Source organism: Coenobita brevimanus, chromosome 1, assembly GCF_032717465.1.
Source record: "Coenobita brevimanus isolate Jiangsu-jjx chromosome 1, ASM3271746v2, whole genome shotgun sequence".
Classification (NCBI taxonomy): Eukaryota; Metazoa; Arthropoda; class Malacostraca; order Decapoda; family Coenobitidae; genus Coenobita; species Coenobita brevimanus.
In genome coordinates this window covers 64,279,566-64,351,654 of record NC_136954.1, presented here as the reverse complement: position 1 = coordinate 64,351,654, position 72,089 = coordinate 64,279,566, and positions in this window count along the sequence as shown.

Below are 72,089 nucleotides of genomic sequence, written 5' to 3'. Positions count from 1 at the left end.
CAATGTTTCCTCTTACTACCCTACCCAGCCTTTCCCTGACTCTCCATTCTCAGCCCAGTATCATCCTACCTTACCCTGCCCTTGTCTTATCTTACTCTGCCTTTGCGTAACCCACATTGCTGCTCAGCACCCTACTTTACCTCTCCTTACCATTATTCTGCCCTCCATCTGCTTACACAGCCTTTCCTCTCTCAACCCTCCCCTGCCTTCTTTACCTCACCCTGTCCTACCCTTCCACTCCTTAAACTAACCTATGTGGCACCACGTTTACCAAACTCGGCCCTGCCATCCCCTATCCTGTCTAACATCTTACCTTCATGTCATCCTCTATCCTACCCTACTCGGCATTGCCATCCCCAGCCTTGCCCAGCTTCTTAGTACTTAACCATTTCAGCGTCCTTATTTTTTCTTGTCATCCCCTACTTTGCCATGGCCTACACTTATGTACATCTGCCTACTGTACTCATTTTTTCCTCTCCCTGCTCTTTTCAATCTTTCCCCACCATTCCCTGCATCTCCTTGTCTCTCTCTGCCTTTCCTTGCGTCTTCTTGGCTCTTCCCTCTGTTCTCTGCCTCTCCTCACCCTTGTTTGCATTTTCCTGCCCCTTCATTCTATTCTGTGCATTTTCTGTCCCTCTCTGCATCTCCCTGTGCTTCCCCTTACTCTCTAATCTCTTTCCTCACCATGCCTATCCCTCTCCCCCTCCCTTGCTCCTCTTGTCTTTCCCATCCCCACTGATCTTCCTCCTCTCCCTTTTACTGCTATCTCTTTCCTGCCTTTTGTACACCCCTACCTACCATCTCCTTTACCCAGCCCCACCTCAACTCTCTCCCTTCCCCCCTCACCTCACCTCCCGTTCTCCTTTCCCCATTACCTCATATGCCATTCTTGTTTCCCTCTCTCCTACCTTGCTTATTCTCCCCATTCCCTTCCCCCAGATGCATCCCTGTTATCTACCTCCCTCCCTGTGCCTGTGCTCTGCATTCCACCTTTACTTCTCTGATAGCTGTTCCCCCTGTCCTGCCTTCCCTCCACCACTGCACTACCAACGTTCATCACCACCCACCTCCACCACCACTCTACCAGCTTCACCCGTCCTCTACCACCGCCCTACCAACCTGACTCCCACTTCACCACTTCCATACCTACCTCCCCTTCACCACTACAATCACACCACCCTAACCTGCCTTCTACAGAACAGCACCACCACCAACCTGCCTGCCTTTTCCACTCAGACACCATCAACCTATGAGCCTTAACACCTGTTCTCCCCCCCTCCCCATGCTGTTGCTGTTATGTACTTCCACCTTACCTTCCACGAAATGTTGTAAAATAAAATGTCAATAAAGGATCTTGTAATAGGGTTGTATTTATGAACCTTCTGTAGGATACCCGACACATTTAGGTTGCATTTCCAAGGTGGAATGCACCAGGGGTTTTTTTAAAGGCAGGGTAAAAATCCATATTTATAAAGTTTTTTAAGGGTCATATTTATAAAGATTCTTAAGGAAGATTTAAGATTTTTTATAAATATGGCTTAAGAAAAATATGAAGAATCTAAATTCTTCATATTTATAAATATTCTTAACTTATAAAAAACCATATTTATAAAGATTCTTTAAACTCCTTTAAGAATATAAATAAAACCCTTAAAAATCTTTATAAATATGGATTTTTACCCTGCCTAAAAAAAAAATCCTGGTGCATTCCACTCTGAAAATTTGACCTAAATGTGTCAGGGGTCCTACAGAAGGTTCATAAATACAATCCTGTCATAAATAACTTTTATTAACATTTATTTACAATTAGTTACATTCATAAAGATGCCCTAGTTGAAAAATGTGAAACATTCTAAACAAGTTTTGATAGTTGTATTTACTCCAGTTTCATGTATTCACATTCTTCAACTTGGGCATCTTTATGACTTAGATTTATAAATTCCAATGAATCTAGACACTCAACTTAAGTCATATAAAATAAGGCATTCACATAATCTGTATCTGTATAAATAAAAAAGAAGTGTAGGATAAATGGTTATTTCTATAATTTGGTTTTAAAATACCCTAACTTTATTAGACATTTTCATAACCTTTTTCAAGCGTGTAGGTGGGGGAGAGGGTGTATAGGTGGATGGAAGCGGGTGTATAGATGAGGAGGAGAAGGGAGCCTACACAGTAGGTGAGGGGGAGGGAGGGGGTATACGTGAGGGGGAGGGAGGGGGTATACGTGAGGGGGAGGGAGGGGGTATACGTGAGGGGGAGGGAGGGGGTATACGTGAGGGGGAGAGAAGGGACGGATAGGTGAGGGGGAGGGAAGGGACCGATAGGTGAGGAGGAGGGAGAGGACATATAGGTGAGGGGAAGGGAGTGGACATACAGGTGAGGGGAAGGGAGTGGACATACAGGTGAGGGGGAGGGAGGGGATGTATAGGCAAGGAGGAGGGAGGGGACGTATAGGTGACGGGAAGGTAGGGGACGTATAGGTGAGGGGAGGGAGAGGATGTACGGGTGGGGGGAGGAAGGGATGTACAGGTGGGGGGAGGAAGGGATGTACAAGTGAGAGGGAGGGAGGATACAAGACAGAGGGGATGTACAGGTAGGGGGGAGGGAGAGGATATACAGGTGGGGGGAGGGAGAGGATATACAGGTGGGGGGAGGGAGGGGACATACAGGTGTGGAGGAAGGAGCATACAGGTGGAGGGCAGGGAGCATACAGGTGGGGGAATGAGGGGACATACAGGCGGGGGAAGGAGGGGACATACAGGTGGGGGAATGAGGGGACATACAGGCGGGGGAAGGAGGGGACATACAGGTGAGGGAAGGAGGGGGTGTACAGGCGGGGGAGGAATGGGTGCTCATGTTGGGGGGAAGGGGTGTACATATGGGGAGGGAGGGGGCATACATGTGGGTGGAGGGGGTGTACAGTCGCCAAACTCTCCATCTGGGCCACCTAGCTGCGAGAGGTGGGTAACAGGTGCTGGCAACAGTGTATCTGTTTGTTCGTGCGTACATGCTCGACAAAAGTTAGGATCATCAATTCTCTTCGTCCATAGTGAACCTCCGTCAGAGTCAGAGTTCATCCCATAGATGGCTGGGTACGGAGTTGGGTGGGAAGAAAAATGTCTCAGGAGTACGGCGGCTCTCCTGTCGGCTCAGTCAGTTGCGTGAAACTTATCACACGAATAATCGTTGGGTGCCACAAGTCGCACTGACCAAGGCCAAATAAATATGACCCTATTAATTTTATAATAAGGTAATATATATAATATTACGGTGTAAATATATACTATTATACATAATATAATATATATTATACTATACTTATTTGGCCTTGGTACATGCAACCTGTAGCACGCAACACTTGCATACGACCGGTTTTCTGCAACTGGTCGAGCCGGTGGGAGAGCTGCTTAAGGGGAGAGCTTGGCCAGGGCAAGCGCCAGGCGGGGGGGGTTACGTTAGTTATATCGCCAATGATAATAACTGCCGAACTAGTTTTTGAGATCCATTAGCATTCTACTAAATATCTGAATTCTTACCAATACCAAACATTGTATTTTCTATGTTATTTTTACATTGTTACCATAACATGTTAATGCACTATATACTACCATTGCTCCAAGCCTTTATCTCTCACTCCCTCCTTACATCAGAAATTCCATTTCATAGGATTATCACTTGATACCATTATCAAGCATAGGTTGAAGAGGAATGCATTCACCTAACACCTACGTCTGGTTACAAGTATGATTACCTGCCATATTCACATCATGAATGACACTGACCCATAAACATAAGGATGATGTTCAACCACTGTTAACGGTTGCTTATTTCCTTGTTGGTAGTACTTCAGGTAGATGTTTTTGTGTGTTCTGTGGCACACCACAAAGAGGTAAGAGGTTAAAATACTGTCACCTCAACAGGCAAAGAGTTTACGCATACTGTTGTCGAATGTGGCTATTACATCAGCTATGATAATGACTTACTGTGTCATATTTCATATGACTAAGGTCATAACAGCACACCATTATATTCCATTCATCAAACGAATGACTGAATTACACATTACAAGGAAAACTGATTATAAGCGATGCCACTTACGTGTGAGGTCACACATTTACACGCTCATCGATTATTCACCGAACAACATTATCTCACATTATAGCAAGATGAAGACACCACCTCTTAGTACATTACAGTAGGCAATTTTTTTTTTTTTTTTTTTTTTTTTTTTTTTTTTTTAAGCACAATTGTTATTGATTCATTAATTGTTGGGACATTTATATCACCACTGTCTGTGATATTACTTATGTGATTGTTAAATGCAACATAACGAACATAAAATTATCATTACGGCTGGAACTGTTTTTTTTTTTTTTTCTTTCTTTTTTGATCCCACGAACCTAGGCGCTTTAGCGCCCGTCACCAAGGCCCAGGGTGTGAGGATATAAGATGTTGGTTGCAGACTGGCTGCTACTAAGACCTAGGTCATAAGATAAGGGATTGGTGTTTAATAGGAGAAACCCATCTCTCCTGACGGAGGGTGGAACCACGTCACACGGATTGGCTGGCGGAAGCATTAGCTACCACGTCACCCACAGTACTGTTTCACATACTTAATATTTATCAACTAGTAAAACAGTTGCTGTGTTTGGAGGTCAAGCACAATGATCCATGTAATGATTAACTGATAAGATGCTTAGGTTTTCTATTGTTAATACTGACAGTGAGATGCATAAAATTTACATTAATAAATACAGTATAATAGGGTACGGTTGCCCGTTATCCGCCCAATGAGCAATCCTGTAACGATTAATGACCTAACTTATCTAATCCTGCCTCGGATCAAGAATGGTATTTCAACAGGCTTAATGGAGATTGGTCCAGGACCAGCAAAATGTAAAACGAACAGTCAGGCACCGGTAACAATGTTTCTACCGTAAGGGCTGGTCACACGATGGTTCTTTCCCCCAATATTCAATTAACAATTTTTAACTATGGGTTTATCATGTAAAAAAGAATACGTTTATAAATATGTAATATGTAAAGATGCAGTCTTTAACATTATTTTACTTATTGTTTTCAATACTCGCATTATCCAATACTTTCAAGAAGTTCCTTTGAAATTCTATCAGTTAAAAATTGTCGACTGAATATTGAGATAACACTGACTGAGGTTCACTACGGAAGACGAGTGTTGATGATCCGAACTTTCGTCGAGCATGTACACACAAACCAACAGATACACTGTTGTTAGGACCGGTTACCCACCTCTCGCAGCTAGGTGGCCCAGGTGGAAAGTTTGGCGACTACATGTGTGGGAGGAAGAGGCATACATGTGGGGGGAAAGAGAGGTCGAACATGGGGGAGGAGGGGATATAGACGGTGGGAGGGGGCATACAGGCTGGGGAGAAGGGACGTACGGGCAGGGGAAGAAGGGGTGTACGGGCAGGGGGAGAAGGGGTGTACGGGCAGGGGGAGAAGGGGTGTACGGGCAGGGGGAGAAGGGGTGTACGGGCAGGGGGAGAAGGGGTGTACGGGCAGGAGGAGAAGGGGTGTACGGGCAGGGGGGTTACATTCATAAAGATGTCCAAGTTGAAAAATGTGAAACATTCTAAACAAATTTTATGATAGTTGTATTTACTTCAGTTTCGTGTATTCACATTTTTCAACATGGAATCTTTATGACCCAGATTTTTCATTCTTATGAATCTAGACATTCAAGTTCAATCATATAAAATATTGCATTCACATAATCTGTATCTATATAAATAAATAAAAAAGTGTGGGATAAATGTTTATATAATTTGGTTTAAAAATACCCTAACTTTATTTGACAACTTCATAACATTTTAAGGGTGTGGGTGGGGGAGAGGGTGTATAAGTGGAGGGGAGGGGATGTATAGATAAGGGGCAGAAGGGAGCCTTTAGGTGAGGGGGAGGGAAGGGGCACATACGTGAGGGGGAGGAAGGGGACACACAGGTGAAAGGGAGGGAGGGGATGTATAGATGAGGGGGAGGTAGGGGACGTATAGGTGAGGGGGAGGTAGGGGACGTATAGGTGAGGGGAGGGAAGGGATGTACAGGTAGGGGGAAGGGAGGGGAAATAGAGGGGGGAGAGGAAGGGATGTACAAGTGAGGGGGGGGATACAGGTGGGGGAAGGAGGGGATGTACAGGTGAGGGGAAGGAGGGGATGTACAGGTGAGGGGGAGGGAGGGGATGTACATGTAAGGGGGAGAGAGAGGACGTACAGGTGGGGGGAAGGGATGGGATGTACAGGTGGGGGGAGGGAGCAAACAGGTGGGGGAAGGGGACGTACAAGTGAGGGTAGGAGGAGGCGTACAGATGGGGGAGGAGCAGGCGCTCATGTTGAGGGGGACGGGCATACATGTGGTGAGGGAGGGGGTGTACATGTGGTGAGGGAGGGGATGTACATGTGGGGGGGGAGGGGGCGTACATGTGGGGGGAGGGGGCGTACATGTGGGGGGAGGGGGCATACATGTGGGTGGAAGAGGGATCGTACATGGGAGAGGAGGGGATTTAGGTGGTGGGAGAGGGCAAGGGTGTACGAACAGGGGGAGAAGAGGGTGTACGGACAGGGGGGAAGAGGGCATATGGACAGGGGGGTAAGGGGGGGTACAGACAGGGGGTGAGGGGCTGTACGGACAGCGGGAAGGGGGCAGAGCATACAGACAGAGGGGAAGGGGGCGTACAGACGGGGGGAGGGGTTGTGTAGACAGGGGGGGAGGAGTTGTGCAGACAGGGGGGAAGGGGCATACGGACAGGGGGGAAGGGGTTGTACAGACAGAGGGGAAGGGGTTGTACAGATGGGGGAAGGGGGTGTACGGACAGGGGGGAAGGGGGCGTATGGACAGGGGAAGGGGGTGTATGGACAGGGGGAGAGGAGGCATACAGACAGGGAGGAAGGGGGCATATGGACAGGGGGGAAGGGGGCGTACGTACGGACAGGAGGAAAGGGGGTGTACAGACGGGGGAAGGGGGAGTACGGACAGGGGGGATGGGGCACATAGGTGGGGGAGGGGGCATATAGGTGAGGGAGGGGGCATACAGGTGGGTTGAGGGGGCATACATGTGAGGAGAGAAGGGGGTGTAAATGTTGGGGGGGAAGGGGGTGTAAATGCTGGAGGAGGAGGGGGCATATAGATGGGGGGAGGAGAGGGCATATAGGTGGGGGAAGGAGAGAGGTATAGGTGGGGAAGGGTGGGTATATAGGTGGGGGAGGGGCATATAGATGGGGGGAGGGATGTATAGGTGGGGGAGGATGGGGAATAAGTGAGGGGAGGAGGGGGTACAGGTGGGGGAAGGGGGTATGTAGGTGGAGGGGAGGGGGTGTGTAGGTGGAGGGGAGGGGACATATAGAAGGGGGAGGAGGAGGAAGAGGAGGTAGAAAAGAAAAGAAGAGGTGGAAAGGGGAAAAGGAGAGGAAAAGCAGGAAAGAGAAGAACACAAGTAGGGAGAATGAACAGGTTGGACAAGGCAACAGAGATACAGATGGTAGAGACAAAGGAGGAGGTAGGGGGATGGAGAAAGGATAAAGGTGGAGGGAGGGAGGAATGAGGAAGGGGAAGGGAGGTAGGAATGAGGAAGGGGGAGGGAGGTAGGAATGAGGAAGGGGGAGGGAGAAAGGAATGAGGAAGGGGAGGGAGAAAGGAATAAGGAAGGGGGAGGGAAAAAGGAATGAGGAAGAGGGATGATTGATAGGAATGTGGAATGAAGAGAAATGGTTAAGGAAAGGAGGAGAGAAATAGGGAGGGAAGTAATTGGAATGGAGAGTGAATATAAAGGTGGGATGCAGGTTAAGTGGAGGTAATGAGTGGCAGCGGGGAACATAAGTAAATAATAATACATTTACAAAGTAGTAATGCAGATATAAGAACAAACTCTGTGTACAGTCCATCCAAAAGTATCTCAAACATATCTGTCGTTACATTATGAAAAAAAAAATGTACAATATCCAGCAACTTTACAAAACTGATCATGGCTGCTTTTTTAGTGCATCATTAATAGTTGACTTTATATAACATATAAATCCATTCAGAAATGTTTGCCTTGATTAAAAAAAAAAAAAAAATGTTCACTTCAACAATACCGTTTGTGAAACCATTAAATCACCTGGCTGACCATACTTTTTGGAAGAGTGTACAGTAATGCAAAATGTCAGGTAGTAGTACTGTTCCACGTCTATAATTTAGAAACTCCTACCTAATGTTCTGAGGATTTTGTCTGCCTGTAAAAATCACAATACTGGGTTTCCAGACAAGTGCTTATAAAGACATAAATGCTGGGAAGTGCTGCTGATAAGAGGGCAGCGAGATGATGATGTGGAGGTTTGTCACATCATATGATTGTGGTATGCAAGATCAGGCTGAGAGGAGTGAGGTGGACCACAAGACTGAGAGTCGAGAAGCTAAGGATTAAAGAAATGACAGATGAATACAGGGCTAAAGCAGGGGAGGAGTTGGAATCGGTGAATTGGAATTAAATGGCTCTGGACAACTTGTGGAATGCATATAGGGACTGCTTAGTTAGGAAAGCTAAAGCAGTGTGGTGTGACAAGAGTAACAATGAAGAAGAAAGGTACAACATGGTGGGATGAAGAGGTTAAGAGGGCAAAGGAGGAAAAGATGAAGAAGTGGCTAGAGTGAATACACGACAGGGGCTCAATTAAAATAAGAATATATTGAGAGCAAGAAGCATGTAAAGAGACTAGTGAAGAGGAAAAAGATGGAGGCAAACGATGATATAGGAAGAAATGTGAATGCAAATTACTTTGAAAATAGGAAGTTATCCTGGAAAGAGGTGCGGAAATGTAGTGACAGTGGAAAGAAATATGAAAAGTGCGAAGGATGTAACAGCCGTATGCTTAAACACATATGGAGAGGCCCTACATTGATCCCTATTTTACACACTAAGGAAAGCACAAGCAAGCCCTCAATTTTTACACGGTATGCTAAGAGAACATTAAGGGAAAGGGGGCGGTTGGTAGCCCTGCATGACCAGTTGGTACGTCGGATGTGCTCCTGTGGGAGTCGCCGTGACTATTCTTTGTCCAAACGATGTCAATCAGCACCAAAACAAAATAATTTCCAGTAGTTTTTTTTATATATCAGCACTTATTTGTATGTATACTTTATATACTATTATAGTAATAAACTTTTCAATCAATACTTATGTTGTAAATATGATAGTTAGCGCTGGAGATGGGTCAGGTTAGGTATGGATAAATTTGGTTAGGTTAGCTTAAAACAAGTTGGGATAAATAAAGCTGGGTTGAATTACGAAAAGTTACGTTAGGTTTGGGTAAATGAGCACTGATAAAGGGCAATTTCGCTGAAAAATACCGTTCTAAGATAGCGTTTGTCAGTCTTCACGCACAGGTTGGGATAAGTTTGGTTAGCTTACCATAAACTAGTTAGGTTAATCTAAAATACGTTAGGTAACGTTAGGAGAAATAAGGTTGGGCTGTTAAGAAAGTTTAGGATAGGTTTGTTTAAGTAGGCCTGCAAGGGTAATTTTGATCGTATATGGCGCTCTAAGATGGCATCCATCCGTCTTCGTGCACCGCAAGATAGTGGCTGTCCATGAACAAACACCGCTTTTTAAAGCACTTTTTACCACATTTAAAAGAAACGAAAAACACTGTAACTTGAAAACACAATTCGGGAATACTTGAAGAATTCCATGAAGGGCTAAAGCAAGGAAAAAATGCAAAATAAGTTGGTCCTATGTCTCCTTAACGATTACCAAGGATTATGAATAGAATGCTGCTGATAAATAACTAAAAATGGTATTATAAGATAATGAAAAACAGTTTCCAGTGCCTGAGATTAAAACGCAAAGATGATCCAATGCAGGCACGACGCTTCATAGTTTGGCCTATGAGCGAAGAACAGTACATTTCTTGTTATATATATTAACATATATTATTACCTTTGGCAGTGACTGAACGTTCTATATTCAGATAAATCACATGGGTAAACGTATAAAAGTGGTTTACACATGTCAATTTTTGGATCTCGCCTACTATTAACTACTCTTAAAAAATAAAAATGACAGTGCGTGTCACCGCCAGGGCAGAGACGGGCCCGAGTTTGACCTACTACTCAGTAAGGTACAGCCCGCGTGTTTTAATAACCAACGGTTCAGTTCCCGTGTATGTTTGCATTGCACTTTTAGGAAGTTAAAATATTTTTTACATAAATTATCTACATTATTCTATGCCTTCTGGAGGTACAGAGTTACTTTGTTACGAATAATTAAATATAGAGTTTGCGAAAGCCAAGCATTCCTCCCCTTAAGAAAATGTTGGAACAACCCCTATATATTGAGGGAAGTCTTTCCCTACTTAAACTTTAAGCATACCGTTTTGATACAGGGCCCTTAGGAAAGGCCCTACATTAGCTTTAAGCACATGGCCATAAGTGGTAGATTATTAACCCATGGGGATGAAGTTACGAACAGATGGAACAAATATTTTGAAAATCTGATGAATGGGAATGGAGAGAGCAGGGCAGCTGTAAACAAGAAGGGTTTTGGGGGTGTGCAGAGTAGGAATGCAATGCCAGGAAATGTGACACTCGCAGAAGTGAAGGATGCTGTCAAACAGCTTAAAAAATGAGAAAGCTGCTGGTCCTGATGATGCATATGCAGCGATGATTAAGTGCAGTGGAGCGAGCGGAAAGAAGTGTTTGTTGAAGATATGAATGAAGACATGGATAGGTGAAACTGTGCCTGTAGCATGGAAAATAGCTGTGATTGTACCCCTGTACAAAAATAAAGGTGAACAAAGTGAGTGCAAGAATTACAATGGCATAAGTCTACTGAGTGTTGTAGGGAAGGTATATGGAAGAATTATACAAAAAGTAAGAGAGATATCAGAAGGCCTAGGGAGTGGTGAACAGGCTGGTTTTAGGAATGGCAGAGGATGTGTGGCTCAAATATCTGCAGTGAGGAAGATAGCACAAAAGGCTTGTGAGATGGACTATAAGGAGTATATGGGATGTATGGGTCTGCAAAATGCACATGACAAAGTAGACAGAGAAGGACTGAGGAAGGTTTTGCGCATGTATAGTGCTGATGGTAAGTTGCTAGGTGCCATTAAGAGTTTTTACGATGGTAGTGAGGCACATGTAAGGGTAAATGGGCATCTAAGCGAGTGGTTCACGATCAATGTGGGCATGCGACATTGTGTGATGTCCCCATGGTTGTTCAATACTGTATATGTATGGATGGGGTGATGAGAAGTTAAAACATGAGTAACAGAGAGAGGGATGGTGTTGGTAATGAATGGTGATGGATGGAATACCTCATATTTGATGACTGCTGATGATGCAGTATTACTTGCAAATACCAGACATGAACTTGGTAGACTGGTGCAGAACTTCGTAGATGTCTGTCAGCGGTATGCCTTGAGAGTAAATGTAGAAAAAGGTTACTGAGAGAGAAGGTGACTCCCAGTGTGATGTTACAGTGAACGAAGGGAGACTGGAACTGGTGAGAGAGTTCTAATGCCTGGATACAGAGACAAAAAAGAGAGGAAAATGTGCAAAAGCAGTGGAAAGTACAGTGGCACATGGAACAAAAGTACCTGGTGCTATGAAGGTCTTGATAAGAAACAGAGGCTTGAGTATTGCAGCTGCACGAGGCTTACATGAAGAAGTGTTAGTGCCAATTTCAACATAAGGGTGTGAGACTATGGTGTGGCATTAAATTGAAAAGTCAAGAGTAAGAGCAGTGGAGATGGGACTGTTGAGGAATGTATGTCGAGTACAGAGAGAGGATAGGTTATGGAATAATGTGATTTGTGAAAGATGTGGAGTGAAGAAGCCTGTAGACAACAGAATCAAACACAGTGTACTGAGATTGTATGGTAATGTGGAAAGAATGGATGACAAAAAAGAGGTGAAAAAGGTATATCCGAGTGAATCTGAAGGAGGGAGGAGGCGACGAAGGCCAAGAAGATGGTGCAGAGATATAGTAGATGAATGTGTGAGGAAGAGAGGTATGAAAGTTGGTGAGGCTAAGGGACTGACAAGAGATCGAGCTGGCTGGATGAATTTTGTGCGGAGAAGCACATAACCAGGGATCTGGCACCCCTTTTAACGTGACAGAGTTTGGATTGACTCTATCGGACAGGTATATGCGAAGCTACAGTATGTGGTGAAACCTTTTGGCCTATCAGATGGAGCCAGGATTCCATAGGCTTGAATGATGAACAAATGGAAGCATAGCCCTTTGAACTGTACCGATACCGATACCACAAAATTGGACCGATACCGATACTACTACCAATATCGATACCAATGAGGGAGGGTGGTGCCTGCCATCTGAGGGCTGTGGCAGGGTCCTCAGTCGCTGATGCGAGGCTACCAACCTGTCTTGTACATGTCTATGGTGGCAGATGTGGCTCATTACCAAAGAATGTACTGTATTACTATGCACCATGTACTCAAAATACTATGATACTACAGTCATTCTATTTTATGAAGGCAGTTTGGGTGGGGCGCTCTGGGACCTCACACTGTTAGCTCTGTTGTCACATCGCCGCCGACACACATGTAATTATTTGTGTTCACCTCTCTCTCTCTCTCTCTCTCTCATATTTTAAGCTAGTAACTACTTACAAATGAATTTTAAACACTCTGCATAGGTGTAATTCAATAAAAAAGCTGTAGTATAGTATAAATCTCATAAGACTTGTCAGCGTTGCCTTTGAGACGTTGTCAGGTGGTGACACGAGGGACAGCCCTGCGTGAGTGGGTCATACTCGGTCAGTCTCCCGCCATGGAAGCTATTTATATTTATAAAAAAAAAAAAAAAAAAAAAAAAAAAAACTATAGACTTTTACCTCAGGGATGGTGTGGAAAAAAAGTCGAAAACAAGAGAAAAAATTAAGAAAATACGATTAGTAGTAGTTAATATATAATATGAGAGAGAGAGAGAGAGAGAGAGCGAGCACGTGTGTGGCGACGATGTGGCAACAGAGCTAACAGAGTGAGGTCCCAGAGAGCCCCACCCAAACTGCCTTGATAAAATAGAACGACTATAAGCAATTGGATATTACCAATAATTTATTTTTCATCCCTATAAAACATCCAAATTCTGTTTAACAAAATAACTTCCAGTGAGTGATATGCTAACTAAATTCCTTTTAAGTATCGGTAGTATCAGCAGAAAATCAGCCAATACCAATTCCAATACTCTAAAAATGGGCCGATAGCACCGATACCGATACATCGGTACATCTCTAAAAATTTCCCTTATTTTTTCACTGTTGTACTACCAACCAAAAAAGTATCGCACACATGGGGATCGATGGTTGTGAAAATGAACGAGTTATGCAGATGTACATGAATCTGTCAATATATTGCCTCAATAAATATACCATCCAAGATGTGTCAATTTATGTGATTTCAAGTTGTAATAATTAACATGGACAATATTTGCACTTCAACTTACAGGGCGCCCCATATATCACAATGCTTCGTCCATGTTTCACAATGATAGGAGCAGTAAGATGACTGATACTTTTTTGGCTGATTGTACGTACAAATACACAGTATCAGCATGAGACAGAAGTGCTGATGTCCTTCGATTGGTAGATTAGGTATTTACTCCACAAACTCCTTTGGCTTGCCAGCCTTCTTCTCTACTGACTTCAGCCTGCAACTCCAAGCCTGCCAGCTACATCTGATGTTTAACCTGTTGGGAAAGGTAAGAAGATGAAAATTTACTATACCAGTAATCTATTTGACTGACCTGTGCAGCTGAGAAGTATGAGGCAAGTAGGATGTGTCTGATACACGGCTGCTGATTGGCTGCCAATGATGTTACTGAAGTAAATGCAGACATGTATTGTTGTGCAACATGCGGATGTAGGTGTACACCATGGGTGGATATTATTAGTGCAACATGTGGACGTGGGTGTACACCATGGGTGGATGCAGTACAACACACAGACATGGGTGTACAGTACACCACAGGTGGATAATTTATTTTAAACATCACTCATTGTTTTATAAAACTTTAAAATGAACTTTAATTTTCTTTGATAACAGTAACTTTCAAAGCTAATTTTGACCTCTTTAGTTTCAAATATTATTCCATATTGAAATGGGCTGCTTATATTGCAGGCAATTAAAAAATATAAATGTCTGTGTTAAAATAAGAAGAGCTGTAGATTCAAACCATCAGCGGCCAAGCAGCAGGTGTGAATCAAACACCTTACTCGCCCCATACATCTCAGCTGCACAGGTAAATCAAACAGGGTATAGCACAGTTGCTTGAACTTTTATGAAAATTATAAAGTATCAATCAAATCTTAAAAGCCTCCATTTTCAGTATCTAAACCACAACATTATATAGTTTAGTTCCACCTAATCTAGATGTATTCAGGGATTAGATGTCTGGCAAAACATAACGCCATTCAAAGTGGCACAAGAAAGTTTGTACTGTTTTGTAAGCCTTAATATCCCAAAATAAATTCATAATGCACCAACTATAATACAAACACCAGCCTTCAACACACAAACCCCTTTAGTCTAATGATATAATTTACATTTCAATCTTGCTATTATCAGATTATGTTACTCAACTTACGGCAGACCTCAAGTAGTGAAGAGGCTAATGGAGGCTATATCTAACTCCTTCAGTTTTGAAGGTCACCTTTATGCAAAAAATGTCTGGTGGCTGCAAGAATGAAGTACAAAATACATCACCAAACTGAAAAGTTTAAGCCTACATAATGGTAGCTGGCAGTCCAATGTGCTCTCCTCAAGTTTGAAGAGTCAACCCACTACCCTTCAAAATGCCAGCTAAGGCTAGTATTTTAAGTGGCATGGATGGCTTCATAGCACCTTATAACATGGTGAATTGTTCTGCATATTAAACCTTAATCTTGTTATGTCATCTGTATCATTTTAATACTGACATGTCACAGGTGAGGGGCACCATTTTCATGTGGTGGAACTGATATGATCAAGTAACTCCAGTGCCTGATTGTATAAACATATCTCAATTTCTTCTTTATTACCCAAAAAGGAGGAAGGTGGACTACAAGAAAAAATTTCTACCTGCAGTTCACTGTGTTCACATTCAGATAATCCAAGGGTGGCAACTAGGCTGCTGCTGCAGCTACTAATACTATTACTAGCTACTACTGTACTACTATTACTAAAACTACTACTACTAGTGACCCCTCCAATTACCCGGGTTCCATTTGAGAATATCACCATTTACATGAAGATAAACCCTACCCTGATTCCTGTTACACAGGGAAGAATCCAGTTTGTGCAGGCAAACCCCAGAACCAGTCTCCCTCCAAAACATAGTCTATCAGATGCCAGCAGTCAAAAGCCCCATGCGGTGACCTGTCAACACAGCCGCCAAGCATGGTTGTCGTGCAGGCGCATTCTGTGTCCTCTTCCCTCTCCCTCTCTCCGCCTCTACAAGGGGCAGAGAGACCCCTCAGCCTCAGTTACACTTCTCTCCGACACCCAAGCACAGCTCCATTCCCTGTCATGGTAACTGATCGCTGCTTATTTACTACTCTGTACACTAATTAACCCTTTTTGCATGCCCAGTGATGTTCTGAGAGGTTGTATGTTTACTGCAATAAATATCAAGTATGATCTGGGGGGGGAGGGTCAAAAATTTTCAAAGCTAAAAAGATTTTGGGAAACTTTCATCATACCAATTAGCCTTAAAACATGGGTTTGTATGGTACAATTTGCATGATTCGATTTCCGCGAAAAATTCAATGATGCATTAGCCGTGAAACTGGAGGGGTCACCGTACTACTGTGTCTGACCATCTCACTCCCTACTTTTACTCCTGTCACTTTTTAGTACTCTTCTTTCCCCTTCTGGTGGTTCTACAGTGGGTGACAAGCCTAATGTTTTCCTACAACCCAGGAAACCATTTACCATGCTGGGTGGTAACCATATAACCAGATAACATGGTAATGTGGAGTCTACTATGGTGTCCCTATTAACTAGGCAGAGAGACAAATGTAGCATCCATCCAGGAACCAAACTTCCACACTTTTCCCCATGCATCATTGTTGCAGGGCTTGGTCAGTCACAAGGGAACATTGGTTCACTGCATAGGGTCCCCTGCAATGAGCTGTTGCTTGCCTATGGTTGATGGGTCTGCTTGGCCAGACAGACTGGGGTTGATTAACAACTAGTCCCTCAATTTACAATCAATTAAAACAAAATGTTCACCAGTTGGCTCCTTAAGGATAATGGTGAACTACAGAAGTCTCCATGGTTACTAGTCATATACTTCCCTATCCACCCAAAGGATACTGGTGGACTACAGGTGAAGGGCAAATTCAGTCTGCAGTCCACCATGTTCATGCACAGATAAGCCTGGGGACAAAGTAATTCTGCACTTCATGACTAGCATACAAATAAGCCTGGGGACAATAATTCTGTAAACTACTTTACTTGGGGGGAAAAAAAAGTAAACAAGGATTTTCTGTATCTTTCACCAAAACTTTCAACAGCACCTCTTCACGACTAGCATATAAATAAGGACTTTCGGTATAAGCTATACAACTACAGTTTTCACCTTAATTTGGCCAAGAATTATCCTTTGGCTGCTTAACTCAGTTCAGTAAAGAGACAGAGACAGAGAGAGAGAGAGAGAGAGAGACAGCAACAGTACTACATCTCTTCCAAAGCAATTCTTTGTGACTAGCATCACTAATTATAATCTAATGTCACAGCCGAACACTTATGATTCAAAGATGGTAACTGTAGGCCAAGTTAAAGCAAAGAGATGCAGTTTTACCAGTACCACACTACGATTCACCTACCGTAAATATAGGAAAAAATAAATGAACTGGTTTCTTTTCATCTGATGGAACTGAACCACTCCTAAAAGTTAAACAATAAGGTGTGGTTGCTGGGACACCAATCACCCAAACCCACTGGACCACCAGGCACCCAAACCCACCAAATTACCAGGCATCCAAACCCAATGGACCACCAGGCACCCAAACCCACCAAATTACCAGGCATCCATACCCAATGGACCACCAGGCACCCAAACCCAATGGACCACCAGCCATCCAAACACCCTGGGAAACCAGGCACTCAAACCCACTGGAATACCAGGCACCCAAACTCACTGGATCACCAGGCACCCAAACTCAAAAGGGCCACCAGGCACTCAAACCCACCAAACCACCAGGTACCTAAACCCATTATCCTAATCTAAATACACACTAACACCCCTAACATATTCAAACACCTGTCAACTGATCATCTAAACCAGAGGTTTCCAACCTTTTTAGCACTGCGTCCCCCTTTGCTAAAGGACTGTATCCATGATGCCCCCCCACCCCTCTGTTGCCTAAACAACGATGTTTTTATCCATTCCATAGCTATGGATGCTTACGAGGCTAAAGATAATTGTACTACTGTATTAATAACAAAACCTAAGCTCATATGTTTATAATTTTTTATTCCTCTGAATTTAAAAAAAAAAAACATTAAACCTGGATGCAAAAGCAATTTTTTTTCATTTCCCTGAAAAAATAAAAAAAAATACATTAAATCTGGATGCACTTTTGCAATAATGAATTGACGTGTTAAGCTGCTGAACACTTGGATAAAAGAAAAATTAGCGAGAAGGTTGGCACTGTTTCTTCTCTATGGGCAATCTTGGAGCAGTTTTAGATAGAGCACACTGCATGTCATTTTCAACATTAAGCGAAATTAACAACTCTGCATGCAAGGATTACAACTGACTGATGGTTTTATGTTATGGCAACACTACATGTGGCTGCTCAAAATGACAGTCGTGAAGTTTTCCTGTCAAAGTTTCTTATTCATACATATCTTTGGGAATACCCTGTATGCATCTGAATGGCCTAGTCCTATATTGAACTTTGATTACCCCACGCTCCCCCTAGCAATCTCAACCCTCCCCCCCAAGGGAGCTGTGCCCCCCAACCGATCTAAATGCAAGATCAGAAGTTTAAATTCTGTACCTAAAAAGGACCTAACAAATTCCACTTATCGGCCAATGAGACACTAAACCCATTAAACAATGATGGCCAAATTAAAGATGGTCTTCTAGCCTACTCAAGGATAAGATTTGTCAAGACTTTAAGGAAGGCAAGACCTGTAAATATTGCTAATACACCTGAAGATAATCCACCATACTCCCTGTGCTTTATATCTATAGCTACATACCAGTATCTACATTTACCTATCTATTGCTGTATATTTCTAGATGTGTTTAAACTTAAACTGTTAAAAGAGTAATTCTACAGACGGGATTATAAAGTTAAAAGAGTAATTCTACAGACAGGATCATAAAGTTTAGATTACTGCACATGGGAAAAAAAAAAAAAAAAAAAAAAAAAAAAGAAAAAAAAAAATCTTTCTAAACAAAAAAAATAAAATCTTTCCAAACAAAAACTGAACAAAGATCCATTTGTTAAAAGATACCTGGACACTGCATTTAAAAGACTGCCACTAGCAGATGAAAACAGTTATTCAAAGTAGCTGGTAAAAGGACAAATTCACAGTCACAGGGAAAAAAAAAAAAAAAACGATCACAAGCAGAACGAAAAACCAGTCACTAAAAAGGAAAAACTAGTCACAGGCTGATGGAACAACAGCCACAGGCAGGTGGAACAGCCACAGGCAGAGGAAAAACAGACACAGGCAGAGGAAAAAACAGACACAGACAGAGGAAAAAACAGCCACAGGCTGAAGGATAGACTGCCACAGGCAGAAGGAAAGACTGCCACAGGCAGAGGGAAAGACTGCCACAGGCAGAAGGAAAGACTGCCACAGGCAGAAGGAAAGACTGCCACAGGCAGAAGGAAAGACTGCCACAGGCAGAAGGAAAAACTGCCACTAGCAAAAGGAAAAACTGCCACTAGCAAAAAAAAAAAAAAAAAAAAAAAAAAAAAAAAATGCCTAGGCAAAAAGAAAAACTGCCACAGGCAAAAGGAAAAACTGTCATGGGAAAAGGCAATGGTCACAGGCAGAAGACAACAGTCACAGGCAGAAGACAACAGTCACAGGCAGATGGCAACAGTCAATGGCATAAGGAAACAGTCACAGGCAGAAGGATTTTTTATTTTTTTATGTAATGGCCCTGATACAACAGAGCTGCTTAACTGCCTGATTATAGAATATTAACCACTTCCCTCTCCACCAAGCCAGTTCAAGTTTCAGATGGGCTAAGGGATGAATTCAAACTGATATACAGTACTTTTGATTCCTTCTCCCTTAGCACCTCTTCTTTAGTGATTTACTTTTGGTTTTATTCTTGTTACCACCAGGGAATTTCATTGCTTAGGTAATATCAATGGCTCTGATATTTGAAGGATTTATAAAACATAAATGGACAATAAAATATAATAAGCATAATAAATCACTTAGGAAAAAGTGTTTGGGGTTAATAAAGCCTGTATCTTCCAGTTCAAAATGTATCTGGAAATAGCAAGAATAAAATGAAGTTATTTGGGTGAAGAAGTTAAAAGTACCAATGGAACTTCAAAATGAATAAAACTGCATACAAGACATTGCTTTACTGTCACAACACTGCTGTCCCTAAAATAAATGGCTAAGGAAAAGGTGTTCTTGAGCTTCATTTTAAATGATGGGGGCTCATGCTGAGTCTGGTTTAACCCCTAAAATAAATGGCTAAGAAAAAGGTGTCCTGGAGCTCCATTTTAAATGATGGGGGCCCATGCTGAGTCTGGTTTAACCCCTAAAATAAATGGCTAAGGAAAAGGTGTTCTGGAGCTTCATTTTAAATGATGGGGGCTCATGCTGCCCATAGAATAAACTGCTACAGAAAAAGTGTTTGGGAGCCTCACATCACTTATTTTAATTCAATCCAGGTTAGGGGATATTTTGTTGTGATGGAGTAAATAATGGCTACATCTTACTTCTACAGCTGCAAAACTAATGCATATTAACACAATGTAGTATAGGAAAAGACCTCTCATTCGGCATATGGTCTTATGGTATTTCCGGTCTTTCAGCGGTTTTCACAAATAGACCCATGCACTTCCAGCACATATCCTGAGCCGAATGGCCAATTTGGCGCTAGATCTAGCACTTTTCATAATAACTGGAGCCAATAAATATTAGATTTTCTTCTATATCTGGTGTGTTTCGAAGTGCAATTTAGCGCAAAAGTTTGAACAGTTCACTTATTGCTTGGCGTGTTTTAAAGTTGAGCTTTACGCTTTTGTAGATTTCTGCTTGCCAACACTGCATGCACTGTCGGTCATCATGACTCATGAGTGTCTGGCTTTGTGAGCAGGGCCTTTCAAAAGTTTGGAAACTTCTTTGTGCTATTTTACAGTCATCCTCTCATTCTCGTGTTGTGCTATGGTCTTTACAAGTGGAAAGCCTACTGGTGTTGTTAAAAAAAGCACCCATAAGGTGCTATCACCAAGATAATTGAATTGTTGAAAACACTGAAGGCAGGTGTTTCTAGGAAGAAGATAATGGAAGATTTCAGTGTGAGCTCTTCCACTATATTAAACAGTTTGACCTTAAGAAACAGAAGGCTGATTTAGCGCTTGGGGTTGACCAATAATACTTACTAGACACTATGACTGCATTGGGGTGACAGACCATGATTGCTAGAAACTTTTTGGCAGGTTTTCCAGGTCATTCAGCAGTTTCTGCTCTTTCAGCACCTGCTTGGTCCTGAAGATGCCGAATGAGAGGACTTTTGCTGTAGTTAAGAAAAAACAAACATTAGGGCTGAAAAGTGTTTGGGAGTTTCCCATCACTTTTATTTCATTCCTACTATGACTCAATGATTTTATCTAGCTTAGGGGATATTTTTGTAGTGAACTACCATACATCTTACTTCTACAGCAGCAAACCTAATGCTTATCAACAATGGAGTAGTTAAGAAAAAAACAGACATAAGGTAGAAGGGGTGAAAATAGTGGTTGCTAGGCTTGCCATTTAACTACAGTACGGTACTACACGAAGTGAAGGTATTCCTATACAGAAACAGTGTGTTTATAACAAATTGCAACAATACTCTTTGGTTACTTCTTCCTTAGTTACATGAAAAGGATAAATAGGCAAATAAAAAGACTGGGAAGTACAGTAGGTAGGTAGGTATGTGGGAAGGTTAAGGAAGCATGTTCAAATCTAACTTCCTAAGCTATTTAACTATAGGTTTTAGTGCACTAACTTTCCAACACCTATTAAGACAAGTTTTGCAGTACATGTATGCTTTACTTGAAGCATCAGAAAGACCTCACCAATTCTCAATGTCACTAATCAAGGAAAAACTGCCACTTCACCAAATTATCAATTTTCGTAACGTCGGTCAACTAAACTTCGTTCTTTTACAGGCCGTGTCACTAAGAAAAATATCGATAACCTTTTTCTCATCCATTTCATGTATTTGTCCAGCAAAACAAAAATAACTGAGGCTTATACGAAACATGTAACGCATCTTCGATACGAAATATTAGTACAGCATGGCTTTAGATTGTACATTCCGACCATAAACAAAAACCGTCATGTGTTGTCTACCCCACTGGACTGGGGTTGCCAAGTTGGCTACTTTTTTGGTCTAATTCTTCAAATTACACTCTTTTTCAACTGATTGTCTCCAAAAATCAGCTGGTTGGCTATTTCTTGTAATTTGACTTTTTTCCTAACATGTAATATGTTATACAGTATTATGATACCGTAATTTCTAAGTGATCCTTTATGTTACTTTTAATATCACGAACTCAGCCGTTACAAACTAACTTAGTATACCATAAAATGAAGTCATAAGTTTTCTTTCTATCGCAGGTGGTGCTTTGAAAAACGGCCATAGTGGCATATTGGCCAGGAGTCTCGTCTCAGCACGATTTCGGCTATAAACAATGTACAGTACACCCATACCCCATTATCCAGCATCGATAACTGGCACTTCACTATCTATCTATCTATCTATCTATTGCCAGACGCCTCAATCCCGTTTGGGGTGGCCACAAACAAATCGCCTCCAAGTCGCCCTGTCCCCCGCCATTTCACTACCCTGCTCCCAACTCACACCCCCCTCTCTCATATACCTCTCCACCCCATCCCTCCATCTCATCCTCGGTCTCCCCCTCCCTCTTCCACCCTCCACCTCACTCACATACACTCTCTTCGTCAGTCTTTCACCCTCCATCCTCTCCACATGGCCAAACCACCTCAGTGTGTTCCTCACAACGCTTCCTATCACATCCACATCAACACCACAACGCTCCTTTATATCCTCATTCGTCAGCCTGTCTCTCCACGTGACTCCACAAGCTCCTCTTAAATAACTCATTTCCACTGCTCTCACTCTTGACTTGTGTCCTTCCAACAACGTCCAAGCTTCACTTCCGTACGTTAGAGTTGGTATCACAATACTGTCATGTAGTAACTTTTTTACTTCCATGCTCACTTCCCTGTTTCTTATCACTGCTTTCATAAAAATATAGGAATATTCCCACAATCTGAACAATTTGAATGCCCATCGCCTCACTAGTTTGACACCCCGCCTCTCCAGTCCAACACCTTGCCTCTCCCTTAGTTTGAAACGAGGCTCTCCCAGTCCTCCCATCCTCCCTCCATCCCCTCTCTTCTCCCTCCCCCCATCCTTCCTCCATCTCCTACACTCAGCACTGCCAGGCATGTCTCCCTCCCTGTCCCCCTGTCTTCCCCCTTCCCTGGTTGTCTCCTCCATTCCCCCACCCCCGCTTGTCTCCCATGTGTGTGTATTTACCTACTGATATTTGTATTTACCTATTTGTGGTATACAGGAATTGAGCAATGCTCGTGTTGTCCTGTCTCCATATCCACATTTATCTAGTCTACTTTTACACACGTTTTTCTCCTGCACCACCTTTTCGTCTTAGTCGTTCCAAATATTTATGTATTTACCTAATATACCTAATTGTGATATACAGTGGGGCACCAATTTTCGCGCCTAATTGGGTCCAAAAATAATGCGCAAAAGTGGAATTAGCGAAAGTTGGGGCATTGTCTTTATGGCAAAAAGGCTAATTGGTTCCCAGTTATCCTAAAGTAACATCAGATTTTCATTTTCACTTGCAATACAGTACATCAAATCACTATTGTACATTGCATTGTGAGATACAAACAATAAAAACTGTACAGTACACATTATATGAGGAGAAACATACCACAGAGACCAGGTTGAGGTGATTAATGGATGTTGGGGGTAAGTATCCGAGGCGCGTGGCGGGCTTATTTAGCCATGCCAGACGTATTGGCACCACCTCTTACTGCCTCGCTACCACTCTCTCTCTCTGCCTCCTCAGATGCAACTTGATGCAACACTTCCACTCTGTGCTGAATTTCCCTTTGTGCTAGGTTCTCTTGAACAAATCCATCGAAATCTTCATCCAGGTTAAGCTCCTCTATGGCCATTGAACCGTGAGAATCCAACACAATGGAGCTAGCACGCTCGTACACAATGGCGGGAATGGGTGGACAGAGTGTTGACATGACGTCATTCAAGATGGCAGTGGGTTGCGGGCGGGCGGTGCAGGAAATTCAAAGTTCAAAATATTGTCCCAAACCCAAAATTTGTGTGCGAAAATCGATTTTTTTCAAGCGAAAGTGGAAGTTAGGGAATATTTGGTGCATGCCGCGAAAGTGGATTCTGCGAATCCTGCTGTAGCGAAAGTTGGTGCACTACTGTACACAAAATGTGCTATGCTCGTGGGTTCCCGTCGCTGTTTCTCAGTAAGTCAAATTTAGCTTTAAACTCGTTTAAGTTTTTAGACTGGACGATCTCTTTTTCCGGGCTATTCCATAAGTCTATACTTCTGTAAGGAAAGCTATATTTCTTGTGTGTGTGTGTGTGTGTGTGTGTGTGAGAGAGATGAGGGGGGGGCAGCAGTGCTGTTTGGCTTTCTTGCCTCCTTCCGTTCCCCCATCCTCCCCCATCCCCCTTGGCACAATGCCAGCTGCCTGCCTGGCTGCTTAGTTGCCCTGAAGCATTGTTGAACACCATGCATCCCACCATCCTACTCAACTGCATGTGATGTTTGATGTGCCATTTTTCAATAACAGTATTGTTTATGAACATAATAACATTACCTATGGTGTTTCTGTCAGTCTCTACTGATTAAGGTAGTGTATATGAGAGCTTGGGTTTGGGTCTGGAATGCATCCCTGGCTTTACTTCAGTATCTTATGGGGAAAATTGCTTCAATATCCGACATTCACTGACCGAATGCTCCCACTGGTACACAACATTGCTAGATATCAGGATATGGGTGTAAAGGTACTCGTAGAGACAACTATCTTCCCCAAGCCTCAATACAAAGCAGAAAAATCAAACCATCTGAAACATGCACAAGCTGAAATAGGGTTTTCACTGTACTTCACCTGCTGTAAATTTTCTTCAGATGAAACTGGGAAGATACCGTACTTGTTTCTCTGACTGTACAATTTTCATATGAAAAACTGAGATTTTCTTCAGCATTTTTCAAAAAACTGAGATTTTCTTCAGCATTTTTCAAATGAAGCACTGTTCTCTTGGAAAACTAAATTATATGGGTTTCAAGCCAAAGGTGCAGCTAGAGTCTCTGCAGCTAAAGACTTGTATACTGTATATGTGATGAATGCTGTCATACGCGGTCTTTTATGGCTTCTAGTATCTGTTTTACTGCATTTAACACACTAAGGCATATCTAAGAAATTACTGTAGTATAACTACTGAAGAATAATATCATGAAGAGCTTACGTACGGTGTATTAATAACTATCATTGGAGAGTTTTTAGAAAATATGCTACTTCTCGTCTCAGCAGGGGTAGCCCCACTTCCATATTGAACTACCTGGTGATCACTCACAACTCTGGAGTTAGTGACGCTGGGAATTCAATGCATATTCATCCAGTTAGTTTCCTGTATTTTTCTTACCATTATCAGTCAATTTTCCGTAGCTAGTTCACATCACTCGATTTCAAAAAATATTTTTTCTTGTCAATTTTAGTGTGATTTGAATGAATTTGAGCATTTTTTTTCAGAAATCATTCGTTTTTTATAAGGCCTATCCAAGGCAAAATACAGCTACCTATTACAGTACTCGGTAGTTAAGGATGCAGCCAGGTTATCTGTGGCAATGTTTACTGAAAATCTCCGACTGGCTGCATTGTTTACCAACCACCACTCCGGCCAAAGCAATGGTAAGCTTAATGATTTAACCAAACCTAACCTAGCCTCACCTGCGTTTGACTGCCAACTTTCAAAAAAAAAAAAAAAAAAAAAAAAAAAAAAAAGCATTAAGAATGTTAAATATTGCTGGCTACTAGCAACGTCAGTGGAGATCTGAGGTAATTATAGGATTTTTACATTAAACATACTCACTTCATGTAGGCTGCCTACTTCTTCCTTAGCCTTTATCATTCTTTTTCTGTGCCTGTCTTCCTCTTTCTCTCATCTTTCCTGTCACTTCTTATTGCTTTTCTTTCCTTTACAGGCGGCTTTACATTGAGTGACAATCCAAATGGTTTCCTGTAAGCCAGGAAACCATTTACAACGCCGGGTGGTAACTATATAACCAAACTATACGAGCTCCCTACGTGTCAACAGGTGGGTTGGTGGAGGGTTAGTGCCCCTCCCCGTAAAACAAATAACTCAAAGTCAAATGGCCACCCCGTACGGGATTATGGCGTCTGGCAATAGATAGCTAGATAGATAGACATACTTAATCTAAAAAAAATTTATAGTGGAATAGATTCAAAATAACGTGGTCAACATCGCTGTATCAGATTTCCTGGATGAAGTGATGTGAACTACTGAAAAATTACCCATTCTAAGCATGGTAAATTACTTTTTCCTACTGAAAAATTTCCCCCATTATTATCATCACATTCATTAAGCCGTACCTGCAACTGTTTCTGGTGTAATGGAGGAAACATACTCAAAGGTGGATTTATTTTCCCAACTTCCCAAGTGGAGGTTAGGTTAGGTTATTACTGTTGGTACAGTTATGCTAGGTTACGTTTAAGTAAACAGGTTAGGACTGTCCTTCCCTTCCGCCATTGTGCTGACGAATCGAACAGTAGTTGTCACGGCGGAAGTTAAAAACAGAGGAGAAAGATATAACAAGAAACGTTTATTTACCATCCCAGGAATAATCAGAAAAATATAACTGATTATCAGGAAGAAAAACTTACTTGGTAAGGTGCTACTGTTTACAATAATGCGTATATTTACCGGTTATGTTAAATTATTAGGTACAGTACGCTAGGTTAGGTTAGGTTTAAACACTTAGGTTACCGGTAGGCCAGTCCCTTCCGCCATTATGCTGATGAATCAAACAAGAGTTGTCACAGGAACAGCTAAAAACAACAGGGAAACATATTTAAGAAAGGTTTATTTACCCCAGAAATCATCAGAAAAATTTAACTAGCAGGAAAAACTTATTGGTAAGGTGCTTCTACTGATAAAGATAAAAGCATGTTTACCAGTTTTGCAACCTACCACGGCAAGATTTAAAGCTATACAATTTGATGTACAGTAAAGTACTCGACTTACGTAATCACTTAACTCCTCTAATTCTTATTTACTTCTTCTTGAGTTAAAGGGCGTTGTAGTCAGAAGAATAATTCACCCTCGCCAGGGCCAAGCTATTATTTACCTCCACATGCGTACTGTGCTTGCCAAAACAGACGGGAAACGCGCACAGACGTCCTGGTGCCTGACTAACGAAGTAGGACTTGGCGCGCATTTTAAATAAGAGATCAAAGTTTTTGGATAAGGTCAGCTCCAATATTTCTTATCTAATTTGGACTGAATTTGGCGAAAGCATTGAAGGTCAGACAAGAATGAAGTGCAGTAATCTGATTTTGAAAACACTTAGCCATAAGTCACGGTCAGAGGTTAAGGTTAAATGTTTGGCCCTTAGACCAGCTGTAGGGATCAGGTACAGTGTATTGCTCTCTCTGGGTGGTCCTTTTTGTTCATATTTCACTTATTAAAATCTGGAGTGTATCTGTTCATATCATTCTAACATCTACACAGTCTGGTCATCCACCCATCCATCATCCAATCCTATGCCGCCCCATGAGGAGCGTAGATGGCCTGAGCTAGGCAAATTGGTCCTGACATTTAAGATAAGAGTGACCAGCCTCACTCATCCCTGAGTGGCATTACGTGAGCAATAAACCCCAACCACCCCTTGGATATAAACCAACACAGGCTCAATCTGACCGGAGAGCCTTAATTACCCACTAAACCACCAGGCACCATAATTTGGTTATATGATTACCACTCAATGTAGTAAATGGTTTCCTGGTGTTCAGGAAACCATTTGACTTGTCATTCAGTGTAAAGTCACCCATAGGCAGAAGGAAAAGGAAAGAGTGAATTAAGGAAAGACCGAAGAGGGAGTGTAAAGTCACCCGCAGGCAGAAGGAAGAGGAAAGAACGAAGGAGAGAAAGACAGAAAAGGAAGGAAGGAAGAGAGGACAGGGCAGACCCAAAGCAGCACTACATCGAGTGAGTGGATGGTGAGCACCCCCACCTGCCACCATAGTCTGGACAAATAACATAAAACAAAATATCAATCTGTTCTATTTACAAATACATTATACCAGTACTTTAAGGAAGAGGAACTAGGAAACCTCCTTGCCAATGAGAATATAGCTCTTAGAATCAAGCTAAGATTAATTTTGTATTTTTCATCCAAGAGAAACCATCACCATTACCATCATCATCTTCCATACAAGGTAGATTGTTTCCTCCTGGGAAACCCCTGACAGGATGGCCACAGCAGAACCACCAGCAGGCCACTTTGCCATTACATACCTCACTTGCTCTATCAGCAACTCTTCATCTTCCTTCTCCCACACCCATGTACTGATCCAATTTACTCATCTATTCCAATTATAATTCCCTAAAAAATCATCGTCATCATCACTGAATCCTGTGTTTCCCAATGAGGAGCATAAGAGCCCGGGACTAAGCAAGTTGATCCTGACATTTAAGATGAGAGTGACAAGCCTTACTCATCCCTGAGTGGCATTACGTTAGCGATAAACCCCAGCCAACGCTTGGATGTGGAAACTTGAACAGGCTCAATCCGATTGGAGCACCTCAATTACCCGCTAAACCATCAGGCGCCATAAATTGGTTATATGGTTACCACCCAGCGTAGAAATGGTTTCCTGGTGTACAGGAAACCATTTGGCTTGTCACTCAGTGTAGAGTTGCCCATAGGCAGAAGCTAATGGAAAGAATGAAGGAAAAAAAGAGGAGTGTAGTGTCACCCAAAGGCATAAGTGTAATGCTAGGTGTTTTAGGGTCGGCTTCTCGTCCCTCTAACGCCTAACGTGTAGCTGGGTTCTCTTTCTAGACCTGAGCTTAGACAAATAAGGCAACAGCCTTACACGTGTATTGCTAAATTCTACAAGTGGAATGGGTAGATGTCACAAGCGTACTTATTCTGGGCAATTATAAAACTTATGTCTAGATCGTGGGTAGCAGTATCACGCAGGATACTATTTAGGACAAGATCAGGCAAAAGTGAATAGTACATCAACTGAGATCAGGAGTCCTAGGGCAGAGAGATCAAGCACTGTCACTCGTGGGAAGTCTAGACTTTATGTAGAGTTCCGTTCACTGGGGCCGAGGCACTGTTATCACCGTTGGGCTGTCTACTTCGTTTGTCTGTTACGCTGTTAATTATTACTTTGCTTCTAGGAGCCTCTGATTGATCTTAGCGCAAGGCTACATCACTGTGATGGGATTACGTTCACTCAGACACTTTACTCACTGTTCGGCCGTGTTCACTGTCTCACGGTTACCTTACCTATTCCACCTTTCTTTTACATTAACACCGACAGGTTTTACTTCTGACTTCCCATATTTCTAGTAACTCACTGTTCTGCCCTCACTTCACTGTATCACTTTCACTGTCCTTTCACTGTCATCCACTGTCGGGACTGGGCGTGGCGGCGGTCAGGTATAAGAGTGGCGGGAACAGCTCAGCCCGGCTACTGACGGGGCCGAGTTCCGCCGGGGGCCTCCGTATTCAGGGGCCACAGGATCACTCGTAGGGGCGTCCTCTCTCGTCCGAGGCTGTGGGTGACGAAGGGCCCTATGCTCTCAGGACTCGGGGCTGGAGTCTGGCCCTCTGGACTGGGGCTGAACAGCTGCCTGAATCGTTCACTCAGGTGCCTGACGGAGGACAAGGGTCTCCGACGTCGAGGTGTGGAGATATCCCCCTCAGGGGTCCTGGGGGTGGTCTCGAGGTCCAGCGGGCTGTGGTCTCCGGTGGTCGGTGACACCATCAGGAGCAGGCTGCGGCGTCAGCCTCCGTTGGGGTCCGTCAGGCGAGGCCTCTCAGGGACGGGCTGTAGAGTGAAGAGCCCAGTGGTGGTCACAGGGCCTCTCCAGCAGTCCTCCAGGCTGGGACCTCCCTCTGGGTCTCATGGAGGGGAGGCAGCACCTGACGGAGGAGTGGCTACCGGCTGTCTTCTCTCATAGGGCCCGGCTACTGGCCGTGGCCTTCTAAGGGCAGGCTACCGGTCGTTGCAAAGGCCCAGCTACTGGCCGTGACCTGTGTGGGTAAGCAGCTACAGGCCGACTCAAGGGCATCTTCGGAGCGGCTGCTGGCCATCTCCTGACGAAGGCGGAAACGGCTACCGGCCGTCTCCTGATTGCCTCTGGAGAAGCTATCAGTTGTCTCCTGTAGGAGGGTTGAGCGGCTACCTGCCGTCTCTAGGGCACCTTCAGAGCGGCTACCAGCTGTCTCCTGACAAAGGCGGGAGCGGATACCGGCCGTCTCCTGATTACCTCCGGAGTGGCTACTAGCCATCTCCTGATTACCTCTGGAGCGGCTACCGGCTGTCTCTTGTAGGGCACTTTTAGAGTGGCTTCTGCCCGTCTCCTGACAAAGGCGGGAGCGGCTACCAGCCGTCTCCTGTTTATCCCCAGAGCGGCTGCAGGCCGTCTCCTGTAGGAGGGTTGAGCAGTTACCGGCCGTCTCAGGGGTGCTGCCTGGAGCTAGAGTAATAGCTCCACCCCGATCCTGTTGGTGGTCGGCTCGCCTGGAAGGTAGTCTCTATTTCCTGCTATGGTGGCGGCGGGCGAGCTCCAGGTCATAGGGGCGCGCGGTCTGGGCAGACTTATGTCCCTGTCGCCCGGAGTCAGGTTGCGCTCTGTTTGCCCCTCCGTAGGCTCTTTCTAGGGGTGTTGAGATGCCCTCAGCATAACTATTCAGCATTTTAATAAGGAAGAGGAAAGATGAAGGAATGAAAGACAGAAGAGGACAAGGAAAGATGGAAGACAGGACAGAGCAGTCACCCGAGAGCGGCACTACGTCAGATGCGTGGATAGTGAGCACCCCCATCTACCACAATACTAATAAAAAAACAACAAATAAAATATACAAACTAAAATAAAATAAAGACTTAACATATAGTCAGGTTGTATTCTTGTGGGTTTAGGAAGCTTTATAGAACCTTTTCCCCAGTGACTGACTTTGCATATACAGTATTGCTTTTCTAGTATTTAATCACATACATACCTGGTATGTATGCATTGCAGAAGCTGACCTGCACACACAATGTAGATGGACAGCTCTACATACACATTCATGCTCTACATACACACTCTGGGTCCTGAAGGACACCTGATCTGTAGGGCTGAGAAACACCACTTTTTGTCGCTGGACAGTGACTCATCTTAACCCCTCACAGTATGGCACACAAGGGTACAGACATGGAAGGCTTTTGGAATTTATAGCAAAAAATGAATGTGCTGATAAAATTTGCATAAACAAGTAACATGTGAGATATGCAGGAATGAACTGGTAAGGAAGAGGTGCTAAGCAGTCTCCTAAGACACTGAGAATACAGACCTAGAAATGCACCTTTCATTTCAGCAGTGCAAACTTTATTAATTAAGGGATAAATCTAAATAATTAAATGGAAAGGTATAGGTGAAGGAGAAAAATGGTTGAACTCAACTGTGAACAATACACACATCCAAACATTCACAATATTTTTCATGTCATTCCCAACTTCTAATAAGAAATATCTGAAACTAGCACCCTCAAATAAACACATGCATGCACTCATGTGTGCACACACTCATGCATTCATGTGCTCACACACACACACACACACATACACACACACACACACACACACACACACAGTAGAGATCAACCGAAGCTATTTTACAGCTACATCGGAAGCAAAATCAAAGTTAAAATACAGTCACTAAATAAGCATTAAATAAAAATTTGCAGTCAGTTTTTACAGAAGAAAATAATTCTGAGAGAGATGATATGGAACATGCATGCCCAAACATATTACCAGATATACAAGTACAGCATCATAAAAAGGCAAGAGGAGTCAAGTAAATTAGACAAAGGAAAGCAAAGTGTCCTGATGAAATTTCATGTTGGGTGTTACATGAATGTGCAAAAGAGTTATGCAGACCAATATATTTAATATTCAAGGAATCCTTAGGTCAAGGTAAACTATATACCTGACATTTGGGAGAAAGCAAACATTGTTCCCCTATTCAAGAAAGAGGATAGACAAATTTCACTCATCTACCAACCAGTATGACTAACCAGTGTTGTAAGCAAGATACTAGAAAAGTTGATAGGAAAAGTTTGGGTAAACCATCTAGAAGACCACAATAACAGAAAAGCAGTTTGATTTTAGAAAGGGAAAATCATGTGTTACTAATCTATTAAGCTACTAAAATCGAGTTGCAGAAACATTACAGAAAAGAGAAGGATGGGTGGACAGTCTCTAACTAGATTTCAAGAAAGCATTTGACAGAATAATGCACCAAAGACTTTTATGGAAGCTGTACCATCAAGTAGGAATCCAAAGTAACCCCTACTGCTGGATGCAAGATTTTCTCAGAAAAAGGGAAATGAGAACAGTACTAAAATGCCAATGGTGACAACACAAGCCGCCACCACACCCCCAGGAGGACACGGAGGGCTGGACGCTGCACGGATCGCATCCGGGCAACGGGGCCATAAGATCACCCAGGCCACGCGCCCCTATTCCCCAGAACTCGCCCGCTGCCACCACCTTAGTCAAAGTGCACTATCTTCCAGGCGAGCTGACCACTGACAGGATCAGGGTGGAACTAGTCTAACAGTTCCGAGCAGCACCCCAGCCATGGCCTGTAGCTGCTCAGTTATTAAAGAGGCGGCCTGTAGCCGCTCAGTTATTAAAGAGACGGCCTGTAGCTGCTCACAAACAGAAAGGGCCTCAGCCTGTAGCTGGGCACCAGAGACGGGCTGTAGCCGCTCACAAAAAGAAAGGGCCACAGCCTGTAGCCGGGCACCAGAGACAGCCTGTAGCCGGACCACTAATTAGGAGACGGCCTGTAGCTGCTCCATCTAGTGCTGCTCACACCCCCTACAGAAACCAGTGACAGCCTGTAGCCACGCTGGGGAGAGACAGGTATGTCCCCTCTCCTTCTATAGTTGCCTTGGAGGGCACGCCACCGGCAATGACCTGCAGCTGCTCCTCTCCTGCACGGCGCCCTCCTTGCAGGACCTCAGTGATGGCCGGTAGCTGCACCGGCAGGCAGGCGAAGGCCTATAGCCACACCTCGCCTGAGTGCCTGTTAGGGAGTTGGGCCTCAGGCAACGGCCTGTAGCCATGCCGACAGCGAAGTGACGGCCTGTAGCCGCCCTCCATCTGTTGCCCAAAGGAACCTAGCGACGGGCTGTAGCCACGCCGGGGAGAGTCAAGTGAGCATGGAAGTAAAAAAGTCGCTGCATGACAATACTGAGATACCAACTCTAACGTATGGAAATGAAGCTTGGACCTTGTTGAAAGGACATAAGTCTAGAATGAGAGAAGTGGAAATGAGTTATCTGAGAGGGGCATGTGGAGTTACATGGAGAGACAGACTGACAAATGAGGAAGTGAAGGAACATTGCAGTAAGGATGTGATAGAAAGCACTAGGAGAAATATACTGAGGTGGTTTGGCCATGTGGAGAGGCTGGAGAGCAAGAAACTAACAAGAAGTGTATGTGAGTGAGGTGGAGGGGGGGAGAGGGAGGGGAAGGCCAAGGATGAGATGGAGAGATGGAGTGGAGAGGTATATCAGAGAGAGGTGTGTGAGCTGGGAACAGGGTAGTGAAATATTGGGGGACCGGGTGACATGGAGGGGATTTGTTTGTGGCCACCCCTTACGGGATGAAGGCGTCTGGGCATACACTAGATATAGATACAGTAATTTCCTGGAAGATAAGTAATAAGGAACAGTACAAGACCTCTGCTTTATTTATAAATTGGATATTTACTGGACAACAGGATGTGGTTATATATACAGTATAATTATAAAACTTTATAAATGTTGGCCATATCTCTACATACATTCTTAAGCTAGCTGTACATCACACATACAATAATTTATACATCAATTCAAATTAAGGCACCACAACAGACTAAACACACAATTTCATATATACTGTATTTTTAAAAAAATCACACCTGTTGCCTATACATAACTGGTTAAATAATTACTGTTGGATATGGTATACTTCTTTGGAAATTAAAATAATTGCAGTACAAATTAAAAAAAAATAATAATACTGATGTCATGTCTTTGTGAACATACTGTACTTCTAAATATGTACTTAGTTTCTTCAAGAAAACTGAAATATAATCATTACATTGTTACATTCACTCACTCTGGAACAATGCATCAACTCTTTCCTACTTTTCCTTGTAACCTCTTTAATCTTGTTTTGTATTCTTGCTATCTTAAGTTGATTATATTCATCTTAGGCAAGATTTTGCAAACCAGAGCTATATTTACATTAGCCTTTCCTAGTCCGAATAAAATTATCTAGATGTCAAAAAATAAATTAACAAAAAGTGTTACCAGGTTGAAGGAGTTAAATGGAATATTGTGTGGAAATATGAATGTGTATTTCTAATACACAAAGACAGTAATGGAAAGACAAGAATTTTAAATTCACACAGTGCCAATCAGATCTTTTGACTTTATTAAAATATATGACATCCAGTGAATTAATAGTGTGAAAATGGTTGAACAGACTCACCTGGCACATGACATGAACAGCTTTTAAAAGAATTCTAGAAATGAAGCACTTTAAATTTTGGCTTTTCATGAAACCTACATCTTGATGGACATGCATATCTCCCTATACATATGATTTGCAGTTTGGCTTGATCCCAGGTATGTCTTTTTTTTATCATTTTATTCTTGTTATCTCTATACAGTTTTATTTGGAAGGATCTCTTAGTAAAAGGGCAAAAGGAGACTAAATATAACCCCTCAGTAGGAAAAGTCTTCCCTGAGCTGCAGGAAATCTTGAGATGGTAGTGAGAAAAAAATATAGCACTACTAGACTTAAACATTAACTTAATGATGTCTGACAAACTTATGGTGTTAGTAAGATTTAAAGCATTCTGCCAACATGTTTGCATTCTCATCAGTGTGTGTGTGTGTGTGTGTGTGTGTGTGTGCGTGTGTGCACGTGTGTGTGTGTGTGTGTGTGTGTGTGCGTGTGTGCACGTGTGTGTGTGTGTGTGTGTGTGTGTGTGTGTGTGTGCTCATCCTTCATGGTGTAGTATCATGGAACTAAGCTATCACAGTCCTGTACATTAAAGGGTAGATGACCAGTGTACTTCCCTTGAGGGCATTTAATGATAAAAAAACCTCCAGTCACCTCTTGCAGATCAAACATATGCAAGGCCATCACTGAAGATGAAGGAAAGAATCTGTATCATATGTTTCTATAAGGGGTATACTTTACACTACACCAGTGAACTGTACTGCAAACTCAGGGAAACTGACAAACTAGCATTACATGCACAGTGGAACTTTTAAGTCATTTTCTCATAATTTTACTGTGTACTTAGATGAAAAAACAAAAAAGGCAACTTATAAGAAGGAATATCATAGAAAAATCAGTAACGGCACTATGAATGAGTGATAATGATTTAACCACCTAAATCTTATTATGTATATTCTGTTTTAGTCTTGCAACCTTCAAACAGTTTCACTGAGCACAGTGAGACATGAGACTGAAGGGGCTAACTGCTTCACAGCCATTGATGTCTCCATCCAAAGTTTAACAAAACTGTCTGAAAATATCCTATTGTGTATAAAGGCTCTAATATGCTTGCATGTGTTGACCTTGGTCACCAAAAGGCAGCTCTCAATTGTGCTCAATCTCTGGCAGCCTTCCTAATGAGTCCTTTATCCTTGAGGTCACACTCTGTGACCTTGTCCCAGGTCTTCTTTGGCCTGCCTCTCACAACTGTATCCCCAAAGTTCATACTTCTCACCTTCTGCACCCGTCATCTTCCATCCTCTTAACGTGCCCAAACCATCTCAATCTACCCCTCCTCATCACAGCACCAATACACTCCAGTCCATCCTTCCTCTCAACTCTTCAATCATAAACCTAGCCCCCCCAGGCCTTGCATTCAAGGATGCATTACACATCCATCTAATCACTGTCATTTCTGTGTTTGACCCTACAAATATCATCTTCCTTTACTGCTCAGGCTTCACGACCATACAGCTTTACACTCCAAACACATGTGCATACAAAGATCCCTTAGCACATAGAACTCTCTCAATGTATGAAGAGGCAAAAGCTCCCTGAATGTCCTCCAACCACTCCTTGTCTTAGCCACAGAGCTAGTTCCAGCCCCACTTCCAGCACATAACATGTCCTCCACATAACAAAGTTCTTCCACACACTCAAGACTTTCACCAGCAAGACCAATCCTTTCATGCCTGACAATCTCTCTATGCTCTCCCCAACACACCACACACACAATTCAGCATTATCTCATAGTCTACCTCTAATACTACATCTCTTATGCACCCACTTATTACAAACACTGCACTATATGAAGTTACTTTCCACACCCTTGTGACAAACTGCATGTGGCCACACTTCATCTGCTCTCCCATCAGTCCTACATATCACTTTTCCATTATCCACATTTACTCTTTGACCCTTGTGCCCAGTTTTGTCTCTCCACTTTCAAAATCATTCCTATGCTTCTCTTTCATTCTCTGCAATCAATACCAACTCATCAGCATACAACACCTCCAAGAGCAGTCCATTTCTGAAGTCACATGCGGGAGCATTAAGCACCAAGACAAACAATTGGGGGCTCAAGACTGACCCCTGATGCATGCCAACATTCACAGAAAACCAGTCACTCAAATCTCCATTCACTCTCGCCTGGGTGTGAGTACCCACATACATTGCCATAATCACTTGAACCAGCTACTTCTCATTTCTAAGCTTTCTTATTGCCCACTTCACCATCTCCCTATGGACTGCCAAAGCCTTCCCCAAATCAACAACAAAGTACAGCTTCTTTTCCTGAAGCTGTCAGAAAAATATGGCATCAAACCCAAACTGCACCTCACCAATATTCCCTGTCCCTTATCATACCTTCTAGGACTCACTCCATTACCTTCATTATCTGATGCAAGTTTATGCCTCTATAATATTCCTCATTCCAGAGCATCACCCTTCCCCATATATGCATTTACAATCACACTCTTCAGCCAGGCATCTGGGGCAGCATACTCATATGTAACTGAATTTATCAAATCAGAAAAGTTAACCTAATGAGTCGAGCTCTTTCCAATGCGTGTTAAACTCATCTTGGGGTATAGTATTAAGAATAATTTTATCATGGTAAAGCAAATAATGAGGATACTGTATAGTTCTTGACACATTACTTTCTTCACAGATCCTTTCTAAGGTAAATATAATACTGTACTCAAAGGGTCACAACAACAGTGAAAGAACTGTCACTGGAGAGCAGGGATAAAACCAATTACACAGATATGATCATACCAAGTGCTCATGATGCAGTGGCCACAATGCCCCAGTTGGAATGACTGCCTTTTATTAATTTGATCCCCATTTGAAATGATAGCCTCCCATAGGTTTGATCTGCAGAAAGTGACTAGAGGCCTAAGATTATTTAATGCCACCTAAGGAAGTACGCTGGTTATCTACCCTTACTTGTACTGGATTTGGCTATGGTAGCCTACTCTCAGGTCACTATACCTTAAAAGGGGTATAATATGACAGGTTATATTACCTTGCTATATGTTGGTCATATGTTCCGAAACATCACAACCTTTTCCATACAACTGGTACTTGTACTGTAAGCTGGGAGAAACTGGCAAAGCAACTTTACATGTACCAATGTAACTTTAGTCTTTTGATGCCGATTGTTCCACTCATTATTTTATGGAAGTTATCATTACATGATTTTGTTTATTTGAGAGAAATTTCCACTGTCAAAGCTTCATACCACTGCCTAGGAGTTTTATTCATGTCAGTACAAAATGATTTCATTTAGATGACACAAATTGTAGCTGACTGAGCCTTAATAGGCAATTTTCTGTAAATAACCATGGACCTAGTTATATATACTGGTACAGTATATTAAAAAAAAGTGCAACAATTATGACAACTTTCTATATTATTCTTCTCAAGAAAGGGGTGTTTCTGAGACAATTACCTAAAGCTGACGACTGTGAAAGGCAATGATTTTCACAAACAGCATGAGCACCATCCAGTGAAAAAATTGATTCTTAGAATGATGGAAATATAATAAATTTCACACAACTACTAAAGACACTAAAGACTACAACTGTATCCACTTACATCTTGCACATAGTGAAGGTGGTTTAACTCTTTAACCCGTGGATTTCGAGCCTCAGCTCAGGCTGGGTAGCGTGGCGTTGCAAGGCACAGCTCAGGCTGTGCTGGCTATGCATCATCGCTAACTACTCCACCCCTACTCAAACTTATGCAAGGTGCTACACAAAGAGAGAGAGAGAGAGAGAGAGAGAGATTTTTTTCTTTTCACCAGATGATGCCCTGGATGTTTATCTTTAAGTTTATGATAAACAAAAACAAAAAATTTTTTTGTTTGTTTTTTAAAATCATTTTTTCACCACTCTCCTACGTAAATTTATGCATGGCCCTATGCAAAGACGGAGAGAGAGAGAGAGAGAGATTGTTTTTTCACCAGATGATGCCTGGATGTTTATCTTCAAGTTTATAATAATAAAAAAAAATAATCTTCATTTTTTGCACACCGCACGGTGGGGGTAAAAATAGGTAATTGGGCAATCCACAGGTTAATCAACTGCCATACTTTTTAGTTTCTTCTTACTACCTCCAGATGATTATTATTCAAGTTAAGAAGACCACATCTTACCCCTCGGTTCCAAAAGGTTTGTCTTCATTTGAATAAAATCACTTGGAAGGAGCAATAGAGAGGCAATAAAAATATAAGATTCAATGGGGTCAAAGGGATAGCAGCTTCAAAACTGGACTTCCCTCTCCTCGCATGAGTGGATTTTTTTTTTTTTTTTTTCCTTCCTGATTCAAGTACCTGATATGTCAGTTTTTACTCTAATCTCCCCATCCTATATGTACATAGGAAATTAGGTTGAAATGATAAGGATTACTGACGTACAGGTAGGAGATAATATAAGCAGTACAGCGTATGTGTATGAATAAAGCAGTAAAGGCCTGCCCCAAAGTACCATCTCGGAGGTGTAGAGGCCTGAGGTTACATCATACAGTAGTTGTCTATATTGTACACTGAAGACTAGATGACCAGCTTACTTCCTTTGATGGCATTACATCATCAAAATACCTCTAGTCACTTCTTGGGAATCTAACCTATGAAAGGCCATCATTCCAAAGTGGCATTTCTTAACCAATGCTGTAAACCATCAAGATGAGCAACTGTAGAAATGTGTACAGAACATTTACAAAATAATTAATCAACTGGACTGATGACTACATGCAGTGGTTACTAAAAGTATGCATACATTGCAAGACAGATAAATACAGTAGATCCTTGTTATAACAGATTTTGGATTTGACGAACACCTCAGAGCCCACCAAACTTTCATCAACTATACCAAACAATGGTCGTTAGTGGGACGCAATACATGTGTTTCCTACCCGTTTTACTCCAACCTGACCTGAAATTGCCCTCCCCATCATAACTGCTCAGCTGTAATAAGAGATTTTAGTAATACTGTACTAACCATAAAGAAGTGCTATGACAAGGATGTGAAGTAAGTTGCAAAAGGGCAAAATTATGGGCCAAATTAAAATAAAATGGGTATAATTTTCATTTTTAGTACTAGATTTATAATATTGTACTGTATCCACTTATTTTCTAACTTGTGCTTGAGTTCCAATCTGAGGGATGGGGAGACCCTGGGATTCAATGAACTTTTGGCTTTACAGAAGTTGGCTTCCCCCTAATTAGCACATTATAGCAAGAGTCAACTGTATAATGAAACAAACCAGTATTGGGTTCTGCCAATATCTGACATCATAATGATTCTTATTTTACTCTCCTATAATATAAAACCTCCTTGTATCGGGTGATGTACTTTCAAGTTATTTTTGCTACCCTCAGACAGTTTTTTAGCTTTGGGGAGACATCATGTAATGAAAAGTTAATGAAGTTTAAATTCACCTTCTCAAGCTGGAAGTGTGTCTCCATAATCTGAATAAAATAACCAGGTCATAGCAAGAACAGACTGAATGGTACATCATTGTGGTGAAGGGGTAAAAATGATGAGGGACTGTGGATAACAGACAGGTAGTTCTAATTTAAAGGTGCTTCACTTAATGTTTCGGTATTTACCCCTTCAGTCCAATGATGTATTATTTAAATTCTTGCTATCTCCAAACAATTTTATTTCCCTTTGGAGACACTTTTCAAACTGGAGGGGTTAGATACAGCCTACATAAATTTCTCAGCTACAGAGCTCCATCAGACTGAAGATCATCTTGTAGCAACTACAGCATACTGCATAATAATATGTTACATTACTGAAGGAATTGATTTGCTGATGAATTAACAGCATTTTTTTTATTTAACTCCTTCATCTGATGTTAAATTTTGTATTTTTTTTCTTATCTTTAGACAAATTTTTTCATCTTAGGACAGACTTCTGGCATGGAGGGATAGGATACAGTCTTCAATAATCCATCCACAGCTACAAGTCCTGTCTACAATGAATAAAAGGATCTGCTGGTAACAAGAATACTGGTAATATGAAAAAATTGGTCACACCTTTTGATTTACTATAATGTCCTTCTGGAATCAGTACTGAGTGTGTTTTGTCCTTTGCATGAGTCATTCATGAATAAAAATCTTGTCCAAGTTAAGTCCTTCATTTTGATGACATATTTTTACATTATATTCTTGCTACCAACAGACAAATTATTTTAGGATAGCTCTCTCATGTTGAAGTGGGAATCGAGGGCTACACATACCCTCAGCAATTAAAAGTTTCTCTCAACCTACCAGTATATAAAATCACCTGGAGGTAATGACAAAAAAATATTGGACTGAAGGGATAATGCGTGTTTCACTCAAAGTAACATTTCACCTATACACATCGTATACATCCCTCAAATTGTATGCCAGTACATTGTTTTATGTCAAGGATGTGCTCCAAAATATCACTTTTTCCATACAGCTGGTAATGTATCATCCTCATCATTTTCCAGTTCCAAAATGACCTACACAAACAGAAACATACAGTATAGACCCAAGACTAGGCTACTCAGTTCCAATATTTTCTGGTAAGCCTCAGTTGCCTGAGTAGCATCACACAAGCAAGAAATCCCGATCATCTCTCAGATGAAAACCCATAAAGGTACCCTCCAGTTGAAGCACCACAACTTTTCCATATAACTGGTAGTGTCAGCTGGAGGAAACTGACTAATTCATCTTTATAGGTCACAATGGTAATTTCACTGGCAATACAGTACTTTTGTAATTTTCTGTGAACTTAACTACAAAATGGACAAACAAAAAGTCTACATATAACAAGGACTTAGTTTAAATATGTTTTTCTGCTCATAGATGATTTTCTCTAATGTGATGGATCAGGGAAGAAAATGAAGATCATGCCTTACATGTGAAGCAGATGCAGAGGAATGGTTTTAAAATCTTTGACTCTGACTTAAGATCATGTTCACTTACTCTGTTTTCAAAAAGTTGAACTGAATATTTTCAATCCATTTTGGAGAGCTTTTTCAAACTGAAGGATTTACAATATACTGTACATACCCTTCCATTAACCACTTTACTACTACAAATCCCTCCTCAGTCTGAATAAAATCTTCTAGTGATAGAAAGAATACAAATATATCACCAGATTAAGAGGGTTAATAAAGGAGGAATCAATGTCAGATGACTTGATGAATGTTTATAAAAAAAGGCAATACATGTCAGAAGATGTTTCCTAGATGATGAAAGGTAATGCAATGATATGGAAGAGCAAGACTGGGGAAAGAGACAACTAGTGAAAGAAAAGCAACAGATATTCCTAGAGTATATTATCCCTTTCAGGGTGTAAGAATCCTAAGCTAGGCTACTGTACAATGAGGTATGGATGACCAGTTTACCTCTCTGGATGGCACTGTATAATCAAAAAACTCCAGTCACATCTTGAGGACTGAACTTATGCAAGCCCATCAACCAGACCATCATATGTCTATGACACTGATGCCATTTGGATTTATACTGGGTAAGAGTGCAGACATCATCATTATACACAAGAAACTGCAGATGAAGGTTTGGAGAAGATGCAAGAACTTCGCCTAAGTTTTTGGATTCAAAGAAGAAACTTGACAAGATGCCCAGAGGAGTTGTACTGTGGGAAATGAGAAAGTTAGAATAATAATGAAATGAAGTCTAAGATCAGTGAGAAATATGTATGAGTGGGTGAAACTGAAGTAATGAGTTAGCCTCTTCAATGCAGTGACATCTTTAAAAATTTTATTAACTTCAGGAAAGGCCTCTCATAGTGAAAAGGTTAATAAATGCTATACTGTAACTCCCCTAGTTTGAGAAAAAGCCTCTGAGGTTGCACGAACAGTTTTACAACATGATCAGTGTAGGGTAAATAGTAAAGATGGTCATCTTGGGTTCCTCCTGAGCCACATTCTGATTATCAAGGTACTTTAATTCCTTCATTACAATTACCTAATAGTTTTATCCTTGTTACTGCCTGACATCATCATTATCCAGACCTCCTTTCCCACCCTAGGGCACGGTGAGGAGTAGCAATGTCAAGACAGCCCAAATCTGCCAAATCCAATGGGCCACGCTTCCATTCACTCATCATTCAAGCTCTCGGAATCCTGGCTCTATCGGATATGCCAAAAACATTCACCACTTTCTGTAGCTTCACATTAATGTATCCGATTGAGTCAATCTGGACGCTGCCACGTTAAAAAAGGGGTGCCAAATCCCTGATCATGCACTTCTCCTCACAACATTCATCTAGCCAACTCGATCTCTTGTCAGTTCCCTAGCTTCACAGACCTCCAAACCTCTCTTCCTCACACACTCATCCACCATATCTCTCCACCTTCTCCTTGGCCTACCTGACCTCCCCCTTCCTTCAAATTTGCTCAGGTATACCTTTTTCAACACTCTATTGAAATATGTATACCTGATAATTTTATTTAACTTGGGAAAAAGATACTGAACTATGGAGGTTAGATACAGCCTTCATAATACCCTAAACTATCAAATGCCTCACCCTTAAGTTAATAATCTGGTAGCAGCAAGAGAATGATAATTACTCAATGGAACAAAGTTATTAAGTAAATCAATTAGATTTCAGGTCTGGACTAAAGTGGATATTGCTTTTTGCAAATCATCTGGTTGTTGTTGTGACCCCTGACTCATCTGAATGTGTCAAGAGGCCTACAAGATGGAACTGCCTTTCTGTACTCTATCATCCTCCTTTCATGGAACACAGTTGTTAGACATATGTATAACTTAGCAGAACCACTTGCTTATATCAGTGCAACCACGGGAAGATGTCCTCCTCCAGAACATTCTCTGGTCCTGACTGCATATAACAAGGAGGCCTACAAAAATTTAGAAAATGCTGTATAGGGGAGGTTTGCACTCTCAGGGATTTGAGACTGATTGTGGGGAAAACAAAGGTTATGGTTAGAGTTGGTTTGTTTTCACTATCATAACTGGGCCATTCCCACAACTTGAGTATTAAGTCATAGTGGCATGAAATTCAGTGAGCCTTCATAGTAAAGAATGAGTCTCCTTGGCTACTTGTCAAAGTGCCCCTCCAACATGACATTTGGCAATCAACTGAGCTAAGAGGGGTTAGGATGTATCTTTATTAAGTTACATAATAGTCCACTGGGCAAAAGCACACTGGAGTTATCAGTAGTCTTGTGCCACATGCCAGGTGCAGTCAGACTGAAGGGGCAATTTGACTAGTTAGCAAGGATAATTATTTATATCTCTTAAGTAAGATGTTTAATTTTGTGCTATGGTTCTTTGAAAGCAGTGATAAGAAACAGGGAAGTGAGCATGGAAGTGAAAAAGTTACTACATGACAGTACTGTGATACCAACTCTAACGTACGGAAGTGAAGCTTGGACGTTGTTGGAAGGTCACAAGTCAAGAGTGAGAGCAGTGGAAATGAGTTATTTAAGAGGAGCCTGTGGAGTCACATGGAGAGACAGGCTGATGAATGAGGATATAAAGGAGCGTTGTGGTGTTGATGTGGATGTGACAGGAAGCGTTATGAGGAACACACTGAGGTGGTTTGGCCATGTGGAGAGGATGGAGGGTGAAAGACTGACGAAGAGAGTGTATGTGAGTGAGGTGGAGGCCGAGGATGAGATGAAGGGATGGGGTGGAGAGGTATATGAGAGAGGGGGGTGTGAGTTGGGAGCAGGGCAGTGAAATGGCGGGGGACAGGGCGACTTGGAGGCGATTTGTTTGTGGCCACCCCAAACGGGATTGAGGCGTCTGGCAATAGATAGATAGACAGACAGCAAAACTGTGGTGTAAGGGGGTAGGCTGCATGATGTGAGAAATATTTGGTGTGCAGCATGTACGGATATTGGCCTGTGGATTACAGAGAGGAAAGTGAAGTTTTGGGTTGACAAACACCTGAAAATGTGTGGAAGAGTTTTGTTACCTAGGGTACATGCTAAGTGCAGAAGCTGAAGTTAACTCCATTTGCTAAAATGAGAAGCACAATGAGGTGGTTTGGCCATGTGGAGAGGATGGAGAACATGAGACTGACAAGGAGAGTGTGTGTGAGTGAAGTGGAGGGGGGCAGAGGGAGGAGGAGTGAAGAGGTATATGAGAGAGAGGGATGTGAGCTGGAAGCACGGCAGTGAAATGGCGGAGGACAGGGCAACATGGAAGCAATTTGTTTGTGGCCATCCCTTACAAGATTAAGGCATCTGGCAATAGATAGATTGACAGATAAAAACACGTGGAAGAAATTTTGGGAACTGTTGTCTCTCTTGATCATGAAGGGGTTTCCTTTTGTGGCAAGGGAACTCTACAAAACATATAAGAAATGTTATGCTGTATGAGAGTGACTCTTGACATAAAAGAAGATGCAACATAAAGACTGGAAAACACATAAATGAGAATGTTAAGGTGGATGGGCAAGGTACCACTGAGTGACAGAACTGTGGAGTGAGTTGTGAGAAATTTGGCACATGAATTATTACAAAGTGATGCTAAGTGGTAGGTGTAAGATGGTTCAGGAATGTTGAGAGGAAGGGGGGAAGGAGACTATTGAATGATGGAAGAGTGACCAGAGGCAAACCAAGGAAGACATGCTACTAAGTCTTGCATAGAGACCTACACAAGGGAAATGGCTCAGATCATGACATATGGAGAGATGTCATCAAATGAGATCTACACATGCTGGCATGGTCAGAGGTCTCTAGACATACATGATGACTTAGTACTAAAGTGATAGAGTGGGGTTATATCAGATGATTCCACACCAACTATAGTGAATTCTCTTCTGTGGTGACTGAATGATGTGTACAGCTAAGATGGAACAGTATGAAAGGTAAAATGAAAGATGTAATCAGTTATGAGTACGCCATGTACACAGAAGATTATCGGGTCCAGCAATGGTGGAGGATAGGGATGTGGCTCCCTGGAAAGTTGGTGAGTTTTACTACTCTGGTGACTGTGTGTGAGTGTGCATGTCCATGCATGAATACAGAAGAGAGTTCAGTTACAAAAGTTAAAAATGGTTAAAAGACATTCAGCAAGTCAATAACCCAAGTGACAACAAAGAGACATTCTCTGCATGTAAGGGACATTATGTATCTCATGAGTGTGAATTGTGGTACTCTATAATAGTGAAATGTCAACAGTTAAGGAAAATATGCCGGCAGATATAAGCACACTGAAATGAGAATAGTGGGATGAATGTGTAATGTCATTCAAGGAGACAAAACAATGCGTGCAGAATTAAGCACATATTTGCATTTTATGTACAGTTTATTAATTAGGTGATGCAAAAAGGCAGACTTAGATGTTTGGATATTAGGCAAGAATATGTAAGAATAAGTGGGAGTAGCATTTCACAAGCCGGAAAGTGGACAGGAAATACCAAATGTGTAAACAAAGGGAAATATGCAATGGGGTTCTCAGAAGGGAACTAAAAAGTTAGTACACTCATTAGTAATGCTATGGGAGATTGTACACAGCTGACCCACGCAAACATGGAAATCTACTTTACACAGTGTATGTATGTATGTATGTAAGTACTGTATATAATACATGAGCAGTAGTGATGAGTTATCTGAAATATGTGGAGTTACAAGGAGAGAGAGACTGACAAATGAGAAGTCAAGGAATGTTGTGCTATGAATGTGACAGAAAGCATAAGGAGAACTACACTGAGGTGGTTTTGCCATGTGGGGAGGATGGAGAGGAGAGACTGACTAGGAAAATGCATGTGAATGAGGTGGAGAGGGGGATAGGGAGGGGGAGATAATGGATGAGATGGATGGAAGGATGGAGTAGAGAGGTATATGGGAGAAGGAGGTGTAAGTTCAGGGCAGGGCAGTGAAATGGCAGGGGAAAGCATCGTGGAGGTAATTTGTTGGTGGCCACTCCTAATGGCATTAAGGCATCGGGCTATATACAAACAGATAATTACTTTAACTCATACCTGTACTGCAAATACTTTTGTGTTCATTTGGCTTAATGTTGATTTACTTCCCAGGCAAAGTCATTACTGGGAGAAGGTACAAGAAAAAGGCAGAAACCATCTATGTGAATATTCCAGTACAAGCAGTCCTTATCATAAGTCAAGCACGTGCTTCTAAATATGACATTTTCCAAACAATGGTACTGTAAATTGGGAGAAACTAGCACATCAGCTTTATATGCAGCAAGAGAACTTTAATTGATGTTTTTCTGTAATTTACTGCACAATTAATGAAAAATGCTGAAAAGGCAACCTATGATGAGGACTTACTCTATCATAATTACTGCATTAGACAAAATGCTGCACCAAAGTTTCACTATTCTGTTATCTTCTTCAGCATATAAAGGTTTCAGAAATGAAAACAAGATGTAATAATGAGATAACCAAAGTATAATACCACTGAACAATACCTTTCCCCAGGACTTGTCCATAATTAAAATACAACCAAGGTGTTGAGCAAAGTGAGTTTACCTGTAAATCAACAGTTTTGGTACATACACATACCTTTATCACCATCATCCTAACCCTATTTCTCAAAATTAACTAGGGTGGGTAGGATTTAGAAAAAATTACAGGAAAACATATGTCAGGAACAAGAAGGCCATCAACAGAGTCCAATGAAAATGACCACATATCTATTCACTCATCATTCAACCTTGGAAATTTTCAGCTCAAACTCACATGGATAAGTCTTGCACAACAAGAACCATATGTTTGTGAGTCTGGGAGGCTTCCTGGAACCTTTTCCTTACCAGTTTACTTTTGTATTGAGTTCATATTTTCTTATACTATACAGTATAATATTTATATAATCTATGCTGACATTTAAAAAACATACACAAGAATAATATCGTATTGAATGAAAAATAAAATGTTAAGGAAGGGGTGCTAGGAAGCCTCTTACACCAACAAGAATACTGACCTATGTGCTCCATCTGATTAAGCAGTTCTTGCAAAACTGCAGTCATACATATTTTCCTGCATACCACCCTTTACGGGATTATGGCGTTGGGCAATAGAAAGATAGATAGACCCCATCCGCATCTACCATTCATCGCCCATCAAAAAGTTAAAAATGAGGTGCAACTCTAGTCTTGCATAACTTCATATAACCCCATCCATTTATGGTATATCTTTCATTAATTCATTTGTATTTCAGCTTCCATATCTCACTTGCTCACATTCACTTACCATGTCAAATCATCAACTTCTTCACCTTTCACACCTCCTCTAACCCTCAAACTCACTCTCATAAACCATTTCACTATTCTACCTATTTCCATTCTCTCCACATGTTTTTCTATCCTTGTATGTAACTCACATAATTATAACCTACCCTATAACAGCTTATTTACTCTTCTACTCTTTGATCAATAAACTTCCTTATCGTACATTATCGTAAGTCTCCAAGTATCTAATAATTTCCGGCCCATACAATTCACATAAATTTATCAGTACCATCACTACTGCTTTATTAATTTTATAAACTCATGCTCTGCAAATATCTTGCACTCATACATCATATAATGTGGGTAATTGTACAGACATCCTCATATACTCACCTTACAGCCTCTATACTGTTTTCTGTTCCACATTAAAGCTACAGAACAGGCTACTTTTTTCTTTCCTTTAGCCACTCTCCATTCCACCTGATTTTTTCATTTCCCTCTCTTTCTATCACTACATTAATGTACACTGGTGGTCATATGCTGCATCCCACAACAAGAAATTCTATCAAATAAGGACCTGGATTCTGATTACCACCCTTATACTCCCTATTCTTCCATCTAAACATCTCACATCCCCCTCTTCCTGAAGCTTCATTGTTCTAAACTCTTTGGCTGATAATCATATTGTGCCTGGGAAGACACAACATTTGACCACAAGACTTCCACTATATCCTCCTCCATTATCAAATCAACATGTTACACTGAACACTGAATCACCTTCTCTGTCAACACACATTACTTCGTGCATTTCTACATAAATTTTCGAGCACTGACACTTACAATCATTTACAGAACACAGAAAAAGCCTGCTGAGATTTCATTCACCGGCACAACATAAAATGCATAACACATATATTAGATCTGAGATATTCTATTCCTCACCAGTTTTACTACTGTTTCAATAACTCTTGTCTCTACTTCTCTCCAAATCCTATTTTAACCTCAAACCTAACAACAACAGTGACATCATACACATTATATCTCACTGCACAACTGACCTAATTATCAATTTACACTCAGGGAAAACACATTCTTCCCTATGGGGAAAAAAAAAAAAAAAAAAAGCTTCAAAACCTTGTACTGTATGCATAACACCTTCCAGAATCCCCCTTTTTCAGCTTGTCATCGTTTCGATTCGTTTTTCTTTTCATTTCTGAAGGCTCCAACATCCTTGCATGCGTCGGCCTTGGTCACCTAACTGGCTTTCCATGCTGCTTGATCTAAGGCAGCCTCCCTGTTCAGTCTCTTAACCCTGAGGTCACACTTAATGACCTCGTCTCACATCTTTCTCGGTCTACCCCTCACGACCCCACCCCCAACATTAATGTTTCTCATTTTCTGTACCCAATTATCATCCCCCATCCTCTTCACATGCCCAAACGATCTCAATCTAACTCTCCTCATCACAAACAAACACATTCTAGTCCCATCCTCCCTCTCAACTCTTCTATCATAAACCCAGCCCCCCCCAGGCCTTGCACACAGGGACGCACTGCACATCCACCTAATCATTGTCATTTCTGTACGTCTCAGCCTAAGAATATCCTCCTCCTTTACTGCCCAGGTCTCACTACCTTATGCTTAAAGCTAATGTAGGGCCTTTCCTAAAGGCCCTATATTACAATGGTATGCTAAAAGTTTAAGTACAGAAAGATTTCCCTCAATCTGTAGAGGTTGTTCCACAACGTCTGACCCATGTCAAGAACTTGGCGGCCGGGCACTGGTCAGAACTGCACTTGTTTTCTCACCACAGTTTGAAGTGGCCGCCATTTGCTCTCGTAACAAAAGCTAGGGAGGGATTCCTACCAGCCGAGCCAACCATACTTCAGTTTCCCCTGTGACTCTGCCAGGTGTAAGATGATATTTTCTTAACCCTTCTTGTCCCATTCCGTTCCCACCTCACATGGACTTTGCTTCGTCCACTCCTGCCAAACCTCTTTCCAAGGATACAAGGAAAGGACTGTGGTAGTGCCATAGGGCATGCCCTGGACACTTCTGTGTCTATCTAGTAATGGAGAAGTTATCACAATAAGAATGAAGCCAAAATCGGGGCTGTGCGCTAACACATGAATGCAGCCTACCTCTTGTGCCAAAAATTACTCCTCTTCATTACGTCATTACTCATCGATGCAACTACCTACAGACCTGGAGATACTCTCCTTCGCAAGAAGATGAGTTGATGAGTAATATGGTTTTTAATTTGTTTCCCTATCTGCAAAAGTTTTTGAGATATTACAGTTTGAAAACTGGCTATTTTCCCATAGTGAGTGAACAATGGCTCTATAAATAGCCTGGCATGGAAAGATTAAGGTGAAGCAAGCTATGGCTCTCACAATGCTTGTCTTTAAATACTTTTTAAAAGTAGTCCTGTACTTGCAGAAAACATAGAATAATGTAAATAATTTATGCAAAAAATATTTTAACATGATAAAAAGACAATGTTAGCAAAGTAAAACCTCACTATAACAGATTAATTGGGGCCCAAGCCATTCTGAAAAAAAAAAAAGCAAAATTCTGATAAAAGCGACATCTGGACTCCCCCCCTGCTAACCCGGACTTTTTTTTTATACTATATCAGACATTAGTCCAGATCGCACCAACAGTTTACAAACTGTTTTCACTACCACTGTAGTACTGTACTGTATTACACATTCACTACAATCATCAAATGATATAATATATATAATAATACTGTACTGGACACTGATAAACATGTCTTTTATTTACTATTAAACTCTGCTATATCGAGGTCTTACAATATACAGTACAATGTAAATGAATTACAATATTAGTTATCAAAACCCATGGGCTGTGCCTTACGGAGTAATAAGTCAAGGGTAAGCTTGGGCCCTAATCTGCGCTAGTGGTGACATCTGGTGACAAGCAATATCATTTTTTTTTTCTTTAAGAGTAATTAATAGTAAGGTAAGATCCTCAAACAGACATGTTTAAACAGCTTTTATATGTTATCTGTGTGATTTAACTGAATATCGGAAGTTCAATCCATGCTATAGGTACAGTAATAAAATACATGGTGATATCTCGTACATAACAAGAAAGTTAATGTTCTTGGTACACATGCCAACTATGAAGTGTCATGACAACATCAGATCATCTTAGTGTTTTAACCTCAGGCACTGTACACAATATATTTTTTCTAACACCATTTTAAAATATTTACCAGCAGCATCCTCTTCATAATTCTTGGTAATCCTTAAGGAGACATAGGACCAAAATATTTTACAGTTCTCATCTGTTTTAATCTTACCTTAGCTCTTCATGGAATTCTTCACATATTTTCCAATTGTGTTTTCAAGTTTCAATGTTTTATATTTCTTTTAAAACTGGTAAAAAGCAGTGTTTGTTTACAGACGGACACTGTCTTATGGTGTGCGAAGACAGATGGAAGCCATCTTGGAATGCCATTTTTTAATGAAATTATCCTTATCAGTGCCTATTTATCCAGACCTAGCCTGAATTTTCATAACTAAACCCAACCTTATTTATCCTAACCTTACCTAACCTACTTTAAGCTAATCTAACTAATTTTTTGCTATCCCAATGAAACTTATCTTAACCTATCCCTTATGTAATCTTGACTTCTTTGTTTACTGATGGATCCTCTTCATGCCTGAAAATGCATTCTGCACACCTTTCTCAAGTCACTGAATCAGTTCAAAGATTGGTAAATTTTTAAGAGGTGCTCCTATATCTCCTTAAGGATTATCCAATTCTTAGACCTCCAGCACTAGCTATCATATTTACAACATAACTACTGACTGAAAAGTTTATTACTGTTAAAGTATATAAAGTATACATACAAATAGGTGCTTTAAAAAAAAAAAAAAAAAAAAAAAAAAAAAAAAGGGAAATAGTCATTCTGTTGTTGACAAACATCTTTACAAAGAATAGTCAAGACAACTCCCACGGCAGTGCTTCCAACATACCAACTGTTCCTCAGGCATGTAGGAATGGTCACACAGGGCTAAAAACTGTCCCCTTTTCCTTAATGCTCTCTTAGCATACCACGTAAAAACTGACGGCTTGCTTGTGCTTTCTGTTGTGCATAAAGTAGGACCTCTCCTTTTGTTTAAGCATACAGCCAAATATCATATGCATCTTAGTTCTTCTCATGCTTTCTTTGTTATCTGCCTCACTGCAAATTTGATCTACAATTCATATCACCTAGCTACCATACCTCTCCAGTAATCAACTTGTTTTTCACTAATCACACAATCTAAAATGTCTTACCTTCTCTATCATGATTCTTTCATACAACTTACAACACTCAGCTGACTCATTCTACAGTAATATACAGTCAAGCCCCAGCGTGCGATGGCTAAATATGTGATCAATTGAGAGAACTAAAAAAAAAAAAAAAAAAAAAAAAGTTATTCTGTACTCAGTTTCAGATCAATGATCTTGGAATCTGCTTATACGATAATTGTGGTGGCTGCATATGACAACTGTGAGCATACAGGATGTCCCTCCTGTTATTCTCAAAAACTGTGCTTCTGTGCTTACACCCTGCCTAGGAAAAACTCTTTCGCCTTTGTCTATCAACTTGTAACTTTCCTTTTTGCTGGAAGTTTGCTCTCATTCAGCCAGTCCCAAAAAAGGGTGACCATTCCCAACCCTCTAATTATCATCCAATTGCTTTAACATCCTGTATCTCAAAAGTTTTCGAGGCTATTCTTAATAGAAAAATCTTAAAGCATCTTTCCTATCACAACCTTCTTTCTGATCATCAGTATGGGTTCCGTCAGGGACGCTATACAGGCGATCTTCTCACCTACCTTTCAGACTCCTGGTCATCCTCCTTTCGGGACTTTGGCGAAATCCTTGCCATTGCACTTGACATCTCAAAGGCTTTCAATCGAGTCTGGCATAAATCTTTAATTTCCAAACTGCCCTCTTACGGTTTCTATCCTTCTATGTGCCTTCATCTCTAGCTTCCTTTCTGGGCGTTCTATAGCTGCTGTTGTAGACGGCCATCGTTCTTCTCCTAGATCTATTAACAATGGTGTTCCTCAGGGCTCTGTCCTATCACCAACTCTCTTCCTTTTATTCATCAATGACCTTCTAAGCTGTACATCTAACCCTATCCACTCATATGCTGATTACTCCATCCTTCACCTATCCATTCGATTCCCACAACGTCAATCTCAGCAGTTACTTCAACAAACAGGGGATGAAGCTATGGCACACCTAATGTCTGACTTGGCTTGTATCTCTGACGGGTAAAAATAACATGGTTGTTTTTAATGCATCAAAGACTCAGTTTTTGCACCTATCAACCCGACAAAATCTTCCACAGGTATACCCGCTAATATTTAAAAATATGCAGCTTAATCCTGCATCGTCACTGAACATGCTTGGGGTTTCATTTACTCGGGACTTGTCTTGGAAAGATCATATTACATCTCTTGTAAAATCTGCTTCCAAGAGATTGGGTGTGCTAAGCCGACTCCGTTCCTTCTTCACCCCTGCACAATTGTTGACTCTATACAAGAGTTTTATCTGCCCCTGTGTGGAGTACAACTCTCATGTGTGCGGAGGCTCCCCACATACAGCTCTTTTCAATAGGGTGGAGTCAAAGGCTTTTCATCTCATTAACTCTCCCCCTCTTACTGACTCCCTTCAATCTCTGTCTCTTCACCGCACTGGGCATCTTTATCTCTTTTCTATCGCTACTTCAATGGTCACTGTTCCTCTGAACTGCCTCCATGCATTCCTCCACCTCTACAATGGACGCGTAGCACCCGTCTAGCAGCAAACTCTCATCCCTTTTCTGTCCAACTCTCTAATGCAAGCGTTAACTGTTACTCCCAGTCCTTCATTTATGCAACAAGTCAACTCTGGAACTGTCTCCCTCTGTCTGTATTTCCTACTTCCTATGATCTCCAATCTTTCAAATGCAGTGTGTCCAGGCATCTCAAAATGATTGGATCTTGAATTGGCTCTCTCTTGTATTTTGTTTTCCTCATGGAAGGAACAGTTATTGCAGGCTCGTGGCCTTTGGTTCCTCCTTCCTCGCATAAAAAAAAAAAAAAAAACTCTGATGAGGTATTTTGTTATATATTGTGTCAGACATATTCATTTAGCTTAAAAAGTGCACCTAAATAACATAAAGGTTAACAAAGGCTGTATTTAACCTTTCCAGCTGGAAAAGTCTTTCCTGATCCCAGTACAGTATAACTGTAATGAGAGAGAGAACAAATAATAAAATACATCATTGTAGTGAAGGGGTTAAGTGACATGATAACTTTTTGTGTGTGAAATAATGTCCGGCAAGTGTGCAACCCCTAGTGGAAAGTGTGGTGCTACTGAGGATGTTGAGGGGAGGCCTAAAAGGGTAAGGCATAGCCTTTCCTTTGATGTGAAATTAGACATGGTTAAGTGCCATTAGGATGGGCTGGTGAACAAGACTGCTGATGCCTTAAGCTATCCCAGTCCACAGTTTCTATCATAATTTAATAATCTGAGGCGCTCCTACCTTCGATGCAGAGTATGCCTATCCTGACTGCAAAGCACCTAACTGAAAGATCCCATTAAGGAGGAGATGGAGTGTCACCTAGCACTGTAGGTTAATGAAAACATTGTGAAGAAGCCCCTGTATCACTGCTTCATCTGCACAAAGGAAATAACTCACGGAAAAGAGACGAGTGGATGTAAAGGTGCAGTTCAAGGCAATCACTGGGTGGTTTGACTGGTTTAACCCCTAAAGGACGGGCATCGGAATGATTTGACATTCGCTCAGGACAGGCATAATCGGCGTGTGCGTTGGGGGGGGGGGGATGGTGCAAGGGGATGGGCTGGCTGGTTGGGGGAGGTGGGGGTTGGTGTTGAGGATAGGGTGGGGGGATGATGGGTGAGGGTGGGAAGTGGGGGGTGGGGAGGGGGTGGGGTGGTGGGTAGAGGGGTGGGAGGGTTGGTAGGGGGTGGGGTGGTGGGTAGAGGGGTGGGAGGGTTGGTAGGGGGTGGGAATGGAGGTGGGGGTTGGAGGGGTTGGGTGGTTTTGGGGGTGGGGATGGAGGTGGGGGTTCCATGGAAGGGTGAGGTGGTTTTAGGGGTGGGGGGGTTTGGTGGGTGGTAGGTGAGGGGGTGGTGGAGGTAGGTGAGGGGGGGGTATGGGGCAGGGGGTAGGGGGTGGTGGAGGTAGGTGGTGGGGCTTGGGGTTAGGGTGGTAGGGGGCAGTAGAAGGGGGCTAGGGGCTGTGGAGGGAGTTGGGCCAGCTGTAGGGGTTTGGGGGTGGGGAGGTGATGTGGGGGGGTTGGGGGGGGTGACCACACATGTGGACACCTGTCTTTTTTTACCCTAGTACCCTTGGACAGCATATGTGGACACCCATCTTTTAGGGGTTAAGGTCTGTGCTGGCCTTAAACATGTGACCATGCACTGGGAGGACTAGTGCTGACCACATGGTGGCTGAGGCCTTCCCTGCCAAACTGAAGGCATTCATCATGGAAGGGGAATTGTCTCCAAAATAGACCCTGAACTTTGATGAGACAGGCGTGTTTTGAATATGGATCTCCCAGAAGACCTACTGTACATTGGCAAGAAGAACGTGTGCCAAGCTTTATGAGTGTGAAGGCCCACATTATCATTCTCACTGGGAGAGCCCCTTGGTACTGGCAGGGTATGTTAAGCAGAACCTGGGAGTTATTTGGAGAAGTAACCTCATCCTTGGCTGACTGCATTCTGCTGATCCTACATGGCAGGTTATCTGTTGGCCCATCCACACGACTTTGCCACCTGGAGCAATCTGGTTAACCACTTTCTCTTGGTGGACAATGTTCTGAGCCACCCAGACAGCACGGAGAACTGGGTGGACAACGTTAAGGCGATGTACCTGTCTCCTAACGCAACATTGTTGCTCCAGCCCATGGACCAAGATGTCATCACTACCTTTAAGGCCCACTACCTCCACTGACGCAGTGCAACGGTTTAAAAGAAATATAACATCAAGAATGCCATCAATAACATCAACTGGCATGAAGTAAGTCCACCCAAGCAGACTCAATGTCGTCTGGAGGAAAGTCTGGCCAGAATGTGTTCGCTCTTTCACTGGGTTCCTGGTGGTAGACATACACTGTGAAATCCTCGACCTCTCCAACAAGGCATGGTTTGACAAAGGTTGACGAGGCTGATGTGCAAGAGGTCCTGGAGAGCTACACCGAGCAGCTGTCCACAGAAGAGCTCACTGAGCCAAACAGGTACCAGAGGCAAAGGAGGATGGCAAGGATGGAGAGGAGGACGGACCCATTCGTGTCCTGGACATCAAGACACTAAAGGAGTTCCTTGCCAAGATCAACAATGCCATTGCCTACACTGCAGGACAAGGACCCAAAACTTGTGAGGAGTGACACGGTGATGTACGGTCAGAGAGCAACACCTGTGGCCATCTCCTGGTGACTTAGGAGAAGGCAGCACTGCAGATCACTATCACTCCTTTCCCCTTGCAGCAACCACCGGCATTGAGGAAGAGCTCGGGCCATCAACAAGTGGCGAGAGCATGTTACACCCTGCCTCTGTCTTGTTTTCACTGCCTGGCTCACCCCCACACTTCCTCACCACAGCGCTCCCTACCTGCCATATCGCTATTTTGTCCTTCAGCCTCACTGCTTCGCTATCCCTGTCTCACCCCTTAGCTCTTCCCCTTGCTCCACACCTCCTGAGGAACTGGAGTGATCGTCCAGGCCCTCCAGCTATCCCCAGTTGCAAGGGGTACCCTTGGTGCTGACTAGAACTGGCCTAGAACACACTTCAGGTGGGTGGCAGATGTTTTTTGAGATTTTAGGTAACATGGTCCATGGCCCCCACCCTTTCCACTAAAGCCATGTTAAATTGACTTCAGTAAACGATTTCTTGGTGTGTTATCCATTTTCACTTGTCATAACCCAATCGCATACCTGTGCATGACTGTAAATGTCACCTACAACTACCTTTGGATACGGATACAATCACAGCCTTTTCCCACTCCACTGGTAAAACTTCGCTCATCCAGATATTATGGCATACTTGCAACTGCTGGACCGTAATGAGCTAGTTTTAGCATGTGATTTAGTTTCCAGTCCATAGAAAACACGAGCTGTACCATGGCTAACCTCAGTATAGGAATTCCTTGAGAGTGAAAAGTGAAAATGAACTGGAGGAGTTGTATACAACCTTCACTTATCTCACTTCTTGTTTGTTCTCCTAAGTTAAATAATACCACTTGGTAGTATCAATAACGTAAAAATTAAACCAAAGAATAAAAGTCAGATTTTATCTTTTTTGGTTGTACCTCCTCAACACTAGCTGCCTTCCCATTCTTTAACCTTTAATTCAAGTGCCTTCACTTTTACTACCAACACATTTTCAGGCATTACACTCCACACACCACGAGGCCCAACACTGTTTGTTGCAGCTTAGCTCCTCTTCATTCCCATTAATCAGTTTTTACAAAGCAGTATTTCAATCACAATCATTATAATTTTCATCTATCCCATATGTGTCTCATTTATTATCATTCCTTACTCAGTTTCATTTCTATATTTTCACACCTCTTTCCAATACAGATCCCTAAACTCTGAGCTCATACTGTTAGTTTTTTTTTCAACTTTTCCTTCACCCTGACACAACTGAATTACACATTTCCAGGGTGATACACCTGAATTACAAATTTCCACATGTGATGTAGATATCAAACACCACCATTTCTTTTTGGTTAATCAATTTCTAAGCAAATTCTGTCCATAAATAATGGGAGCAAATGAGATGGACCAAGTTTACTAAAACAGAACACTTGTTAGCCTGCAATAGGGTATAATTCTGAGGAGTGTTCATCCAATGAAGAAATGTATGATGCACGATTGCCATGGGGAACAAATAGGGTATAATTCTGAGGAGAGTTCATCCAATGAAGAAATGTATGATGCACGATTCCAAAGGGGAAAAAAATGTCCGTAGAACTAGCAGTAACATGGCCTGTTTCCATAACTCCGCTTTTCATAATCTCACAAATTTTTTAAAGCTTCTCAAAGTTAGTTATGGAAATGAAGAAATATGTATGGTAGTACAGTACCGGTGCTTGAGGACCTATTTACATTTGAGCATGTGGCAGCTGATATATCATACTGAAAAAATCACACAATGTAACTTCTGCTGAATAAACTGAATAATGATAAACCAGTCTGAGTATATATAACCAAAAAAAAGTACAAATATTTGTGCAGTCACACTGGCCCTTAGCAGTCAATGAAACAATTAGTGTGCATGGGCACACACGCATGCACGCACTCACATGGGCACAAACATGAATACACACTGTATGCACTCATGACTATGTAGGTACTGTACAGTCAAGTCGCCTACGACATGGCTAATTGGTTCTGGACCGTGACCGTGCCACAGAAAACCATGCCATAGAAATAACTAAACCTGTGAGAAAAATGGTATTTGGTTCTGGACGTTCACCCAAAGTCCCCTTTTTCACCCCACTTTTCCCCATTTTCCCCACTTTACACACGCACACAATCAAGCAATCAGTCAATGCATGTATTACAAGTAACAACAGGCACAAAAAATGGGAGAGTTATCAGCTTTGTGTCTACTTGGGCAATACCATGCGCTGCAGATCTAACGAAAAAATGCTCGGCCAAGTAGACACAGATCAGCTGACAGACCAAAACATTAAAGATGGCGGAGGCTGTCTGGTCAAGCACTGATTGAAGAAGTTTATTTGATAAAGTCTGTATGCTCAAGTGTCAACAAAACTCACATTCAACACATTAATAATCATTTTTATATACGTGCTGATGATGGGAGACATTATACTTCGTCTTAGCTCAGAGACAGGTGCTTCGTCACTAACCCGTTCACAGCGGTTTTACAAAGAAACCTATAAACTAATCACAATACCAAAAGAATCTTTAATGTTTCATTACTTAACACAATGAATTTGGTGGTTTAATTTCATTAGAGAGAAAAAAGTCCACAGTTGGAGCTGAAGTGGTCGCCATCTTCTTTGTTTACAGACAGGGGAGCGCGCCGACTGCCAGGGGAATTTGCCCGCGTTTCAAACCATGCAGCACCTGCGCCATAGGTATTTTATGCGTGTGGTTTGTTTTTGCGGGGTTTGGCACCTTGCCGTGTCATAGAAAGTACGCGTCATAGGCAACTTGACTGTATTCAGACACACTAAATGATTGGGTGGTTATTGAGATGCCTGTAGTCTAAAAATGAAAACAAATTTTAGTGTCATGCATTTCAATCACTTCTCCAGGAAAACCTAAAATCATACCATCATGGGTGGTACACCACAGTATGGAGATGACTCTTACCTAATTTATGATCGAAGAATAATTTGCGCTCTGCATACAATGCTCTTCAACATAAAATTTAACAGCCTATTCAAACATTCTTTTCACTTGTGCATGTGAACCTCTCAATATTTCAACATCTTTGCTGAACACTATATTATAAGTCGGAATGTGGATCACAGAGTAATGGACACTACATTCTAATAAGCTCCAGTAATGGTTTTCAGGTGTTCTTCATTTCTTTTTTTTCTTGCAAGCATTCATGCCTTATTCAATTTTTAGTAATATCTGTACACTTCTTTTCTGGTCTGGTAACAAAAACAATTGCTCCTTGTAACAATAAGTCTGTGTTATAACTAATGACTTACTCCACCACAGGTATCAGGTACAGTACATTTTCATTCAGAAGTTAGTTGTGCTCTCACAGAGTGAATTAATTTACTTGTTAGCTAAAACAAATTTTAAAAACACCCATCCATCCATCATCCAATCCTTACTGCTCCATTAGAAAAAATATTCATCATTTCATTACCATGGTTAGATTTCATTACTCTCTAATAATTACTCCGCTAGTTCATTATTTTGTGCTCAAGCTCTCTGTACATCTCCAAAGACTTAATAACATACCTACTGTATGTATTGAACTGTTCCAACATTTGTAACCCTGTGTTATGCTGTATCTTTAGCACATTACCTTACTGGATATTGGGAAATTAAGATTTAGACTTTTACATAAAGGATCTGATGCAAAAGCTGTGATCACTTTATATGTGTTAACTGTAGTATTTGACAATCTTACTAATGACTTTGTGCAGTCTTTAAACATTCCAATGGTAGATATGCATGAGATCTGCAACTTAAACACTGTAAAACATTCAATTATTCCATCAATGCATTAAAATTTCATAAAAGAACTATACCTGCATTTGGAAAGTTGTTCCTTTTCATTCCAAATATGCATATCATTCTTCCATACTATCACGTCATGGCGCTGTGATAACTAACATTTTATTACTCTAATTATGTTCTTCAGTCCTCTAACATAGCCTCAGGAGTGAAGGCATTCCAATGGATGACTTCAGATGTGTCATCCACATCCTCACTATCATCTGACAGTTGAGGATTCCATCGATTAGGGGAACAGTCCTCACTAGCAGAATGCCAACCATCTTCTTCCTCATCATCCCCTACTCCTATGCCATCACCTAATTCATCTCCTTCAAAACCAGTGTCAATATCCTCATCACTATCATGGGTATATGCATCCACTAATGCACGGATACACTGCATTCTTGCATCTACCCCTTCTTCTTCTTCATCATCATCATCATGATCATCATTGTCATCATCATCATCATCATCGTCATCATCATCATCATTCTCAAATGCTTCTCTAGCATCTTCAGCCACTACAAGGCTTTCCTCTTCACTGTTGTCATCTTCTGTCTCACCTTCTGCATCTACTCCATCATCAGGATCATCCTCATCCTCTGTTGACTCATCCTCCTCCCAAGGTTGTGCTGAAACACTGGGGACAATAAGCATGCGATGGAATCTGAAAAAAAAAGAACACCATCCACTATGACCAGTCCTTCAAAAATTAGAAGACACAGTATACTGTACACTTGTACAGTATTACACCATACTCTAATACCCCACACAATAATCCTGTACGTATACCATACCTTCAAAACAATCTGGTGTAGAAGTGCTTACCTTCGAGGACATTTGATGCAAATTATGTTACTTCTGACTTTTCCACAAAAGATTATCAGTAATGCAAATTGGCTTAAAACTTAGGTAATATATTTGGCAAACAAAAACTTGCATGGGATTTACATCAGATTTCATGGAATCAAAGCCATCCAAAAGTTACACCATGTATAAATAAGGAAACCAGCCTGCTGGGAGAAGTTGAGAGACAGGATGGGATTGAAGTGCATTGGTGTCGTAATGAGGAGGGGTATATTGAGATGGTTTGGGCATGCTGAAAGGATGGAGGATGACAGCTGGTCGCGGAAGGAGAGAAGTGTGAACATCGGGGTTAGGGCTGCAAGAAACAGAGAGAGACCTGGGATGGGGTCACAGGGTGTGACCTCAGGAATAAGTGCCTGAGCAGGGAGGCTGCTAAGATCAAGCAGTGTGGAAAATCTCCATTATGTGACCAAGGATGATGCATGCAAGCATGATGGAGCCTTTAAAAATGATACAACAACAACAAGCAACAGAATTTCTACTTTATGAGAATCACTTCTAAATTAACAGTTGAAAACAACACCAATATTAGTATCAACTCAAAACATATTTTTCCCATTTAGTGCAAGCCACAGCAGGTCCATGTTATAGGCAAAACTATGATTTTATAATTTCCTGCCTCCAGTTACTGCCAAACACCATCCAGGACATGTGGGCAGCATCCCAGCTCATCCCACTCTGCCTTTCCCCCAAATGACTTGTTTTTTGAAGATGTGTCATTTATCTCTGCTTACTGTCACCATGAGCACCAACCATCTCCATTCAGCTCAATGAGTTACAAGGACTTACAATGAAAAGTTACTACCTCAAAGGCATTGCTGTCCACACCTACGAGATAATTCACATTTGCTTGTTAATGCATACCCAATACACTATCAATGTGGTGCGTAAGATCCCACTGAGGTTTCAGTTAAACTGATCTACTGTCGTCCTATTAACAACATTCACAGAGTCTGTTCCAGGTAGAGCAGATCTTGTACGTAAAAAAGATCTCACATGCTGGTAGGGAGAAGGCAGTCGCAACAGACAATCAGGGTGGTACTCCCAAGGGGAATGGGAATGCTGGTGATACGACATGTCGGCAGGTCTTCTGGTAGATCAGGAATGTCTGCTTTTATGAAATTCATATCCTTAAACTGTTCCCTGCTCCAGCCGGGATTCAAAACTGAGTCCCTTACGACTGCAGGCCGCCTCTCTACCGATTCAGCCATCGCCTCCCCCCGGCACGTCCTCTAACTATCTCATGCACTACCCTACATGTGCTTTACATATAAAATGTACCCTAGGGGTTGATGCCAGCAAAGGCATGTGGCCAGAAAACTGTTCTCGCTACCTAGTGGCAGATCTATTGAGGGGAGATGCGACGAGGGCTCCGCCAGCATGGATTTTGGGACCGGGATGGGATGGGACTCAAACCTGTGGTACAGGGCAACGCAGTTCCCAGGCTGCTGCTTCTGCCCAATAGAGAGGGGTCCAAACCAGAAGGTAGCGCCCCAGGAGGCTGCCTTATCAGTGAGTGTACAATGGTGGGGCAGTTACAGTGCCAAGGCATGCTTGGAGGGTGTCCCTGTATCTGTCCTGGCAGGGCACCCCAAGGTCACTGCCACAGCCACCGGTCACGGCTGGTGGGCTATGGGTCCCAGATCCCATGTCTGGACTTGGGAATATGCAGGTGGGTGGGGCCTGTGGTCTGTCTCTCACCGTTAGTTTTACCGATTATGAAAGCATGCCTGAGGAAACTACATCATCCAAGGGGACCAAAGTGGCATCATGGAATGTGGGAAGTCTGAGAGGCAGAGCGAGGAAAGTAGTTGAGGCACTGAGCAGGAGGTGGGTGGATGTGGGATGTGTGCAGGAAGTCAGATATAGGGGAGAATCAGCCAGAATGATTGCCGGGAGGGATTGTCATTACAAGTTATACTGGCAGAGTAGGGCAGATGGATATGGTGTGTCGATGTGTTGGTAAAGGAGAAATGGGTGGAATATGTCATGAATGTAATAAAAGTGAAATGATAATAATAGTAAAAATTTTGTTTGGTGGGATAATGTTTTCATTTATATCGGTGTATGCTCCACAGCCAGGCTTGCATGAGGTAGAGAAGAACTGATTCTGGGATGACTTATTACATGTAGTAAGTGGTATGGGGGATGATGAGATTGCAGTTTTGGGAGGGGACTTAAATGGTCATGTAGGTGAAGCAGCTCAAGGAAACGAAGGAGTACATGGGGTATGTGCACACGGTACATGAGATGAGCAAGGGGAAAAAATACTTGACTCTGGGGAGGCAATGGACATGATTGTGTGCAACACACATTTCAGGAAGATAGTAGGTTGATTACAAATGAGTCTAGAGGAAACAGCAACCAGACAGACTATTTCCTGGCCAGGAGGGCTGATAGGAGGTTAGTCAGACATGTTAAAGTTACAGGAAGCGAGGAGTGTGTGCAGCAACACAGGTTATTGATATGTGACATGGTGCTTAAAATGGGGGTGATGAAGTAGAGGACATATGCACCTAGGTGGAAAATATGTAATTTGGTGGGAGGGTGCACCATTCACTTACTCAATGTACTACTGCTCTCAGGTGCCTGCCCTTTCCTCTCTTCCTTCTTTCAATCCTTTCTCTTCTGTGTTTGTTTCCCCCAGTCTTTCCTCTTCCTTTTGTCTATGGATGACTTTACATTGAGTGACATGCCAAATGGTTTCCCGTACACAAGGAAACCATTTACTACACCGGGTGGTAACCAATTAACCAAATGATGGCACCTGGTGGCTTTGTGGGCAATTAGGGTGCTCCAATCGGATTAAGCTGATGCAGGTTTATTGTTCCTTTATACAAAGGAAAAGGGGAGAGAGAAGTATGTGGTAACCATGGGGGTATTTGTCTTCTTAGTGTGGCTGGAAAAATATATGGTAGAATACTCATTGATAGGGTTAGGCATATAACAGAGGAGCTAGTTGGAGAAGAGCAAGGGGGATTTAGGAAGGGAAATGAATGTGTAGGTCAGATATTTGTTCTAAGATGTTTAGTGAAGAAGTAACTAGAGAAGGGAATGAAAGTGTATGCTGCCTTCATGGACTTGGAGAAAGCTTATGACAGAATAGATAGGCAAGGTATGTGGAAGGTATTAAGAATATATGGAGTGGTGGGGAAATTGATGAGTGCTGTGAAAAGCATGTACGAAGGAGCTAGGGCTATGATACGAGTGGATGGTGAGCTGAGTGAGTTCTTTGATCTGAATGTGGGACTGAAACAGGGATGTGTGATGTCTCCATGGCTGTTTAATATATACATGGATGGGGTTGTAAAGGAGGTGCAAGGTAGGACAGTGGATGAAGGGGTGGCTCTGGTGAATAAGGGTGAGATATGGAAGATTCTGGTGTTGCTGTGTGCTGATGATACAATATTGTTGAGTGAAGATGAATGGGAGTTGCAAGATTTGGTAAATGAATCTGGGACAGTGTGCAGGAAGAAGAATCTGAAAGTTAATGTAAACAAGAGTAAAGTTATGGTGTTTGAGAGGAATGAAGTCACATAATGCAGTGAGGTTGGATGGTGAGGATATGGAGAGTGTGGGTGCATTCAAGTACTTGGGTAGTGTGATAGGTAAGGATGGAACTTTTGGGGATGAAGTGCTTGAAAGGGTACAGCAGGGAAGGAAGGTTGTTGGTTCACTGAGAGCAGTGATATGAAATAAGGAGGTGAGTACGGAAGTTAAGAAGTCACTGCATGATAGTATTGTAATCCCTACCCTGACATATGGAAGCGAGGCATGGACCTTGCTAGAGGGGAACAAGTCAAGAGTGAGAGCAGTGGAAATGAGTTACTTGACAGGAGCATGTGGAGTGACATGGAGGGACAGGTTGACGAATGAATAAGTGAAGGAATGTCGTGGGGTGGATATGAATGAGGTTGAGAAAATTAGAAGAATACACGGATGTGGTTTGGACATGTGGAGAGAATGGAGAATGAAAGACTGACTAAGAGGGTGTACATAAGTGAAGTGGAAGGAGGGAGAGGGAGGGGAAGACCAAGGATGAGGTGGAGGGATGGAGCTGAGAGGTATATGAGGGAAGGGGGAGCGAGTTGGGGGGATGGTAGTCAAATAGTGGGTAACAGAGTGACTTGGAGGTGTTTTGTTTGCAGTCACCCTGTGTGGGATTAGGGCGTCGGGCAATACATAGACAGGTTTATATCCAAGGGATGTTTGGGGTTTCTTACTCACGTAATGCCACTCAGGGATAAGTAGGACTGGTCACTCTCATCTTAACCCTTTTGCGCGCGGGTAAGTTAATAAGCCGGCTTTTCTCCCCCCCCCCCCCGCCACATGCTCCAAAAAAGTGACAGTGGAAAGAAATGTGAGTGTGAAAGATGTAAATGGTAGATTATTAACACATGGGGATAAAGTAATGACAAGATAGAAAGAATATTTTGAAAGCCTGATGAATGGGAATGAAGAAAGCAATGCAATTATTAACAGAGAAGGAATGCAGCACCAGGATACGCGACACTTGCAGATGTGAAGAATGCTGTGAAGCAGCTGAAAAATGGGAAAGCAGCTGGGGCTGATGAGGTGTATGCAGAGATTGTGGTGGAGAAAGCAAAATGAAGTGCTTGTTGGAGATATGTAAGAAGGCATGGATGAGTGAAACTGTGCCAGTAGAATAGAAAAAGGCAGTGATTGTACCCCTGTACAAAAATAAAGGTGAGTGAAATAAGTGCAAGAATTATCATAGCATAAGTCTATTGAGTGCTGCAGGAAAGGTATATGGAAGAATTATTGAGGGGAAAGTAAGACAGATGTCAGAAGCCCTGGCGAGTGATGAACAGGGTGGCTTTAGGAGTGGCCGAGGACGTGTGGATTAAACATTTGCAGCAACACTGATAGTGAAGAAAGTGTGTGAGAAGGACTCTAAGGTGTTTATGGCATTTATGGATCTGGAAAAAGCATATGACAAAGTAGACAGAAAAGGATTGTGGAAGGTTTTGCACTTGTATGGAGTAAATGGTAAGCTGCTAGATGCCATCATGAGTTTTTATAATGGTAGTGAAGCATGTGAAAGAGTAAATGGGCATCTAAGTGAATGGTTCACGAGCAATGTGGGCATGTGACAAGGTTGCGTGATGTCCCCATCGTTGTTCAATATATATATGGATGGGGTGATGAGAGAAGTAAAAACACGAGTAATGGAGAGAGGGATGATGTTGGTAAGGAATGGTGATGGATGGAATAACAGAAATTTTTTGTATGTGGATGATGCAGCGTTACTTCCAAATACCGGATAAGAGTTTGGTAGGCTAGTGCAGAGTTCTGTAGAAGTCTGTGAGCGTCATGCTTTGAGAGTAAATGTAGAAAAGTGATGGTTATTGAGAGAGAAGGTAACTCCCAGTGTGATGTTACAGAGAATGGAGAGAGACTGGAACTGGTGAGAGAGTTCAAATACCTGGGTACAGTGATAGAAAAAAGAAGAAAATGTGCAAAACAAGTGGAGAGTAGAGTGACACAGGGAAGGAAAGTGGCTGGTGCTATGAAGGCCTTGATAAGGAACAGAGGCTTGAGTGTTGCAGCTGTGTAAGGCTTACATGAATGTATGTTAGTACCAACTCTAACAGAATATTGTGTGGAATGAAAATGAAAAGTCAGGAGTATAAGCAGTGGAGATGGGATTGCTGAGGAATGTGTGTGGGGTACAGAGTGTCGATAGGATACAGAATACAGTGAACTCTCACATTTGGCAAGTGATAGGTGCGAAAAAAAACTCACCTACTTGGCTTTCACCAAATATGATCTGAATAACTAATGGAAAAAAATAGTTTCTGGGCATGCATGACTGGACTGATTTTCCACCTATATTATAACATTACTGGGTGTAAATCATGTGATCAACACACATAACATGATTCAACTTAATCTATTTTAGCCAAAAAACAATACAAAACAGAATAACTGACATAAGAAAAGAAAAAACTGAGCTTGATGCACACATGGTGTAAGGTGCGTGGATGCCTTAGTTGGCACCTGAAGTATGACTCCCTGTAGCTTCTGTTGTCCCTTCCTCCTGTGGATTTGAAATGTTTTCTGGCCCTGATCTAACATCTTGATAACTTTCTCTTTGTCCTGCAAGGTGTACTTGTTGAATTTCTTCCCAACTATGTACTCACGTTTTGGCCCTTTCTTCACATCTGGGCGATTTGGTGGTCTGCCACAGTCACCCATTCCACCTTTCTGTTTCATCAGCCATTATATGTTCTCAAGTCCTCAGTACAGGTAGGAATCACAATAAAACAGACAAAATGCTGCACACGTGATGGTGGTTGGCAGAGAAGTGTACCACATATGATGGTGGCTAGCAGAGAAGTGTCAACAAAGATATCTCGAAACTTCAAGAGGTTTGAGAAGATGAGACTTGAATTTCACAATACAAACTAATCTTTGTTGAAATTAATTAAGATTAATAAAAAAAATTGTTGAAATTAATTGGTATAAAACCACAGATTACAGTTACGGTATATTATTATAAACAACTCGCCAAATGTGAGATTTCTGTCACTAAATTAGAGCGTTGTGTACAATCCCATCCCATCGTCAAAAGTGAATTCGCCAAATAAAAACTCGTCAAATGTGAGAGTTCATTATAATGTGATTCGTGAAAGATGCAGAGTGAGGAAGTCGGTGGACACCAGAATCAAAGAGAGTCCACTGAGATGGTTTGGTCATGTGGAGAGAATGGATGACAACAGAGTGGTGAAAAAGGTATATCTGTGCGAATTTGGAGGGAGAAGGCAAGGTAGGCCAAGAAGAAGGTGGAGGGATATAGTGGATAAATGTGTGAGGAAGAGAGGTGTGAAAGTTGGTAAGGCTAAGGGACTGACAAGAGATCAAGCTGGCTGGATGAATTTTGGGCAGAGAAGTGCATAACGAAGGATTTGACACCCCTTTTTAATGTGACAGCATTCGGATTGGCTCTAGCAGATAGGTATATATGAAGCTACAGATCGTGGTGAATTTTCTGGCCTATCTGATGGAGGCAGGATTTTGAGGGCTTGAATGGTGAGTGACTGGAAGCATGGCCCACTGAACTGAACAAACTTTGACTGTCTGGAAATTGCTACTCCTCACCCTGCCCTCAAGTGAGAAAGGAGGTGAGGATGATGATGATGATTAAAATGAAAATTCTATCTATCATCTATCTACTGCCAGATGCCTTAATCCCGTAAGGGGTGGCCACAAATAAAACATCTCTATGTCGCTCAGTCCCCCGCCATTTCACTGCCCTGCTCCCAGCTCACATCCCCCACTCTCATATACCTCTCCACTCCATCCCTCCATCTCATCCTTGGCAATCCCCTCCCTCTCCCCCCCTCCACCTCACTCACATACACCCTCCTCATCAGTCTCTCACTCTCCGTCCTCTCCACATGGCCAAACCACCTGAATGTGTTTCTCCTAATGCTTCCTATCACATCCACATCCACACCACAAAACTCCTTCACTTCCTCATTTGTCAGTCTGTCTCTCCATGTGACTCCACATGTTCCACTCAAATAACTCATTTCCACTGCTCTCACTCTTGACTTCTGTCCCTTCAACAAAGTCCAAACTTCACTTCCATAGAGTTGGTATCACAATACTGTTACACAGTAGCTTTTTCACTTCCATGCTCACTTCCCTGTTTCTTATCACTGCTTTCAAGGAACCAGCAACCTTTCTTCCCTGCTGCACCCTTTCAAGCACTTCAACCTCTAAACTTCCATCCTTACTCATCACATTACCAAGTACTTAAATGCACCCACATTCTCCGTTTCCTACCCATCTAATCTCATTGTACTTTCACTGACTTTACTTCTCTCAATGACCATCACTTTACTCTTCCCTACTTTCACCTTTTGATTCCATTTCTTACACACTCTCCCAAACTCATCCACCAAGCATTGCAGTTCCCCTATGTCTTCACTTAACAACACAGTATCACCTGCAAACAACAGTACAGGGAGTTTCCAAACACAGCCCTCTCTCACTAAGGCCACTCCAACATCCACTGCCCTACCTTGTATCTCATTTATAACTCCATCCATATATAGACTGAACAACCATGAAGACATGACTCATCCTTGTTTCAATCCAACCTTCAAAAAGAAAAACTCACTCAGTTCACTATCCACATGCACTGCAGCCTTAGCACCCTCATACCTACTCTTCACGGCTTTCAACAACTTCCCATCTACAGTACTCCATATATTCTTAATACTTTCGACAATCTTTGTCTATCCACCCTGTCATATGCTTTCTTCAAATCCATGAAGGCTGCATACAACTTCTTCCCTTTCTTAAGAAACTTTTCCACTAAATATCTAAGAATGAATATCTGATCTACACAACCTCTTCCCTTCCTGAAATCTCCATTCTTCTCCAACTAATTCCTCTGTAATTTCCCTAACTCTGTCAATAAGTATCCTGCAATACAGTGGAATACCTTAGGGGGGGAGGGGCAAGGGGGAGCTGTTTGAAACTGCCCCCTGGGCCCCCAATTGTGGGAGGGCTCCCAAAAGCCTAAAAAATTTATATCCTTTTATATTAATATTTAAAAATACATATATTTATCATCCCAACAATCCCGACTGAGATATTAGATATTAGGCTTTTTTATCAACTAAGTGGTGGAGCATGTATGTTCATTGCAAATCTCACCAGATGTTGAAGGGGGGCCCTGCAAAGAACCTAGCCCTCCGGTCCCCCAAATCTCTAGGTACGCCCCTGCTACCATATACTTTTCCTAATACAATAAGAAGGCAAATGTCCCCATGATTACCACACACTTCTTTTTCCCCTTCTCTTTTGTACAGGGGAATAATTATACCTGACTTCCAATCCTCCAGCCCTCTACCTTCCTCCCAGGCCAATCTGCACATCTTCCACATCCATTCTATTACTATCTCTCCCCAGTGCTTCAGCATTTCACCACACACTCCATCACTTCCTGGGGCTTTCCCTATTTTAACTTTCTTCATTGCTTCCACAACTTCTATCCTACTGATTTCTTCCTCTCTTCTCACATCCCTCCTTCTCCCAGCCATTCCCCAGCCACTTATACTTGTATGCATACTTTCATTCTCTATATCCAACAACTTGTTGAAGTGTTCTCTCCATCTGCTCACTTTTTCTCCCTTCTCCACTTGTAATCAACCATTTTTATCTTTCACTTCCCAACTAACTTCTTTGGCACCCTGTCTAACTCTCTTTATCTCTTTCCAGAACATTTTCTTACATTCCCTCCACTTTACACTCAAATTCCTTCCAAATTCTTCATCCACTCTCTTCTTACTCTCTCTTACTAATCTTTTCACCTCTCTTCCTCTCTACATATAACTCTCTTTTCCGTCTCTCAACTTCTTCGATGCCCCTGTTTCTCATCCACTCATTATATACAGTACTTTCTTCTTTTGTGCCACAGCCTCTCTCATCTCTTCAGTCCACCATGCTGTTCCCTGTACCCCCTTTTGTCTTCTCTTCACCCCGCACACCACCTCACATGCTGCACAAATTTCTTCTGTGAATGTCTTACACACACCTTCCATGTCCCCCATCTGCTCCAATCTATATTTACCCAATCGCTTCTCTACTACCCTCTTATATTCTGACTTTTTTCCATCCTCTTGTAACTTTTCTACGCTCCTTGTAAGAACTACTTCCTCCTGTCCTTTCCTTCTTCTATTTCTTCATTTTGTTTGGACTTTGATTCTGACCATCACCAAGTGGTGGTCCAAAAGTCCATTTCCCCAACCTCTATATACTCTTGCATCCATTACACACCTTCTCATTCTTTCATCCACACACACATAATCAATCATTGCCTTCCTTTCATTCAGTTCACTATCCACCCTTCTCATCACTCGCCAGGTATACCTATGGACCATTTTGTGCCTGAAGAGAGTATTAGCTATCACCAACCCCCTCCCGGCACAAATGTCCACTAAAGCACTGCCATTCTCATCCATCTCTGCAGGCACACCCCACTCACCAACTATTCCATCCACCTTCACATTCCCTACTTTTCCATTCATATCTCCAATAAAAAACACTCTCTCATTCCTTTCAAACTTTTCCAAGCACGCTTCCACATTTACCCAGAACTCTTCTCTCATTCTGCTTGCACAAACTTGCGTTGGCGCATACACGCACAAAATCGCCCACATTTGTAGTCCACCTTTCACTCTTACCCACACAATCCTTGAACCAACTGATCCATACTCTCTTATATTTTCCTTCCATCTGTTACTCACAACAATACACACTCCTCCTTTTGCCCTCTCATTCTCACCTACTCCTGCACATATACCCCATCCATACTTCCATTCTCTCACACTCTCATCTCTCCATTTAGCTTCAGTTAATCCACATACATCCACTTTCGCACCCTCAAGCACCTGGACATTCTCTGTTTCTTTCACCTCATCATATGAAAGTTATTGAATTGAATAACTTTTGTGCAGATCGCTGCAACAGGGGCCTCACTTTCGCCACCTTAGCCGCAGTCAAGGGGTTAATATACAAAATAGTGTATTTTGCAGACAATTACTGATCTAGCAAACATAACAATGCTGCAGCTTGGATCTGCTGGGCACTGAGTGTCTACTTTATAAATGTCATGGTGCTAGAGAGGGACACCTTCATTGATGGCACCGATAAAACCAGGCAGTTCCAATTCCTGGTTATAAAAACATCCCTCTATTCCCTCCCTATCCCCTGAAAGGAGGATAGTGAACTGCAGGAAAAGGGCAACCTCAGCCTGCAGTCCACTGTGTATAAGTCCAGATAACCTTGGAGCCACTACTACTACTGCTACTACTACTTTTACTACTACATATATAATTTTCACTGCTCACCTGTCACTCCCATTGCCTACATCATTATCTTCATCCTCAGTATCATCTTGTGATTGGTCAACAGAAGAGTCTAGAACCACCAACTCTGGGGATGCTGGAGAACAGACAACAGCTGGGGCCAGGGCTGGGGCGGGATTGGGAGTCAATACAGACACAGATGTGTTTGAGGTCTCATGACTGTCTCTGAGGGAAAGAATGATATCATCTTGTGACTGGTTCGCAGAAGAGTCTACAATCACCAACTCTGGGGATGCCGGAGGACAGACAACAGCTGGGGCCAGGGACGGGGTGGGACTTGGAGTCAATACAGTCACAGATGTGTTTGTGGTCTCATAGCTGTCGCTGAGGGGAAGAATGATATCATCATGTGACTGGTTCACAGAGGAGTCTAACACCACCAACTCTGGGGTTTCCAAAGAATGGACGACAGATGGGACTGGGGCTGGGGAGTGGCTTGGGATGAGTCAAAGATGTATAAGAGGCTGAATGACAGTCTCTGAGGGAAAGACTAATAAGCTACTGACGTCAAGGATTACAATAAGGATATACATCTCTTCTATTACTGTTTATCTTTCTCTTCCCTGATCCCCATTCCCCTCTCTCCTCTCTTTCTCACAGTTTATCTTTTATGATATATAACTTACAGTGCATAAAAATGCAGTATACAACAAGAAGGAGCACTTAGCGAGTGCAATACCTGCAAGCCCAACAGTCGATGAGTTAAACATCTGACTCTGACTTGTGACCCTGACTTTTACCAACTGCTCTCAAAATCAAATCCCTTCATCCTTACCTTACCCTGAACTCTCCCACAAAGTC